General features: G+C 45.6%; 2 long non-coding RNA genes across 2 annotated transcripts; one reads left to right on the forward strand and one right to left on the reverse strand.

Moving 5' to 3' along the window:
• Positions 1-16,971: 16,971 nt before the first annotated feature.
• Positions 16,972-40,295, reverse strand: LOC142244515 (uncharacterized). Its single transcript, XR_012724562.1, has 3 exons — positions 40,215-40,295; positions 31,416-31,601; positions 16,972-17,427 (listed from the first exon to the last, which is right to left on the reverse strand). It is a non-coding gene; the product is annotated as an uncharacterized LOC142244515 (long non-coding RNA).
• On the forward strand, positions 30,994-47,038 carry LOC142244516 (uncharacterized). The gene is made up of 4 exons (XR_012724563.1): positions 30,994-31,035; positions 31,787-31,831; positions 31,979-32,017; positions 46,982-47,038. It is a non-coding gene; the product is annotated as an uncharacterized LOC142244516 (long non-coding RNA).
• The last annotated feature ends 25,051 nt before the right edge of the window (positions 47,039-72,089 follow it).

Here is a 72,089-nt window from a genome sequence, read left to right on the forward strand (position 1 = left end):
TATTATTATTTTTTTTATATATTCCCCCCAAACTGCTTTATTGTAATCCCCCTCCACACACACACACACACACACACACATTACAATGCACCCTCCATTACCCCTCCCCCCACACACACAATAAAATGCACCCTCCATTACCCTTCCCCACACAGACACACACACACACACACACACACACACACAATACAATGCACCCCCCATCACTCCCTACACACACACACACTCACACACACACACACACACATTACAATGCACCCTCCATTACCCCTCCCCCCCACACACACAATAAAATGCACCCTCCATTACCCTTCCCCACACAGACAGACACACACACACACACAATACAATTCACCCCCCCCACACACACACACACTCACACACACACACACACACACAAATACAATGCACCCCCCATTACCCCCTTCCCACATACACACAATACAATGCACCCCCCATTACCCCCTCCCCACACACAATACAATGCACCTTCCTTTACCCCTCCCCCCCCACACATACACGCACATTACAATGCACCCTCCATTACCCCTCCCCTCACACACAATAAAATGCACCCTCCATTACCCTTCCCCACACAGACACACACACACACACACACAATACAATGCACCCCCCATCACCCCCTACACACACACACACACAAATACAATGCACCCCCCATTACCCCCTCCCCACACACAATACAATGCACCCCCCGTTACCCCCTCCCCAGACATAATACAATGCACCCCCCACACACACAAATTATACTACCCTATCAGTACACACTCCTGCCTCCCCTCTCCCTCGGAATACAGTACTCCCCCTCTGACTGTCACAAAGCTGTGTTCCTTCACAAATGTTCCCCGTTATGTGTCCTCAGCCCCTCCCCAGCTGCCTCCCCAACTCATCCCCATTAATTAAAGCTTTCATCTTCGGCTCCTCCATGGAGCTCTTACCACTGCCTGATGCATCCATCGAGTGTGGTGCCTGCAACACTGTGATGACATCAGCAAGGTGCTGATCTCATAACGTTGCTACATGTCGGGGGCGGGGCCCAGTCCCAGTGCACTGTTCACATGTATTTACGTCTGAAAGACACAAATACATTTAAATAGGAAGGATGAAGCTGACGTCACCGGCACCGCCACCGCCACGCTCCTCAGCAGTGTGTGCATGCCGAGCACACTGTCACACAGCAGGGCTGACACAGCACAGCGCGCTGCCTCCTGCTCCTGCTGCAGCTAGTGTGCCCGGCATGCACACACGGCTGAGGAGCGCGGTGGTGACTGTACATACAGCGGCCCACTACAGGCACCGGCCCAGTACAGGGACCGGTCAATCTGGCATTTGCCAGAATTGCCCTATGGTCAGTCCGGGCCTGTAGAGTGCAAACCGGGAGGATCCTTGCAGGGGTTCCACCATTTGCCGCGGCAGCACCGGCCATATTAGCTCCAGACGCAACACTTCCCTCATGGCTATCTGCAGCCTCCATCTTGATAAACGTGACCCTGCTTGCAGCGCCACTTGAAGCGTTGAACTGAGGGACGTCGCTCTGCAGAGCAAGTCACGGGATCAGATAGACTTAACTGGTAAACCAAGAAGAAAGTTTATTTATCAGGGTAACAAACGGAAGCTGCAGAGCAGCGGCGGGATAGGGACAAAAAGGAAAAAACGGTCAAAGAGACAACTCCAGATACAATCGGGTATAGTTTAGCTGAGGCGGACAGGCCAGGTTGCCACAACTAGTACAGGAAGCAATACAGGTTCAAATAGCAATACTACAATATGCACATATACAACACTAACCAATCCTACTCTATCCACTAACCTGGCTGCTCACCTCTAAAGGAACTGTGCAGATACCGCACTCTCACTATGGAGGCCTATCCTGGTTCCCTCACCGCCGTATCCGGGTACTCACTCACGGCTCCGTCCGCAGGACCGGTCAGCTCTGGGGCTCGTCAGTACGGTGGTGTGCACTTCACTCCAGGGGAGCTATGCAAGACTCCTTTCCACAATTTTGCTGGACAGCTGGGCTCATCTGGCAGGGAACTCTGGCAGGCCGGAATCCGACTCTCCTATCTTTGCCTTCCTCAGCACGCTCTGAAATACAGACAGTCTCACTTCCTGCTTCTTTCTTTACTTCTCTCCGATCATACCAAGTCAGCTCCAGCATTAGGGGGAGATCTGGGCCATACCATTCTGCTCTGCTTATGAGCCAGTCTCTTAAAGCCACAGCGCAATACAACACAGAAAGTACAGTGAAGCAACATCTTTAGTAGGGGCTGCACTCCCCTACATATTTACTTTGAAAATCCATATTAGAATGGCTGTAATAATTACAATAGGCATTTTAATAGTCACTACACCCGTAAATGAATTCCTAGATGGATGTAATTTCCAAAATGTGGTCACTTGAGGGGGATTCTGCGTTTCTGGCACTTAGCGGCTCTGCAAATGGAGTCCACAAGCTATTGTAGGAAAATCTGTGCCCCGAAAGTCAAATAGCGCTCCTTCCTTCCCAAGCCCTGCCATGTGGCCAAACAGTACTGTAAAGTCATATGTGAGGTATTGCTACATTCAGGAGAAATTGTCTCACACATTATGGAGCCATTTTTTTACATATTCCCCTTGTTAAAATTGGTAATCTGGAGTTAAAACAACATATTAGAGGTAACCGCTTAGTCAAGCCCCTCCCACGTTGGGATAAGCACTTTGAGGGGTGCAGTTTTTAGAATGGTGTCACTTTTGGAAATTTTCTGTCACATAGGCCTTGCAACGTTACTTCAAATGTGATGTGGTCCCTAAAAAAATAGTTTTTTAAATTTTGTTGGACAAATGAGAAATTGCTGCTAAACTTTTAACCCTTTTAACTGTGTAACAAAAAAAATATGTTTCGAAAATGGTGCTGATGTAATGTAGACATGTGGGAAATGTTATTTATGAACTATTTTGTGTGACATAACGCTTTGGTTTAACAACATAAAAATTAAAAGTTTGAAAATTGTGAACTTTTAAAATTTTCACCAAATTTCAAATATTTAAAAACAAACACAAAACATATCGTTCTAAATTTACCAGTAACATAAAGTACAATATGTCATGAAAAACAGTCTCAGAATCACTTTATTTTGTTGAACCATTCCAGAGTCATTATCTCGTAAAGTGAGATTGGTCAGAATTGAAACAATTCGCCTAATCAGGAAGGTGAAAACATGCAGGGGCGTGAGGGGGTTAATGAGTTTGGTGCATCTTATCAGTGGGGGACACTGCTAGACTCCTCAAGGAATTTACATAGATGTCTAGTGAGCACCTTAAACCCCCAGGTAAACTAGGATTGGGTGCATTATATGACAAGGCGACAAAACTTTTGTCTTGCCAAAATCTCACCTTTCTGTGTTCATTAAATGATCAATATTTCAGCTTTGCAGCAATTTTATTTTCATAACCTAAACCAAATTTGGGAGGGTTTCAGCTTTCAAAAGAGTAATTTATAAAACCAATGGATGAATTTAGTCAGGTTATAAGCTTTTATTTACATGCATAAGCGACAGAACTTCTTTCAGGGAGTGTACACGAAAATGGTGCCTCAACTGTAGCCCCTCAGTATTTTAACCCAATATGATACCTCTTTTTTAGTCCCAATCAAGTGTGATGCCTCTAAAAAAAGTCCTTCACACGGTATTATCCTTTCACAGTGAATTCCCAGTCACTTTTCCCCACCAGCCCTGTTATCTGCCTCTACTAATGGTATATCACTGTATTAATGTGTCAAATACTGCTATCAATCTCTGACAGTGACATTTAAAGGGAATCTGTCAGCAGGTTTTTGCTACTTCATCTGAGAATAGCATGATGTAAGCTAAGAGACTCTGAATCCAATTATGTATCACTTTGTTTACTGGGTGCAGCAGTTCTGACACAGAGTGTTTCGATTTAGCAATGCAGAAGAGCTCAGAAAGTTAACCCACCCACACCAGGCTCTCTATGTACAAAGTCTATAGACAGGTGCTAATCAGAGCAGACATGGTAGGACTGAAGTAGTCTAGCAATGCTAATCCCAGCTGTTAAAACCTTCACTATAAGTAAACACCACCACATTGGTTAATTATTGACACATTGTTGAAAAAAACCTGCAGACAGATTCCCTTTAAGACATTCAGTCTTGGTGCATGCTGTTATTCTGGCCCATAGGGGCCCCACAATGTATTAATGGGGTGCCAATGAGATGCCATGGCAGTCATGGGCCGGCTGGTGGCGTTTTTGCCCTGATAGCACTCTAGTGAAGGCAAGCCTGTGATTGGTCATCATAGGAGACCCTGATTTTTACTATAATAGCAATATAGTAAAAGCATTAACCATTCACTGATGTAAATCGACTATGGAGACTAAAAAATAAAGTAAAAAAAAAATATATTTAGACATTTGAATTATCCTCTTTTTCCCTACCATTAAAAGTAAGGCAATAAAAAAAATAATAAAAAAAACAAACCCGATGATCTTGTGTCAGTAAAAGTCTTATCTATCTAAATATGAGATTATTAACCTGACTGATAAAAGCTGTAAAGAGAAAAAAAATTGAAATGCCAGAATTATGACTGGTCGATAATTGTTGCCTTTTTGATCTGGAAAAAAACCCCTCAGAAAACAACCTCAGCTCAATTTATACACAAGATAGAGACACAAGCAAAACATTTTTTATACAAATTTCTGATTTTTTGGACTACTTAAACAATAAATATGATTCCAATGATCTGTATCACTATACCCATGTATTATTCTATCGGAATACATACTGACACGTAAAATAAAAGAATTACATTTTATTGAATACATTAAAACATTAAATAAAAAGCAAAGATGCAAACCACCATGGGAAACAATAATACCGACTGTATGAATAAATAAATAACTATATCATAGAACAGTATATATTGCACTATACTAGGTAAAGTGCAGAATTAATATTGCACTGATAGGTATAGGGCAGTGATAGGTATAGGGAACCTTTTACAGGCCGAGTGCCAAAACTGTAGCCCGAAACCCAATTTTTTTTCCGAAGTGCCAACCAATCCTATTATGTAAATAATTGATTGTAACCTTACCTTTGCAGTCTTCTCTTCCCTTAAGCAGGGGGCATCACACTCATTCGTGCTTACCACACATTGAAGCTGAGCCCCTGCCCTTTCCAGACACAGCAGTTGGATTGATCTTTCTGGAAAAAATTGCAGCATATTAGACAGAGATTTTAGTCTGGAATGCAATCAGATTTCACCCTGTAATCCACATCTACATTTCAAAGTCTGAACATCTTGAAATCCCATAAAGACGTATGAGTTGCTCCCTCCCCTTCATTGTGTAGTTCTGTCCCCTTCCTCGGCCACTTCCTGGTAAACATGTCCCCCATCCTGATATATATTTCCTACATTCTGGTATATTTGTCCCCATCATGGCCCCATCCTGGTAAATGTACCCCATCCTGGTAAATGTACCTCATCCTGACATATTGCCCATCCTTGTAAATGTTCCCCCATCCCGGCATGTACCCCATTCCTGGTAAATGTCCTCCATCCAGGTAAAGGTACCCCTTCCTGGTAAATGTACCCTATTGTGGCATGTTTCCCCATCCTGGCATGCATGTTTCCCTATCCTGGCATGCATATTTTCCCCATCCTGGCATGCATATTTTCCCCATCCTGGCATGCATGTTTCCCCATCCTGGCATGCATATTTTCCTCCATCCTGGCATGCATTGTTCCACATCCTGCCATGCATTGTTCCACATCCTGGCATGCATTGTTCCCCATTCTGGCATGCATTGTTCCCCATCCTGGCATGCATTGTTCCCCACCCTGGCATGCATTGTTCCCCATCCTGGCATGCATGTCCCCCCCCCCATGCTGGCAAGCATGTTTCCCCCCCCATCCTGGCATGCATGTCATCCCCCCCCCATCCTGGCATGCATGTCATCCCCCCCATCCTGGCATGCATGTCATCCCCCCCCATGCTGGCATACATGTCATCCCCCCCCCATCCTGGCATGCATATCACCCCCCCACCCCCCCATCCTGGCATGCATGTCATCCCCCCCCATCCTGGCATGCATGTCATCCTCCCCCCCCATGCTGGCATGCGTGCCCCCCCCCCCATGCTGGCATGTGCGTTCCCCCTTCCCCACCCCATGCTGGCATGTGCGTTCACCCTCCCCCACCCCATGCTGGCATGTGCGTTCACCCTCCCCCACCCCATGCTGGCGCTGCCATGTGCGTTCCCCCACCCTCACCCCACGCTGCCATGTGCGTTCCCCCAACCCATGCTGGCGCTGCCCCCCCATCCCCACCTTGGCACAGCCGCACACGAGTTATAAAAAAAAAAAAAAGCAACACACAACTTACCTGCACACACTCCCCCGCTGCGCGCTGCTGGGTCCTCAGTTCCCACGCAGCCAGCAGACGATGCCGGCGCCGCTCTCTGACGCTCCTCCGTCTCCTAGGCAACACACCTGCAGCCTGGGGGAGGAGGAGTGTCAGAGCGGAGGAGAAATGTCTCCTCCGCTCCAACACAGTTTTGATCTGCCGGCGCGACTGCACTAGCAGATCAAAACTGCAGGATCGGGCGACAGCACGCGTGCCAGCAGAATGGGCTCAGCATGCCCCTGGTGGCACGCGTGCCATAGGTTCGCCATCACTGGTATAGGGTGTCAATATGATATCTAATGGATACAAATAAAGTGCCTTGCTAATAACATATGACGTTCCTGAGTATGTAAATACTTATATAAATAAAGAAAATTTATACTAACCCTGTAAGATATAAAGTGCACATATAGAACAGACAAATAAATATACATATAAAATGCTGTGTTAATGCTAAGTGTAGTTCCTTCGTATAACAATCAGTGTGCTATATTACATGGACCTGCTTCTATAGAAGAAACAGATGCCAACAAAGCTTCAGTAAGCTAACATATCCACTAATATAAATTGTTTAAACCACAGAAACTTCGTTCATTAGATCCAATTAAATACCTGTGTATTGATATCTTTCAGACTGTGGACGTGTCTCCAGCTACCAACGCGCGTTTCGTCTCCTTCATCAGGGAACTTGTGTATCAGATCTTAGGCGGCTATTTTATATACTTTGTGGCTCAGTGGATCAGCTGTAAAATGTATTGATTACCGACGGCGTGCCGGGATGGACATATTGTGAGTAAGCGTGCTAGTGTGAATTAACGTGCATATAATGTGTGAATGTGTGCCATGAATAGGTGATAAATGATATATATATAATGCCCCAAAAATATTTTTGTGCATATATATATATATATATATATATATACTGTATATAACAGTAAGATGAATAACATGAGGGGACTTGTTACTTCATAACATATGAACATACCAGTATGAAGTAATATACAAATGAAAAATATAAAATAAATGTGATATGTTTTCAAAGTGATACACTGTAAATTTATATAATGGGGGGGTGAAAGGGAACCTTGTTAATCCATTGCAACGAGTGCCTAACTCTTGGACTTAATAACATATACTGTATATGTCTTAGCAAAAAATAAGTCCACTGCTCCACTACATAGAAAATAATCACTTACTGTATAGGGCTCATGCCCACTTGCAATTTTCATGTGCGAGTTCGATCCAATAAAAAAATCGGATTGCACCAGTGTTAATCTATGAGGCAGTGTCCTTTTGCTATTTTTTTATCGTCTCGAATCGTGCTCACAGTGCAATCACAGCATGCTGCATTTTGCACCGAGTCTCAGCTCACGCACCCCCCACATTGCACTGCACTTGCATGTTATGTGACTGCAGTGCAATGTACGCAGAGACAGACAACAGAGGAGATGGGGAGAAAGTGCTCCCTCCATCTTCTCCGCTCCTGGGATGCGATTGCTGAGCTCGCAGCAGAGGGTCATTAGCATATCGCTTCTGATGCTCACTCATCGGAAGCCGTACGCAAGTGGACATGAGCCCATAGCCGCACTCTGGGATACTCAAAAGTTAGTGGATGAAATTAAAGTCCTTATTCTTTCTTGTAACTTCTTTTTTGTTTTCTATTTCGGGTATCCTGAAGCCGACCGCAGCTACTTTCTCAGGACTGCAGAGGACCTTCTCCAACATCAAAGATGTCACAACCGTTAAGTACTGTTTATTAAATATGTAACTGATAAACAGAACAAACATAAAAACAATTAAAAACTGGCAAAAACTTAAATGAATTAATACTTTTAAAAAAACTATAAGATCACAAAAATGCAGTAAAACAAACATTTTCGTTGAGACGTACCGGTGTGAGGATTAACAAATCGGTCCAAATCCCACTCAACCATTGAATCAATCTCATCTGGCGAAGGGTCATCTCACTCCTATTCATCCAGTGGAGCCCGTGGGGGTTATAATTTTCGTGCCAACAGGATTGAGACTAGGAATTTTGCAAAAAAGAAAAAACAACACCTGGACGTAATGACAAAGAAATCATCCACTCAGGTGGATGCCCTTAAGGTAATTAATCTTACCGATGTAGAACTGACTACTGACCAAATGGAGGTTTTACAACTGGGACTCTCCTTTTCGCCAGTGGCGGATTTTGATGTCTTTACTGCCATTAAGGATCTAAATTTATTTAGTCGGAAACTGCTATATAAAAAATATTTTTCCAAAAAAGAGATGAGTGCATACTCGGACTTATCTGCAGATGAGATTGAGGCAGTGAAGACCTTAGAATCGCTACTGGCTGAACAGGAGGATCCTGGTATGGCCATCTTTCCTTCATTTATTAAGAAAAAGTCTACCGCATTTCCTCCCTTGTCAGCCTGTCCTGCAATTGATTTATTCACCAAATTAGTCACACAGGAATTTCGACGCCTGCCTCGCAGACGTACACATGATAATCTCAACCACAGACAACGTGCAGCATTAAGAGAGATTAAAAACATGGATGGTCTAGTGGTGAAGCAGGCTGACAAGGGGGGAAATGTTGTCCTTTGGTCAAAAGCCAAATATGAAGCAGAGGCATTCAGGCAACTGAATGACACTGCTTGTTACACAAAATTGGAGGGCAGTCCCCTTAGAAAATATCAGGGTGAATTATATGACTTGCTTTATTTGGCTTTTACGAGGAACATTATACCAAAAAACGTCTTAGAGGGCCTAGTAATTGAACATCCAGTTATTCCCACCATCTACTTTTTGCCAAAAGTGCATAAGAGTATAGAGTGCCCTCCAGGAAGACCAATAGTTTCTGGGAACAACAGTCTGTGTGAACCCGCCTGCATGTTCCTAGACTACTATTTAAAGCCATTAGTCAGTACCCTTCCTTCATATATTCAGGATTCAACAGAATTCTTGAACCGTTTGGAAGGCATCACCTTTGAAACCGATGTAGTCATGGTAACTGCGGACGTTGAGTCGTTGTATACATCCATAGCCCATAATGATGGTATTGAGGCTGTTGATTTCTTTTTAAGAACTACGAAATTGGATGTCCAGCTCATTGATCTTCTCCTGCTCTTATTAAGATTTATTCTTTTTCATAACTTCTTTTTATTTAAGGGCCGCTTCTATCTCCAGGAGAGAGGAGTTGCGATGGGGGCGTCTTGTGCGCCCTCATACGCAAACCTCTTTCTTTGTTATTGGGAGCGGTCCATTATTTTTCCTGATTTTGAGATGGGCGCAGTTCATATGTGGCTGCGTTTCATCGATGATATTTTTTTGATTTGGTAGGGGGAGATCAATCAGCTGGACATCTTTATGCAGCGACTCAACGACAACAACAATAACATTCATCTCACTTATGTTTATAGCAGTGAGAAGATTGACTACTTGGATGTGCGGGTTTTCAAAGGGTCGGACGGACTCTTATGTACTGATATATTTAGAAAAGATACGGCGGTCAATTCAATCCTGAGCGCGAAGTCATCACATCCTAAACAGGTAATTAAATCTATCCCCACGGGTCAATTTTTGCGGGCCCGTCGTGTGTGTTCCAGCGATCCCTTGTTCGAACGGCAATCTATAGACCTTAAGAGGCGGTTTAGGGCTCGCCATTATCATGAAAAAAACATTCAGGCCAGCTATGATAGGGCCAAGGAGACCCCACGTGATGTATTATTAAGACAGGGTAAGAAAAATGATGATGGGCGAGTGGCCCGATTCATCACCCCTTATCATGCACAATGGAGGGAGATGTCCGAGATTGTTAATAGATATTGGTCGGTACTTTTAACTGACAATGATCTAGCCAGTACTTTAACCCCCCCGTTCGGCAATAACACCAAAAAGGGCTAAAACCCTAAAAGATCAGATTGTGAGGAGTCACTATACCCCTAAAGTAGAGAGGAATCTTTTTGGCGTTAATAAAGGTCCGAGGTGGGGTTCACGGTCATGTGGTGACTGTGGAGCTTGCCCACAAATTGATCGTGTGGAGGAGTTCTGGGACTCGTCTCAGGAAAACATGTACAAAATTGTACACTTTATTAACTGTCGAACCTCCTGGATCATCTACTGGGCCATCTGTCCCTGTGGACTGATTTATGTCGGTTTGACTACTCGGGAGTTCCGGGTACGTATTCTGGAGCATATCCGGGATATAAAAAATGCTGTCAAGATACACAAACCCGAAGAAATCTGTCTTTTAAAAAATATTCCTAAACATTTTAAAGATAAGCACAATTGCAATTGGCGATTACTTAAATTTAGGGGTATAGAGAAGATCCACTTTGGGGCAAGAGGAGGAGATATGAAAAATCTATTACATCAAAAGGAAGCCCGATGGATAACAATCTTAGACACTGTTAAACCCAAAGGTCTAAATGATGTTATTAGTTATAAGCCATTTTTAATTTAATTTAATAACTGATTGGGCTCACGGTTCTGTCCTGGTAAGAGGTGTTGGATCTCTGGCTGCCTGTTGTTCACCACGTTTTAATATTTTATTTTAATATATTTTTTAGATATGGCTGTTTTTTTCTTGGACATATGGAAAAGTACAACAATCTACCATAGAGAAGAGGAACCGGCCTGATTTGGGAATTCTCAGAGTATCTCATGCTTGTGAAAAGAATATAATGAAATACAATTGCTTATTTTATCTTATAATTGCAATTGCATGTTTGCCCTCTTTGCATACCTCTTTAAAAATGGCTGTCCTGTGCGCGCACGGTGGTCTGATCTCCTCTCCTCCCCTGTGCCTGGCGTCCTATCAGGTGCAGAGTGTGCGCGCATGCGCGCACTGTGTTCCTGGACGCCGGTCGCAGTGGAGGCTGGACATCTGATCACCGGAGCACGCCGCCATAGGACGGTAAGTTTTACTTGTCCAGGTTAAAAGGCAGCCTTACATATCACACCTGCACCTCCCGACGAAGCGATAGCGAAACGCGTCGAGGTGCAGGGTGGTGTGTCTGCACGGTGTCTGTGGTGACACTTGGGTAGGTTATTATACTTGTACATGGTCCGAGGTGGTTCTGCAATCCTCCATGTGAGACAGACACTGGTATTGTGCGGTCTGCTAACACGTACTCTATTTGTCAAATGTGGGTTTGCTGCAGTCATTGGGAATTGATATGTGCATTTATGTATGTGTCATTTGTAATTGTATATTATACTTGTTGATTGTCTATTTGCCATGTTTACTATCGATCCCACATGTGATTGACATGCTCACATATTGACATGAGTATTCATATTCCATCCATGGAGATTTGTGATGATTATTAATGTTATATGACTGTTTCCCTCAGACGCTGTTTATTCAGACACACCCCCCTGCAGTTTGCAGTTTTAACATGTGCACATCGTTATATCTTGCTTTGTTCACTTTTTGCATCCTTATGATATTATATGAAAAATTAAAAAAAATGTATGAAATAAAGCATATTTATTAGGAAACCGATATATCTGGTTCTTTATGCTTATTGACAGTATATATAAAAATATGGAGGTCTTTTGTAGGAACATGTTGGTTTGGTGGTGACTCCTTATGGTATAAATGTCTTAACATGGACCTGATTATTCATATAATCTTTTGGGGGAGGAGGAGTGTCAGAGCGGAGGAGAAATGTCTCCTCCGCTCCAACACAGTTTTGATCTGCCGGCGCGACTGCACTAGCAGATCAAAACTGCAGGATCGGGCGACAGCACACGTGCCAGCAGAATGGGCTCAGCATGCCCCTGGTGGCACGCGTGCCATAGGTTCGCCATCACTGGTATAGGGTGTCAATATGATATCTAATGGATACAAATAAAGTGCCTTGCTAATAACATATGACGTTCCTGAGTATGTAAATACTTATATAAATAAAGAAAATTTATACTAACCCTGTAAGATATAAAGTGCACATATAGAACAGACAAATAAATATACATATAAAATGCTGTGTTAATGCTAAGTGTAGTTCCTTCGTATAACAATCAGTGTGCTATATTACATGGACCTGCTTCTATAGAAGAAACAGATGCCAACAAAGCTTCAGTAAGCTACATATCCACTAATATAAATTGTTTAAACCACAGAAACTTCGTTCATTAGATCCAATTAAATACCTGTGTATTGATATCTTTCAGACTGTGGACATGTCTCCAGCCACCAACGCGCGTTTCGTCTCCTTCATCAGGGAACTTGTGTATCAGATCTTAGGCGGCTATTTTATATACTTTGTGGCTCAGTGGATCAGCTGTAAAATGTACTGATTATCGACGGCGTGCCGGGATGGACATATTGTGAGTAAGCGTGCTAGTGTGAATTAACGTGCATATAATGTGTGAATGTGTGCCATGAATAGGTGATAAATGATATATATATATAATGCCCCAAAAATATGTTTGTACATATTTATACACAGTGCCTACAAGTAGTATTCAACCCCCTGCAGATTTAGCAGGTTTACACATTCGGAATTAACTTGGCATTGTGACATTTGGACTGTACATCAGCCTGGAAGTGTGAAATGCACTGCAGCAAAAAAGAATGTTATTTCTTTTTTAAATTGTGAAAAGTTTATTCAGAGGGTCATTTATTATTAAACCCCTCAAACCACAAGAATTCTGTTTGGTTCCCCTAAAGTATTAAGAAGTATTTCAGGCACAAAGAACAATGAGATTCACATGTTTGGATTAATTATCTCTTTTTCCAGCCTTTTCTGACTAATTAAGACCCTCTCCAAACTTGTGAACAGCACTCATACTTGGTCAACATGGGAAAGACAAAGGAGCATTCCAAGGCCATCAGAGACAAGATCGTGGAGGGTCACAAGGCTGGCAAGGGGTACAAAACCCTTTCCAAGGAGTTGGGCCTACCTGTCTCCACTGTTGGGAGCATCATCCGGAAGTGGAAGGCTTATGGAACTACTGTTAGCCTTCCACGGCCTGGACAGCCTTTGAAAGTTTCCACCCGTGCCGAGGCCAGGCTTGTCCGAAGAGTCAAGGCTAACCCAAGGACAACAAGCAAGGAGCTCCGGGAAGATCTCATGGCAGTGGGGACATTGGTTTCAGTCAATACCATAAGTAACGCACTCCACCGCAATGGTCTCCGTTCCAGACGAGCCCGTAAGGTACCTTTACTTTCAAAGCGTAATGTCAAGGCTCGTCTACAGTTTGCTCATGATCACTTGGAGGACTCTGAGACAGACTGGTTCAAGGTTCTCTGGTCTGATGAGACCAAGATCGAGATCTTTGATGCCAACCACACACGTGACGTTTGGAGACTGGATGGCACTGCATACGACCCCAAGAATACCATCCCTACAGTCAAGCATGGTGGTGGCAGCATCATGCTGTGGGGCTGTTTCTCAGCCAAGGGGCCTGGTCATCTGGTCCGCATCCATGGGAAGATGGATAGCACGGCCTACCTGGAGATTTTAGCCAAGAACCTCCGCTCCTCCATCAAGGATCTTAAGAGGGGTCATCATTTCATCTTCCAACAAGACAACGACCCAAAGCACACAGCCAAGAAAACCAAGGCCTGGTTCAAGAGGGAAAAAAATCAAGGTGTTGCAGTGGCCTAGTCAGTCTCCTGACCTTAACCCAATTGAAAACTTGTGGAAGGAGCTCAAGATTAAAGTCCACATGAGACACCCAAAGAAACTAGATAACTTGGAGAAGATCTGCATGGAGGAGTGGGCCAAGATAACTCCAGAGACCTGTGCCGGCCTGATCAGGTCTTATAAAAGACGATTATTAGTTGTAATTGCAAACAAGGGTTATTCCACAAAATATTAAACCTAGGGGTTGAATAATAATTGACCCACACTTTTATGTTGAAAATGTATTAAAATTTAACTGAGCAACATAACTTGTTGGTTTGTAAGATTTATGCATCTGTTAATAAATCCTGCTCTTGTTTGAAGTTTGCAGGCTCTAACTTATTTGCATCTTATCAAACCTGCTAAATCTGCAGGGGGTTGAATACTACTTGTAGGCACTGTATATTATACAGTTAGGTCCAGAAATATTTGGACAGTGACACAATTTTCGCGAGTTGGGCTCTGCATGCCACCACATTGGATTTGAAATGAAACCTCTACAACAGAATTCAAGTGCAGATTGTAACGTTTAATTTGAAGGTTTGAACAAAAATATCTGATAGAAATTGTAGGAATTGTACACATTTCTTTACAAACACTCCACATTTTAGGAGATCAAAAGTAATTCGACAAATAAACCAAACCCAAACAAAATATTTTTATTTTCAATATTTTGTTGCGAATCCTTTGGAGGCAATCACTGCCTTAAGTCTGGAACCCATGGACATCAGCAAACGCTGGGTTTCCTCCTTCTTAATGCTTTGCCAGGCCTTTACAGCCGCATCCTTCAGGTCTTGATTGTTTGTGGGTCTTTCCGTCTTAAGTCTGGATTTGAGCAAGTGAAATGCATGCTCAATTGGGTTAAGATCTGGTGATTGACTTGGCCATTGCAGAATGTTCCACTTTTTTGCACTCATGAACTCCTGGGTAGCTTTGGCTGTATGCTTGGGGTCATTGTCCATCTGTACTATGAAGCGCCGTCCGATCAACTTTGCGGAATTTGGCTGAATCTGGGCTGAAAGTATATCCCGGTACACTTCAGAATTCATCCGGCTACTCTTGTCTGCTGTTATGTCATCAATAAACACAAGTGACCCAGTGCCATTGAAAGCCACGCATGCCCATGCCATCACGTTGCCTCCACCATGTTTTACAGAGGATGTGGTGTGCCTTGGATCATGTGCCGTTCCCTTTCTTCTCCAAACTTTTTTCTTCCCATCATTCTGGTACAGGTTGATCTTTGTCTCATCTGTCCATAGAATACTTTTCCAGAACTGAGCTGGCTTCATGAGGTGTTTTTCAGCAAATTTAACTCTGGCCTGTCTATTTTTGGAATTGATGAATGGTTTGCATCTAGATGTGAACCCTTTGTATTTACTTTCATGGAGTCTTCTCTTTACTGTTGACTTAGAGACAGATACACCTACTTCACTGAGAGTGTTCTGGACTTCAGTTGATGTTGTGAACGGGTTCTTCTTCACCAAAGAAAGTATGCGGCGATCATCCACCACTGTTGTCATCCGTGGACGCCCAGGCCTTTTTGAGTTCCCAAGCTCACCAGTCAATTCCTTTTTTCTCAGAATGTACCCGACTGTTGATTTTGCTACTCCAAGCATGTCTGCTATCTCTCTGATGGATTTTTTCTTTTTTTTCAGCCTCAGGATGTTCTGCTTCACCTCAATTGAGAGTTCCTTAGACCGCATGTTGTCTGGTCACAGCAACAGCTTCCAAATGCAAAACCACACACCTGTAATCAACCCCAGACCTTTTAACTACTTCATTGATTACAGGTTAACGAGGGAGACGCCTTCAGAGTTAATTGCAGCCCTTAGAGTCCCTTGTCCAATTACTTTTGGTCCCTTGAAAAAGAGGAGGCTATGCATTACAGAGCTATGATTCCTAAACCCTTTCTCCGATTTGGATGTGAAAACTCTCATATTGCAGCTGGGAGTGTGCACTTTCAGCCCATATTATATATATAATTGTATTTCTGAACATGTTTTTGTAAACAGCTAAAATAAAAAAACTTGTGTCACTGTCCAAATATTTCTGGCCCTGACTGTATATATATATACTTGTTACTTCATAACATATGAACATACCAGTATGAAGTAATATACAAATGAAAAGTATAGAATAAATGTGATATGTTTTAAAAGTGATATACTGTAGCTTTATATAATGGGGGGGTGAAAGGGAACCTTGTTAATCCATTGCAACGAGTGCCTAACTCTTGGACTTAATAACATATACTGTATATGTCTTAGCAAAAAATAAGTCCACTGCTCCACTACATAGAAAATAATCACTTACTGTATAGGGCTCATGTCCACTTGCAATTTTCATGTGCGAGTTCGATCCAATAAAAAAATCGGATTGCACCAGTGTTAATCTATGAGGCAGTGTCCTTTTGCTATTTTTTTCTTGTCTCGAATCGTGCTCACAGTGCAATCACAGCATGCTGCGTTTTGCACCGAGTCTCAGCTCACGCACCCCCCACATTGCACTGCACTTGCATGTTATGCGCCTGCTGTGCAATGTACGCATAGACAGACAACAGAGGAGATGGGGAGAAAGTGCTCCCTCCATCTTCTCCGCTCCTGGGATGCGATTGCTGAGCTCGCAGCAGAGGGTCATTAGCATATCGCTTCTGATGCTTACTCATCGGAAGCCGTACGCAAGTGGACATGAGCCCATAGCCGCACTCTGGGATACTCAAAAGTTAGTGGATGAAATTAAAGTCCTTATTCTTTCTTGTAACTTCTTTTTTGTTTTGTATTTCGGGTGTCCTGGAACCGACCGCAGCTACTTTCTCAGGACCGCAGAGGACCTTCTCCAACATCAAAGATGTCACAACCGTTAAGTACTGTTTATTAAATATGTAACTGATAAACAGAACAAACATAAAAACAATTAAAAACTGCCAAAAACTTAAATGAATTAATACTTTTAAAAAACTATAAGATCACAAAAATGCAGTAAAACAAACATTTTCGTCGAGACGTACCAGTGTGACAGCGTTCAGCCGATAAATACATTTACGCTCTACCTGTACCAATTTTCTATGTAGATTCCTCCCTTCTCCCCCATTGTTACCATATCTATAACTTTTACTTGGAGGAGTTTAGAGTCACAGGTACATCATAGGTTAGGAAGGCATCGACTTCCATGATGAACAGGGAACATCAAGGGTTGGGAAGAGGTTAAAGTCAGAGCCTTGTTCAGCTGCTCTTCTTCTTATTCTATTTCGTGTCTATGATCTCAGCCTGGTTCTTCGTGTCCATGTGTGACGCTCAAGATTCTCCACTTTGTGCCCAAAGCTGTTTCATCTCAGATTTTATGTCCACAAGTTCAGCCATGACAGGACACGGTGCCCGTGGGAGGATCTATAGAGAAAAAGTATCTGATCTTTACATAATATGAGCATTTATACATTCCCAGATTTACATTCATTATAGACCAATTCCACCTTCCAATTAAAGTCGTTATCTGAAGGGACAGATTATATGTAAACTCAAAATCAATTTACATAGCCCTTTATTGTAAAGGTAATATAATCACATGAACATAAGTAAAGCCACAGAAGTGGAAATGTCAATTATATCATTCCGTAATTTCACAAGATCAGATCCCGATCTGTAAGATTAAGGCTGTGTGCGCACTTTCCGTCGTCCTACATGCAGTTGTAAACGCACGTTTTAGCCTTAATTGATTTAGCCAAAGTTGCCTTTTTCAGAAATTTAGCGCAAAAAACGCATGCGTATTTACCGTGTTTTAGATGCTTTTTTGGCGCTTTTTCCATGCGTTTCCACATGCGTTTTCACAGATGCTATTTGAACATCAAGACACTGCTAAATAAAGATTAAATAGTCAAACAGAATGAAAAAAGAGAAAAAAAAAGGGACAAATCTATATTAATGGGAGAAATAATTGAAAAAGATATATTTAATAAAATTATAGCGTTAATATACATTTTATCGGTAAAATAGCAATAAATGCATGATATTCTTAAATTTAATTGTCGGATTATGTGTGTGTGTAAAGGGACATATCAAATCATTATTTTGATGTTCAAAAAGCATGCGTTTTGGTAGTCCAAAACGCATGTTTTCTGCAATGAAAAAGCAGGTAAAACGCAGGAATTTTGATATTTCTTGCTTTTTGCTACTTCTCATTGACTTCAATGTTAACAAAACGCAGCCCAAATGGCAAAAACAATTGACAGGGTCCTTTTCTGAACGCATGGTTTTTGACCAAACTTATGCAAATTTTGAGATGCGTTTAGAAACGCAAAGTGCGGACAAGAAATCATGAATTCTCATTGTCTTTAATGGATAAACCAAAACGCATGCATTTGGGCACAAAAACGCTGCAGTTCAAAACTGATCCTAAACGCACCTGAAACGCAGGTGAAAACGGAAAGTGCGCACATAGCCTAAGACTTTCCATGGAATGAAGTTCCCAATTTTAGAGGACAGGACGTGCTCCTGTCATTTACTTTATATTTATGTCTCCTGCATGCGGCCATGATACGCTCATGTGAGGTGACTCTCAGTGATTAGAGTACTTCTGTTTTCGTCCAGTTTACTATCACGATGGGACGTGGGGCTCATTCCTCACTTTGCTTTAGGACCCTATGAATGTGAGTTATTCCCAGCATTATCTGTAGGCACAGCTGACCGCCGCTCATATACACTGCTGTGTCATTCTGTGCTCACAAAGTATGAGATGACGAATGATAAGACAATTCCCTCTGCCTGATGTATGTATTGTTACTGAGGCCAGTGTACACCTGACAATGCTCATTTTTCTCCCTTTTTTTACCATCAGACACAAATCAGAGAGTAATGTGCCATTATTGGAAGAGAGAAGAACAGCTCTACATACTACTATCCTACACCCAATACAGAGGGAAGATGGAGTAACCGAGCCGATACCAGACCATGTGCACAGGGAGTCACTAACCCAGATGGTTTCCATTACCAATATTGTGCATGGTTCTGTTAATTTGCAAGGAAAGTGATGCAGGAAAGCTGAATGTGCACAGAGTAATCACAGTATCGAAACTTAGACAAAAACCGTCTCAAGCAGTAATATAATATACTAGAAGGTGGCCCGATTCTACGCATCGGGTATTCTAGAATTTACGTATTGTGTAGTTCATGTATGATTTTTGTTATATATATATATATATATATATATATATAGATGTTGTTGTCTGTAGTTACCAAGTGTTTGTGTAGGCGCTGTACATGTTCTGGGTGTTGTCTGGGTGTGACGGGGGGTGAGAGCGGTGTTGTATGTGTGTTGCGTGTGTTGCGTTGTTTGTGGAGCGCTGTGTGTCTGTAGCGTTGTGTGTGTGTTGCGCGGTTTGTGTGTGTGTGGTGTGTTTTGGGGGGAGGTATGTTTTGAGCAATGTGTGTGTTGTGCGGTATGTGCGTATATTTGTGTGTGCCGCGGTGTTTGTGTGTTGGGTGTTGTGTGTGTGCAGCGTTGTCTGTGTGTGTGGGTGTCTGTGTAGGGCAGTTGTTTGTGGTTCCCAGTGTGTGTGTGTGTGTGTGGTGTGTTGTGCAGTGCGCGCGCGTGTGTGTGTGTGTGTGTGTGTGTGCATCAGCCTCTCTTCTCTCAGCCTACCTCTCCCAGCCTCCCTCCTCCCAGCCTCCCTCAGCATCAGCCTCCCTCTCCCAGCCTCCCCAGCATCAGCCTCCGCCAGCATCAGCCTCTCTCCTTCCAGCCTCCTCCAGCATCAGCCTCCCTCTCCCAGCCTTCCCCAGGATCAGCCTCTCTCCTCCCAGCCTCCGTCCTCCCAGCCTTCCCCAGCATCAGCTTTCCCCTCCCAGCCTCCCTCAGCATCAGCCTTCCCCAGCATCAGCCTCTCTCCTCCCAGCCTCAGCCTCTCTCCTTCCAGCCTCCCCCAGCATCAGCCTCTCTCCTTCCAGCTTCCCTCAGCATCAGCCTCCCCTTCCCAGCCTTCCCCAGGATCAGCCTCTCTCCTCCCAGCCTCCTTCCTCCCAGCCTCCCTCAGCATCAGCCTTCTGCTCCCAGTCTCCCCCAGCATCAGCCTCCCCATGCATCAGCCTCCACCAGCATCAGCCTCTCTCCTTCCAGCCTCCCCCAGCATCAGCCTCCCCTTCCCAGCCTTCCCCAGGATCAGCCTCTCTCCTCCCAGCCTCCTTCCTCCCAGCCTCCCTCTCCCAGCCTCCCTCAGCATCAGCCTTCCGCTCCCAGTCTCCCCCAGCATCAGCCTCCCCAAGCATCAGCCTCCACCAGCATCAGCCTCTCTCCTTCCAGCCTCCCCCAGCATCAGCCTCTCTCCTTCCAGCCTCCCTCAGCATCAGCCTCCCGTTCCCAGTCTTCCCCAGGATCAGCCTCTCTCCTCCCAGCCTCCTTCCTCCCAGCCTCCCTCAGCATCAGCCTTCCCCTCCCAGTCTCCCCCAGCATCAGCCTCCCCAAGCATCAGCCTCCACCAGCATTAGCCTCTCTCCTTCCAGCCTCCCCCAGCATCAGCCTCCCCATGCATCAGCCTCTCTCCTTCCAGCCTCTCTCCTTCCAGCCTCCCCCAGCATCAGCCTCCCCTTCCCAGCCTTCCCCAGGATCAGCCTCTCTCCTCCCAGCCTCCTTCCTCCCAGCCTCCTTCTCCCAGCCTCCCTCAGCATCAGCCTTCCGCTCCCAGCCTCCCCAAGCATCAGCCTCCACCAGCATCAGCCTCCCTCGTCCCAGCCTCCCCCTCCCAGCCTCCCCCACCATCAGCCTCTCTCCTCCCAGCCTTCCCCATGATCAGCCTCTCTGCTCCCAGCCTCCTCCAGCACGCCGTGCTCCTCTGCCGACACTCACACACCCGATCGCATCCACTCACACACACCCGATCGCATCCACTCACACACACCCGATCGCATCCACTCACACACACCCGATCGCATCCACTCACACACACCCGATCGCATCCACTCACACACACCCGATCGCATCCACTCACACACACCCGATCGCATCCACTCACACACACCCGATCGCATACACTCACACACACAGACACTGACGATATCGCACATACGCGCTTATACTCACAACATCCGGGGATATCACATGCTTCTGGCCATGTGATCCTCCGGCAGGTCCTGGAAGATCACAACAGCACAGTATCGAGGCCGAGAAGCAAGCGATATCCCAGGATGTTGTGAGTATGTGGATGCGATGTGATGTGTGTGTGTGAGTGAGTGTGATCTGATTTGTGTGTGTGTATGTGTGTGCTGTTATGTGTGTGTGCTGTTATGTGTCTGTATTTTCCGGCGCTGCAGGACCTTGATGTGTGGATGCGATGTGATGTGTGTGTGAGGTGTGTGTGAGAGTGAGTGTGAGCCGGTGTACACTGTTAACTATGATACACATCGGGTAACTAAGGGACCTTAGTTACCCGATGTGTATAATGGTTACCAGCTTTCACGGCCTCCGTGAAGATCCCAGCATCGCAAGGTTATGTGTGGCGCTGCTGGGATCCTGACGGAGCCGGTGTAGAAGCAAGCGATATCCCAGCATGTTGTGATGTGTGAGGTGTGTGTGAGAGTGAGTGTGAGAGTGAGTGTGAGAGTGAGTGTGAGAGTGAGTGTGATCTGATGTGTGTGTGTGTACTCACCTGGGAATCGGGGCTCCGTGTCAGTTGGGCAAGAGCGAGCGTGGATTGCGTGAGGGGGGCGGGGCCTGCAGAGAGCCGGGGCGAGAGGCCAATCCGTGTGGGGGGGCGGGGCCATGGCGAGCCCAGCGGCCAATCAGCTTTGTGTCACCGTAAGGACACAATTTCGGAGCATGACAGACAGACAGATAGACAGACAGACAGACAGACAGACAGACAGACAGACAGACAGACAGACAGAATAAGGCAATTATATATATAGATTTCTCTTGTCATTAACAAATCTGTCTGATTGCAATTACAAGCTGGAACCAGCAAGCGTGTTGCCCCTTTGTGAGTAAAATTTTTGAACTATCCTGGTTATATACACAGTATATATATATATATAATTATATATATATATAGTACAGAAGGCACACCTTCTCATTCAAAGAGTTATCTTTATTTTTATGACTCTGAAAATTGTAGATTCACATTGAAGGCATCAAAACTATGAATTAAAACATGTGGAATGAAATACTTAAAGTGTGAAACAAGTGAAAATATGTCTTATATTCTAGGTTCTTCAAAGTAGCCACCTTTTGCTTTGATTACTGCTTTGCACTCTTGGCATTCTCTTGATGAGCTTCAAGAGGTAGTCACCGGAAATAGTTTTCCAAAAGTCTTGAAGGAGTTCCCAGAGATGCTTAGCACTTGTTGGCCCTTTTGCCTTCACTCTGCGGTCCAGCTCACCCCAAACCATCTCGATTGGGTTCAGGTCTGGTGACTGTGGAGGCCAGGTCATCTGGCGAGGCACCCCATCACTCTCCTTCTTAGTCAAACAGCCCTTACACAGCCTGGAGGTGTGTTGGGGTCATTATCCTGTTGGCCTGGTTGTGCTTAGGTGCCATCTATTGGTCCCTCTGCTGTATATCGCCGCTGTCCACTGATTTTTAAATGCACTTTCATGTTTTAACATATTTCAATAAAGTTAATTTTAACTCACCCCTCGTCTTCATGCGCATTTTTTCTAAATGTTTTTCTAAATTGTTGTTGTGCAGGACTTATGTCATTATACATTGGTATATAGAAATAATAATATTTCATGAATACCGAGCATCACTGCCATTTTTTGGAGATCTTTAGGCTATGTACCCACGGGAGAAAGTACCTGCAGATTTTTCTGCATCAAAATCCGCAGCTTTCCCCCGGAATCCGCACCTTAGCATAGGTGCGGATTTGACGCGGATTTCGTTGCGGATTTTGATGCGGATTTTGTCCATTGTACTCTATTGTGTTTCTGAATAAAGCTTAGTCTGTTTTGAAGGAAAAAAAAGGCTCTTTATGTCATTTCCTGTCCCAACCCTCCTTTCTTCTCCATTATCCATTTTGTAATAAAGGGGCAGAAATGTTTAAAGGGAACCTGTCGCCACTTTTTTTGTAAAAAGCTGCGGCCAACACCACTGTGCTCTTATATACAGCATTTTAACAGGCTGTATATAATAACCCAGTGGTGGTGGCCGCAGCTTACAGCCAAAAAATGTGGTGCCATGTTCCCTTTCACTGGTATTTTTAAAAAAAAATAAAATGTGCTCCGCTGTATTTTCACTGTCCAGCCCGATGCAAGCAAGCAACTGAGGGCTGTGCTTCTCAGCGGGATAAGGCTGAAGCATTCTCTGCCCCCCCCGCTGAGAAAAACAGTCCTCAGCTGCCCCTGAAAATGGCGGCTCCGTTGTGAAGCGCCATTCACAGGTGCTGTACCGAGGCTCATCCAGCTGCCCTGATGCATTGGCTGGCTGGGTAATATAACGGGGTTAATGCCAGTTTTCTGCAAACTGGCACTAAGCCCGAAGTTCATAATGTCATGCCTGTGTAGACACGGCCATTATGAACCTCCGTTTGGTACTAAATAAAAGAAAACACTTTTTGAAAAATTTTATTTGAAAGAAAAACACACACACATCCCTGATTGCCATCTTTATTACTCCCAAGCCTCAGAGGTTAATCCGGGACAATTGTAATCACTGGTTTGCTCTCTGCCGGCTGCTGTGAGCGGCAGAACTCACTGGCCGGGTCAGCTCAGTTCATAGCTGAGCCCGGGTCACAGCGTCAGCCGGTCACAGCAGCCGTCAGTGTATTAAATGCTGCACAGCTCTCTTCCGGCAGCTGGGAACGTCTGACGTCAGAGCCCTGGTCAGCTGACTTAATTCGCGAGCGCGGGCGGGTCAGCTGACTGCACACCGACCAGCTGATGTGCCGGGCTCTGATGTGCACTCATGTGACCCGGGCACGGACGTCAGCCGGTACCAGCAGCCGGAAGAGAGCTTTGCAGCATCTCGAACACTGACGGCTGCTGGGACCGGCTGACGTCCGTGCCCGGGTCACATGAGTGCACATCGTCAGCTGTCGGTGTGCAGTCAGCTGACCCGCCTGCGCTCGCGAATTAAGTCAGCTGACCAGGGCTCTGATATCAGACGTTCCCAGCTGCCGGAAAAGAGCTGTGCAGCATTTAATAATACACTGACGGCTGCTGTCACCGGCTGACGTCAGTGCCCGGGTCAGCCAGGTGCACATCGGAGCCCGGCTCGGAGTTGTCATGGATTATCGTCGGGGGATTCAGGGAGTAATAAAGATGGCAATCAGGGATGTTTGTGTGTTTTTCTTTCAAATAAAATTTTTAATAAAGTGTTTTCTTTTCTTTATTACCAAACGGAGGTTCATAATGGCCGTGTCTACACAGGCATGACATTATGAACCTCGGGCTTAGTGCCAGTTTGCAGAAAACTGGCATTAACCCTGTAATTACCCAGCCAGCCAATGCATCAGGGCAGCTGGATGAGCCTCGGTACAGCACCTGTGAATATGGGGAGATAAGGTATGCACACCAGTGACTATGGAAGGGGAATACATGGAATAGCAGAAACTGCTGTGTGAATACTGACATGAAAAATTCAATAGCTTTTTGTAAGAATGAAATGTGAAAAATGGAACCTGCATTACTGCCATGAATATATGAATAAAGAGAAATTTAGCTACTGAATTGATCAATGCAGAAGAGCCCCAACACTACGCCAAAGTATTTCTCTACGTTGGGGTCCCTAGCTTGTGTGTGTCCTCTCATGCAGTTAAAAAACTTACCGTGTATGGGACGCTGAGACCCAGGCTATATATGCGTATAATGTGGATTGGCAATAGGTGTGTATGGGGAGGGTTCACAAACGAAAAACTACTAACATTAAGGAATAACGTTTGGAACTCCATTCTATGTCTGAACTGGGTGCAAAAAACCTAAAAAACATCACTATGGGGAGATAAGGTATGCACACCAGTGACTATGGAAGGGGAATACATGGAATAGCAGAAACTGCTGTGTGAATACTGACATGAAAAATTCAATAGCTTTTTGTAAGAATGAAATGTGAAAAATGGAACCTGCATTACTGCCATGAATATATGAATAAAGAGAAATTTAGCTACTGAATTGATCAATGCAGAAGAGCCCCAACACTACGCCAAAGTATTTCTCTACGTTGGGGTCCCTAGCTTGTGTGTGTCCTCTCATGCAGTTAAAAAACTTACCGTGTATGGGACGCTGAGACCCAGGCTATATATGCGTATAATGTGGATTGGCAATAGGTGTGTATGGGGAGGGTTCACAAACGAAAAACTACTAACATTAAGGAATAACGTTTGGAACTCCATTCTATGTCTGAACTGGGTGCAAAAAACCTAAAAAACATCACTATGGGGAGATAAGGTATGCACACCAGTGACTATGGAAGGGGAATACATGGAATAGCAGAAACTGCTGTGTGAATACTGACATGAAAAATTCAATAGCTTTTTGTAAGAATGAAATGTGAAAAATGGAACCTGCATTACTGCCATGAATATATGAATAAAGAGAAATTTAGCTACTGAATTGATCAATGCAGAAGAGCCCCAACACTACGCCAAAGTATTTCTCTACGTTGGGGTCCCTAGCTTGTGTGTGTCCTCTCATGCAGTTAAAAAACTTACCGTGTATGGGACGCTGAGACCCAGGCTATATATGCGTATAATGTGGATTGGCAATAGGTGTGTATGGGGAGGGTTCACAAACGAAAAACTACTAACATTAAGGAATAACGTTTGGAACTCCATTCTATGTCTGAACTGGGTGCAAAAAACCTAAAAAACATCAAAACAAATTTCTCTTTATTCATATATTCATGGCAGTAATGCAGGTTCCATTTTTCACATTTCATTCTAACAAATAGCTATTGAATTTTTCATGTCAGTATTCACACAGCAGTTTCTGCTATTCCATGTATTCCCCTTCCATAGTCACTGGTGTGCATACCTTATCTCCCCATAGTGATGTTTTTTAGGTTTTTTGCACCCAGTTCAGACATAGAATGGAGTTCCAAGCGTTATTCCTTAATGTTAGTAGTTTTTTCGTTTGTGAACCCTCCCCATACACACCTATTGCCAATCCACATTATACGCATATATAGCCTGGGTCTCAGCGTCCCATACACGGTAAGTTTTTTAACTGCATGAGAGGACACACACAAGCTAGGGACCCCAATGTAGAGAAATACTTTGGCGTAGTGTTGGGGCTCTTCTGCATTGATCAATTCAGTAGCTAAATTTCTCTTTATTCATATATTCATGGCAGTAATGCAGGTTCCATTTTTCACATTTCATTCTAACAAATAGCTATTGAATTTTTCATGTCAGTGTTCACACAGCAGTTTCTGCTATTCCATGTATTCCCCTTCCATAGTCACTGGTGTGCATACCTTATCTCCCCATAGTGATGTTTTTTAGGTTTTTTGCACCCAGTTCAGACATAGAATGGAGTTCCAAACGTTATTCCTTAATGTTAGTAGTTTTTTCGTTTGTGAACCCTCCCCATACACACCTATTGCCAATCCACATTATACGCATATATAGCCTGGGGACCCCAACGTAGAGAAATACTTTGGCGTAGTGTTGGGGCTCTTCTGCATTGATCAATTCAGTAGCTAAATTTCTCTTTATTCATATATTCATGGCAGTAATGCAGGTTCCATTTTTCACATTTCATTCTTACAAAAAGCTATTGAATTTTTCATGTCAGTATTCACACAGCAGTTTTTGCTATTCCATGTATTCCCCTTCCATAGTCACTGGTGTGCATACCTTATCTCCCCATAGTGATGTTTTTTAGGTTTTTTGCACCCAGTTCAGACATAGAATGGAGTTCCAAACGTTATTCCTTAATGTTAGTAGTTTTTCGTTTGTGAACCCTCCCCATACACACCTATTGCCAATCCACATTATACGCATATATAGCCTGGGTCTCAGCGTCCCATACACGGTAAGTTTTTTAACTGCATGAGAGGACACACACAAGCTAGGGACCCCAACGTAGAGAAATACTTTGGCGTAGTGTTGGGGCTCTTCTGCATTGATCAATTCAGTAGCTAAATTTCTCTTTATTCATATATTCATGGCAGTAATGCAGGTTCCATTTTTCACATTTCATTCTTACAAAAAGCTATTGAATTTTTCATGTCAGTATTCACACAGCAGTTTCTGCTATTCCATGTATTCCCCTTCCATAGTCACTGGTGTGCATACCTTATCTCCCCATAGTGATGTTTTTTAGGTTTTTTGCACCCAGTTCAGACATAGAATGGAGTTCCAAACGTTATTCCTTAATGTTAGTAGTTTTTCGTTTGTGAACCCTCCCCATACACACCTATTGCCAATCCACATTATACGCATATATAGCCTGGGTCTCAGCGTCCCATACACGGTAAGTTTTTTAACTGCATGAGAGGACACACACAAGCTAGGGACCCCAACGTAGAGAAATACTTTGGCGTAGTGTTGGGGCTCTTCTGCATTGATCAATTCAGTAGCTAAATTTCTCTTTATTCATATATTCATGGCAGTAATGCAGGTTCCATTTTTCACATTTCATTCTTACAAAAAGCTATTGAATTTTTCATGTCAGTATTCACACAGCAGTTTCTGCTATTCCATGTATTCCCCTTCCATAGTCACTGGTGTGCATACCTTATCTCCCCATAGTGATGTTTTTTAGGTTTTTTGCACCCAGTTCAGACATAGAATGCAGCACCTGTGAATGGCGCTTCACAACGGAGCCGCCATTTTCAGGGGCAGCTGAGGACTGTTTTTCTCAGCGGGAGGGGCAGAGAATGCTTCAGCCTTATCCCGCTGAGAAGCACAGCCCTCAGTTGCTTGCTTGCATCGGGCTGGACAGTGAAAATACAGCGGAGCACTTTTTTTTTTTTTTAAAAAAGAATTGTGAAAAAAGACCTGGGATCCTGTTTTGCCAGCTAAAAGCAAGCAGCCTGTAACTAGCTGCTGTTAGCTGGCAATCCAGAGTCCGGACACAACACGACTACACTGCCACTACTCTACACTACAAAATGGTGAAACTTCCTCTTCCTGAACTATCCTACATCACTTCCTGCGGATTTGTTTGCGAAATCCGCACCAAATCTGCAGGAAAAAGAGCCTGTGGGAACAGACCTGCGGATTTCTTGCGGATTTTACACCTTGCATTGACTTGCATGGGAAAAATCCGCAACAAAATCCGCAACAATAATTGACATGCTGCAGATTTTTCCGGATCAAAATCCGCGGCAAATCCGCCGCGGAAAAATCCGCAGCATGGGCACAGCATTTCCGAAATGCCATTGAAATGGCTTGGAAGTGCCGCTGCTGCAGATTTTCGGCAAATCCGCGGTAAATCTGCGGCAAATCCGCGGCAAAATCCGCGGTAAATCCGCAGCGTGGGCACATAGCCTTAAGGTGCAAGTCATACCTTTGGTTAGGCTGCCTGTCAAACCAGGACCTGTCTGCAGGGGAGATAGAGGCAAAGACTCAAATCATTTCATCAATGGTCTTTAACTGAACATTAGGAAAAGTTCTTTCAGCAGAAGTGATACGGCGGGCACAACACTTAAGCCCGTATTCTTACGTACACTTCACTTTAAGGCACACTTCTACCTTAACCTCTTCCATAGTCATTAGTTTCTCTGATGTTACTGGTCCTTGCTCACCATCCCGAGGCATCATATATAACATCCGGACCATATATAACAAACTTTTCTCCCCCATTCACCTTTTGTGTCTCCCCTATTTCCTCATAGACTGTAAGCTTACGAGCAGGACCCTCACTCCTCCTGGTATCTTAATTTTTTTTTTTTGTATTGTCTCAAATTGTCTGTACATGTCCCCTCTGAATTGTAAAGCGCTGCGGAATATGTTGGCGCTATAGAAATAAAACTTTATTATTATTATTATTATTATTATCACAATCCCGGATGTAAGAGTCATTTGGTCCCTGTTGGCTCGTGGCTCTCCCACGCATAGAGAGTTGTCCAGTAACGATTCGAGTGCACAGACTGTACACCTCGTCTCCCGTCTGTTCTTGTGCCGACCTCTTTGCACAGGTCTATGCTAAACATCCTCCTAGAGGACTCGTAGCAATGGAGTCAGTACACTATTGGCCAGGGAAGACACTCGCGCTGACCTGCCGTGTGTCCGTCCGATAACAGCAAAGTCTCTTTAGGGCCCAGGGCCTGGAGTAGTGTATAATGTGACAGAGGGCATTCTCTATATGTCTGCACTCCTCAAGTCCTTCCCGGATTCCCTAATCTCACCATTCACAGTCAGGTGATAATGGCTGAAATCGCCACAAACCACCACTAGATGCCGCCTAGGTATCTTGTGGAGCTGGACGTATGGACCTGTCACTCGTCCTACACTATATTGCTGCATATACATCAAATGGAAAAATAATAGGGATTACAGAACAGGAGAAGAACTAGGTTATTTTGGTTATTCGTAAGCTGAGCAGCAGCACTCAATGTCAGGCAGCAGCTGCAAAAGCAAACAAGATTTTAGAGTGCATAAAAAGAGAGATCACAATGCATTATCACCCCTCTAAAAAAATCCCATGTAAGGCCACATCTAGAATATGGGACACAGTTTTGGGAGCCACATTTTAAAAAGGCTCCTGTGGAACTAGGGTCCATTCAAAGACAGCAACTAGATTATTACACGGGATGAGGTGAGATATTGGAAAAGATGGGCTTGTTTAGCTTAGAAAAGACGTATCAGAGGAGATGTGATTTATATGTATGGTCAATACATAGGACTGACACATGACTTATTCTTATCAAGGACCTTGCATTCCTTATGTGTGGAGGAAAGGTGATTTCAGAAGCTAAATAGGAAAGGGTTCTTTACGGTTAGAGCAGTCACACTATGGAATGCCCAAACGCAAGTCAAAGTAATGTCAGATATTATATCAGTATTCAAAAAGGGCCGGATGCTTTTATTACAACAAAAGGCATTGTGAGTAATCTAGAGAAAGAAAATGTATAACTGGTGGAGGAAGGTTGATCTTGATGGAGCGATCTCTTTTTTTATTCTATGTAACTATGACTGAAAAGGTAAAAAAATGTTCTATATTTAAGGTCAAAACCAATTGTGTCCATGATGGTTTGATAGACCATGTTATGTATACTGGATTGGTTGTCGGTTGCTGCGACCACTGCTGGTTATGAGGTGACGGAATGTTGTGACATCACGGTGACATTATATCAGCAACCGCCGCACGGAACTCCTTTGAGGGTTTGAAGTTAGTGGAGACGAGTATGGCTTATATTAGCTCCTGATTTATGTCCTATTATATCTCTTGTGTCTGTTGCTCCTCATTTCCCTATATGTGTCTGTGATTTTTTATCTATTATCTTTCTATCCATCTATTCTAAAGGGCAGTTACAGGGCTGGTGGGACATGTACTATGGGGGCACCAACAAGCCTCTACTGGGCTAATGCCGCAAATGTAATTTTCACTCTAGAGGGAAACGATCTACAGTATCTATCTATCTATTCATCTATCTATCTGTCCCTCTATCTATCTATCTATCTATCTACCTATCCCTCTATCTATCTATCTATCCCTCTATCTATTTATCCCACTATCTATCTATCTATCTATCTATCTATCTATCTCTTATCTATCTATTATCTATCTATCTATCTTTCAATCCTTCCAACTCTTTTACAATGTATCCATCCATAGATGAGAACAATGTTATATATAAATTAAGTATAATTAGGAATATGGAAATAATCGCCATGAATCTTTATCATCAATTTCAGTATAACTGAGCCTTTTATTCGCCTCTTATTAAATCCTTTATGTTCTGTTCCTTTCTTCTCTGTAACTGACTCTTTCTCCCTTTAACTTTTCATAAATATCAAAATAGGAATTTGATTTCCTGACCTTAAAATTCAATTTCTTCTTTCATTCTTTTTTTGATAATTTTAGGTTTTTATTGTGAGTGAGAGAGAGAGTTATTAGTGACAAAAGGTAAGTGCATGTGTATCCTAAATGTACGATTTCTCTGATAGACCGGGGCCACTTTCTGGCAGAGAGTCACCTTCTATATCACCCATAATCTCCTGCAATGCTCCTTCCCATAGGAGAAACATTTGAAGGAGGGGTCCTTCATCTCAAATGTATTTTCTTACTATCTATCCTTACCCCCTAACCAGTTTTGTAATTATCTTTATTATACAATTCTCTACACTATTCTCTATCTAATCCCTAACGATGTTTAATTTTTATGGCACTTCCTGTGACTTTTCGTTTAAGAAGAGTCTGAAACGTGACGTCACAGGAGGCTGGGGCTGCAGTCGCTCTCCTCCTGGAACAAGAGGTCATGAGGGGGCAGCGCTGCAGTTACTTACTAGTTTCGTGTATCGCCGCCACCTCTGAGGACGTCCTGGATCCGTGTTGATGGATGCTGTGGGATATGAGTGCAGACAGCGCTTAGATGATGCTCCTCTCCCAGATGCAGATGTGTGGCTGGAGCCTCATTTAAATTTTGGAATATTCAGCCATAAGGGAGATTTCATCTTACAATACACCAGAACCTGGGAAATAAAAGATGTGCAGTTTTATGTAACACAAAGCTCCTAATACACATTACAATTGGGGTCTCTATTCTATAACTGCCCCCTACTGATCATAGAACCATCCAGTCACCATTGATGATCTTCTCTTATCAGCTATGGAGCAGATACAATCAGTTCTCATTGTCTTCTTTACTTGTTATTAGGATGAATAATATATCAGAGGAGGAGGAGGACTATCCTGATGACATGTATGTATCATATAATTGGGACTGCTTCTCCTATATTCTCCCAGGAGATGTCTGCATGGGTTACATTAAGGCTCAATAGTAGAATTTATCTTCCATTATTATGTGTAATATTATTAATTGTTTTTTTCTTTGCCTTTTCTTTAATAGCTGGATAGAGAGAGTGAGAAAGAGGAAGCCAAAATACCGGTATTGATCTTTCTTGTTCTTACCTCATTGATATTGAATAGTATGTGCACCCGGGGGACGATTAATATAATTAACAACAGGTTCCCTGTTTTTGTTATGAAGCCACACCCATATGAGAAACACGCCCATTTGGATGCCACACTCCTCTTGTTAGCCACACCCATTTTCACACACTTTCCTCAACCAACAAAATTCAAGCAATAGCAGCTAAAAGTATCAGCGCTTTCCCCTTCTTACCCCACTGATATCCTCATGTATAGTCTCATTGCCTCCTGCCAAGTGCACGATGTTCCCATCAAACTGTCAGTCACTACTTAGTATGGTGAATGGTATTAAAGAAGTTTTTCTATACATTTTCAAAATTAGTACTAAAGAAATTCTGGGCTGCCTCTGACCATCAGTAATCTATAGGGCCTCTGAGAAAGTTCTCAGAACGACGCTCCATAGCAATCGATGGGCGTTGTGGGACATTACTCTTTGGATTACGTCGGAACTTCCAGGATTTATTTTATTAATAAATTGGTGAAAAAGAGAGTGTGGGGGAGTGTTTATTAAAATAATCTTTTTTTCCCTGTGTCTATTCTGTGTTTATTTTTAACTCTACTCTTGCCGGGTTGGTAATGGGGGTGTCTGATAGACGCCTCTCCACTACTAACACTAGAACTTGATGACAGCTCACAATTCACACCCCAAAGGTATCAAGCCCCATGCGCACTCTGCAGTTTTTGATGCGTTTTTGGTGCAGCTTGTAGTGATCTTTTAGTCACCACAAACTTCATGCTTTTCCTTCCCCAGCAAAGTCTATGAGATTCCAGATTTGCTGTGCGCACGTTGCTTTTTTTTGCCTGCATTTTTGTGGTATAGAGAGAAGGGCTGCACACCAGCGACAGTGCAAGGGGAATAAATGTAAAGCAGAAACTGCTGTATGAATACTGGCATGAAAAATAAAATAGCTATATGTGAAAATGAAAATATGACAATGGAATCTGCATAACTGCCATGAACTTAAGAATAAAGAGAAATTTAGCTATTGAAATGATCAATACATTAGAGCCCCAACACCTCGTCACGGTATTCTCTTACATTCTCACATAAAGCTATTGTATTTTTCATGCCAGTATTCACACAGCAGTTTCTGCTTTACATTTATTCCCCTTGCACTGTCACTGGTGTGCAGCCCTTCTCTCTATATAGTGAAGGTTTTTTTAGGGTTTTTGCACCCAGTTCAGACTTAGAATGGTGTTCCAGACATTATTTCTTAATTGCATTTTTGTGGTGACCAGAAAAATGCAGCATGTCAATTCTTTTTGTGTTTTTCCCTGCGTTTTTCACCCATTGGTGACAAAAAATACATAAAAAATGCATGGTCAAAAAATGCATCAAAAACGTACCAAAACCGCATGCATTTTTTTGCCACAAGATGCGGGTTTTTTTCCGCAAGGTGCATTTTTATGGTTACGACAAAAGCGCAGCGTGCGGTCATACGCTAGCCCGTATTGCCACTCCACCAGTGCAATCTGGAGAGCTGGGCAAAGCAGCAGAATTGGCGTATCTAATAGATGTCCCCAGGGGCGTACATAGAAATCATGGGGCCCCATAGCAAAAGTCTGAATGGGGCCCCCCCACCGATAAAAAACAAACAAACAAAAAAACATTATCATAATAATCATGATACATGTTATTGGGGGCCGGCATGCATTATTGGGGGCGGCTTATAGTCAGAAATAACACATACTACTACATAGTGTTACTGAACAACACCCACCATATAAAGGTTTGCAATGTATTATTACATTGCAAAATAATGCCGCCACACCATGACCAAATATCACCACATAGAGTCTGAATATAACCACCATCCTGTTACTGAGCAAAGGCCACAGCACAAAGACCAGTGGGATCACACCACAAATCCCTAAAAAATCTGCAATATGTGAACTTGGCCTAAAGTTGGGATGTCCTTCTTCGTGCCCCTCACTACACACAATATAAATTTCACATCTGTCTCCCCCATTTAATGGTAAGGATTATGACTCTTTATAGCCTTAGGATCTATATTAAAACTCTGCAAAGTACAGGGATAATACACACACACACACACACACAGTGATGGCACAGCACAGGGGCAACACACACACAGTATTGGCACAGGGGCAACACACACACAGAGAGTGATGGCACAGCACAGGGCAGTTTTTCTGTAGTATTACAGGCAGACGTTTGTACATTATAATACTCACCTGCTCCTGTGCTGTGAGAGATGATGATAGTGGCTCAGGCCTCCCTGCTGCACTTCCTGTGAGTCTTTCTGGCTGTTCCTCCTGTTCTCTGCTTTTTCTTTCTATTCCTTCTGTTCTCCGCTTCTCACTGTTTTTCTGCTCTCTGTTTCCTTTTCTCTCTTTTTTTGTGGTCTCTACTCCTTCACTGCTGCACTCTTTCCATTTTCATCATTTCATTTTCCTGCTTCTTCCCCCTCTCCTGATTGGCTGTTCTCCTCCTGGCATCTCTCACTAGAAGAAGCTGCTGCCTGGCCACTCCCTCCTCTTCAGCACAGGCCGCGCACAGTGTGCAGTGTGGGCGAGTTTGAATCTCTGCGTTGGCCAGTCTGCAGCTATACAAACAGTGCTGGCTACCGGCAGCGGTAATCAGCTGCTTGGTGACGGCCCCGGGGGCATGATGCATGAAAGTGAAAACGCACACACTGCGGGCACCCGCCCCGGGCCCCTCCAGCCGGGGTTGCCACCAGGAAATTCCGTGCCCGATACTGACAAAATTTTCGGACCCCTTCAGACTCCACCACAGCTCCGCCTCTACCCCTCGAACCTTCGGCAATAGAAAAACGTTGTTTCCAGCATCACGTCCAAGAAAAGGTTAAAAACCAATTTTATTCCATAAGGTTAAAACCAACACTAGGTTGGATGGACTTCCACGAAGTATAAAACAATGTTTGACGCGTTTCACACCTAACAGAGGTTCTTAGTGTTAGACATATCCTGTTGTATTTGCACAAGTTATGGAATAAAATTGGTTTTTAACCTTTTTTCTTGGACGTGATGCTGTCATTTTGACTGCACAAAAAAAGCTGCATGCACCATTTTTTGGGTCATTAAAATGACGAACCCCAGACAGAATCGTCAGCCATATGTGTATATCTAATATATAAACCTGTGTATGTGTGTGTGGATAGATTATATTATAATATAATATATATATATATATATACACACACACACTGTATGTGTGTCAGCTATAGGAACCCGCACCGTCTCATTTACAATCACGATATTTTGCACAGACACCTCATGTGACTCAGGGAACGTCATAGACTATTTTTTGAGGGGAAAATGTAACCCCGCGCTTTAGGCTGGGGCCACAAAGGGCACTACTGTGATCCTCGCATGACACTCGCCTCACGCTGGCAGTACAGCAGGAGCCGACTGTCATGCGAGTGTCACTGCGACTGAGCTCCGATCATGCGATCGGACCTCAGCTGCAGGGGACGGGCCGGCACTCAGGAGGGGCAAGCCAGTGCTGCAGAGGGGAGGGAGGGATTTATCTCCCTCTCTCCTCCGTAGCCAGCTATTGCCATTCTCGCACTGCCCTCGTGGTACACCGGTGTAACGTGAGTGCAGTGCGATTCTTCTCTCGCCCCATACACTTGAATGGGTGCGAGAGAAAGAGTCTCGCATAACAATCGCAGCATGCTGCAATTGTTTTCTCGGTCCGATTGGGGCAGAGAAAATAATTGCTCATATGCGCTGGCACATAGGCTAATATTTGTCCAAGTGGAATACGATGTTTTATCGCATCCCACTCGCTTTGAATTTCATGCTGTGTGTCTTAAGCCTTACAGTTACTCTCCAAAAAAATTCCTTACATTAAAGTCAATGACGTTAGTAGGTGAGGTCATTAATAGGAGCTGTGATTGGTTATTATAGGCAACAAAGGACATTGCTAGTGTAAGAAGCTTCTGTGTGAGGTAATATGATACCGGTGGAGAGATGGATAGAGACAGACAGGGAATGAGAGAGCGAGAGAGAGAGACAGACAGATAGGGAATGAGAGAGAGACAGACAGGGAATGAGAGAGAGACAGACAGATAGGGAATGAGATAGAGAGACAGGGAATGAGAGAGAGAGAGACAGATAGGGAATGAGAGAGAGAGACAGACAGAGAATGAGAGAGACAGACAGGGAATGAGAGAGAGACAGACAGATAGGGAATGAGAGACAGCGACAAACAGATAGGGAATGAGAGAGAGGGAGACAGATAGATAGGGAATGAGAGAGAGAGAGACAGACAGATAGGGAATGAGAGAGAGACAGACAGGGAATGAGAGAGACAGACAGATAGAGAATGAGAGAGAGAGAGACAGACAGATAGGGAATGAGAGACAGAGACAGACAGATAGGGAATGAGAGAGAGAGACAGACAGGGAATGAGAGAGAGACAGACAGGGAATGAGAGAGAGAGACAGACTGATAGGGAATGAGAGAGAGAGACAGACAGATAGGGAATGAGAGAGGGACAGACAGGGAATGAGAGAGAGACAGATAGAAAATGAGAGAGAGAGACAGGGAATGAGAGAGAGAGAGACAGGGAATGAGAGAGAGAGAGACAGGGAATGAGAGAGAGAGAGACAGGGAATGAGAGAGAGAGACAGGGAATGAGAGAGAGACAGACAGGGAATGAGAGAGAGACAGATAGGAAATGAGAGAGAGAGACAGGGAATGAGAGAGAGAGACAGGGAATGAGAGAGAGAGACAGGGAATGAGAGAGACAGACAGGGAATGAGAGAGAGAGACAGACTGATAGGGAATGAGAGAGAGACAGACTGATAGGGAATGAGAGAGACAGGGAATGAGAGAGAGAGACAGATAGGGAATGAGAGAGAGGGACAGAGACAGACAGATAGGGAATGAGAGAGAGAGAGAGAGAGAGACAGATGGGGAATGAGAGAGGGACAGACAGGGAATGAGAGAGAGAGACAGGGAATGAGAGAGAGAGACAGACAGATAGGGAATGAGAGAGAGAGACAGGGAATGAGAGAGAGAGACAGATAGGGAATGAGAGAGAGACAGGGAATGAGACAGAGACAGACAGATAGGGAATGAGAGCGACAGACAGATAGGGAATGAGAGAGAGAGACAGGGAATGAGAGAGAGAGACAGACAGATAGGGAATGAGAGACAGCGACAGACAGATAGGGAATGAGAGAGAGACAGACAGACAGACAGGGAATGAGAGAGAGACAGGGAATGAGAGACAGACAGGGAATGAGAGAGAGACAGACAGATAGGGAATGAGAGACAGATAGGGAATGAGAGAGAGACAGAGACAGACAGATAGGGAATGAGAGAGAGGGAGACAGACAGATGGGGAATGAGAGAGAGAGACAGACAGATGGGGAATGAGAGAGAGAGACAGACAGATAGGGAATGAGAGAGAGAGAGACAGACAGATAGGGAATGAGAGAGAGACAGACAGATAGGGAATGAGAGAGAGACAGACAGATAGGAAATGAGAGAGAGACAGGGAATGAGAGAGAGAGACAGATAGGGAATGAGAGAGAGAGACAGGGAATGAGAGAGAGAGACAGACAGAGAGGGAATGAGAGACAGCGACAAACAGATAGGGAATGAGAGACAGAGACAGACAGATAGGGAATGAGAGAGAGGGAGACAGACAGATGGGGAATGAGAGAGAGAGACAGACAGGGAATGAGAGACAGACAGAGAAAGAGAGAGAGAGAGCGACAGACAGATAGGGAATGAGAGAGAGAGACAGACAGATAGGGAATGAGAGACAGAGACAAACAGATAGGGAATGAGAGAGAGAGACAGACAGATAGGGAATGAGAGACAGCGACAAACAGATAGGGAATGAGAGAGAGAGAGACATAGACAGACAGATAGGGAATGAGAGAGAGAGAGAGAGACAGGGAATGAGAGAGAGAGACAGGGAATGAGAGAGAGACAGATAGGGAATAAGAGAGAGAGAGACAGAGACAGACAGGGAATGAGAGAGAGAGACAGAGACAGACAGATAGGGAATGAGAGAGACAGACAGATGGGGAATGAGAGAGAGACAGACAGATAGGGAATGAGAGAGAGAGACAGGGAATGAGAGAGAGAGACAGACAGATAGGGAATGAGAGAGAGACAGGGAATGAGAGAGAGAGAGACAGATAGGGAATGAGAGAGAGAGAGAGACCGGGAATGAGAGACAGAGACAGACAGGGAATGAGAGCGACAGACAGATAGGGAATGAGAGAGAGAGTCAGACAGATAGGGAATGAGAGACAGCGACAGACAGATAGGGAATGAGAGACAGACAGAGACAGACAGACAGGGAATGAGAGACAGAGACAGACAGGGAATGAGAGACAGACAGGGAATGAGAGAGAGACAGGGAATGAGAGAGAGACAGGGAATGAGAGACAGACAGGGAATGAGAGAGAGACAGGGAATGAGAGACAGACAGGGAATGAGAGAGAGACAGACAGATAGGGAATGAGAGACAGATAGGGAATGAGAGAGAGAGAGACAGAGACAGACAGATAGGGAATGAGAGAGAGGGAGACACAGATAGGGAATGAGAGAGAGAGACAGACAAATAGGGAATGAGAGAGAGAGAGACAGACAGACAGGGAATGAGAGTGAGAGACAGACAGATATTGAATGAGAGAGAGAGACAGACAGGGAATGAGAGAGAGACAGACAGGGAATGAGAGAGAGACAGACAGATAGGGAATGAGAGACAGCGACAAACAGGGAATGAGAGAGAGAGACAGACAGACAGGGAATGAGAGAGAGAGACAGACAGATAGGGAATGAGAGAGAGACAGATAGGGAATGAGAGAGAGAGACAGGGAATGAGAGAGACAGACAGGGAATGAGAGAGAGAAAGACAGAGACAGACAGATAGGGAATGAGAGAGAGAGAGAGACAGAAACAGACAGATAGGGAATGAGAGAGAGACAGACAGGGAATGAGAGAGAGACAGATAGGGAATGAGAGAGAGACAGACAGATAGGGAATGAGAGAGAGAGAGACAGACAGATAGGGAATGAGAGACAGCGACAAACAGATAGGGAATGAGAGAGAGACAGACAGAGACAGACAGATAGGGAATGAGAGAGAGACAGATAGGGAATGAGAGAGAGAGACAGGGAATGAGAGAGAGAGACAGATAGGGAATGAGAGAGAGACAGATAGGGAATGAGAGAGAGACAGACAGATAGGGAATGAGAGACAGATAGGGAATGAGAGAGAGAGACAGAGACAGACAGATAGGGAATGAGAGAGAGAGAGAGACAGGGAATGAGAGAGAGACAGGGACTGAGAGACAGACAGGGAATGAGAGAGAGACAGACAGATAGGGAATGAGAGACAGATAGGGAATGAGAGAGAGACAGACAGATAGGGAATGAGAGAGAGAGACAGAGACAGACAGACAGATAGGGAATGAGAGACAGACAGGGAATGAGAGAGAGACAGACAGATAGGGAATGAGATAAAGAGAGACAGGGAATGAGAGACAGAGACAGACAGGGAATGAGAGAGAGACAGGGAATGAGAGACAGATAGGGAATGAGAGAGAGAGACAGACAGATAGGGAATGAGAGAGAGAGACAGACAGAGACAGACAGATAGGGAATGAGAGAGAGACAGACAGGGAATGAGAGAGAGACAGACAGATAGGGAATGAGAGAGAGAAAGAGACAGAGACAGACAGGGAATGAGAGAGAGAGACAGACAGATAGGGAATGAGATAGAGAGAGACAGGGAAAGAGAGACAGAGACAGTCAGGGAATGAGAGAGAGACAGGGAATGAGAGAGAGACAGGGAATGAGAGAGACAGGGAATGAGAGACAGGGAAAGAGAGAGACAGACAGGGAATGAGAGAGAGAGACAGAGACAGACAGACAGGGAATGAGAGAGACAGGGAATGAGAGAGACAGGGAATGAGAGAGATAGATAGGGAATGAGAGAGAGACAGATAGGGAATGAGAGAGACAGAGACAGACAGATAGGGAATGAGAGAGAGAGACAGACAGATAGGGAATGAGAGAGAGAGAGACAGACAGATAGGGAATGAGAGAGAGAGAGAGACAGGGAAAGAGAGAGACAGGGAAAGAGACAGACAGAGGCACCAGACGCACAGGCTACATGCGCAGTTACACACTATACATTACCTCATCTTGCAGTTTCTGATCAGTGAAGAGCAGGAGAGAAACCCCGGGGACTTGCACGGAGGCTGCTGCAGCTGAACAGCAGGACCTAGATGTTCCCTGGTCATGTGATCAGGCACATGATCAGTGAGGTGACAGGTCCTTCACCGCAGCCTCCATAGTACATTTCCTGTCCTGCACCGATCACATACATCAGTGCAGAGTAGGAGAGAGGGCAGCTCTCTATGAGCGACTCGGGCCCCCTCATTGCCCTGATGGCGGCCCCGCCCCCTGGGGCCCGGTGAGCGGGGGGTGAAAGGGAAGGAGCCTGGGCTGTCAGCTGCGGGCCCCTCCTCCTGCCTCCAGCTCACGGGCTCCGCCACTGGATGTCCCCCATCCTGGGCCTGTATGTCCCTCCTTCTGGACCGTTATGTCGCTCTTCTCAGTTTCCATGTTGTCCATACTGGCTCCTTATGTTCCCCTTCCTGGTCCCCGATGTTCTACATCCTAGTCCCACATGTGACCTATCCTGGACCCTTGTATCCCCCATCCTGGGCCACTATGTCCCCCATCCTGGGCCTATATGTCCCCCATCCTGGGCCTATATGTCCCCCATCCTGGGCCTATATGTCCCCCATCCTGGACCCTTGTATCCCCCATCCTGGACCCTTGTATCCCCCATCCTGGGCCACTATGTCCCCCATCCTGGGCCTATATGTCCGCAATCCTGGACCCTTATGTCCCTCATCTTGGGCTTGTATATCCCCCTATTCCAGGCTCCCATGTCCTCAGTCCTCCATTATGTTCCCCATCCTGGGCCCAAATGTCTCTCATCCAGGATCTTTATATTTTCCATCCTATGCCATTATGTCCCTTTCCTGGTCTATTATGTCCTTCATTCTAGTCCTCTAAATCCCCATCCTGGGCACATATGTCCTCCATCCTGACCCCTATCTGCTTCATCCTGGGCCCTTATGACCCCCATCCTAGTCCCTTATGTCCCCCTTCCTGATTTCCTATATCCTCCATCCTGGTACCTTATGTCCCTCATTTTGGGCACTTATGTTCCCCATCCACAGCCCTTATTTCCCCCTTCCTGAGCCCCTATGTCCTCTATATTGGCCCCCTATGTACTCCATCCTAGTCCCACATGTCCCCCATCCTGGACTATGGTGTTCCTCATCATGGGACATTATGTCCTCTATCCTGGGCCCATATGTCCCCCATTCTGGGTTTGTATATCCCCCCATCCAAAACCCCCATGTCCCCCCTCGTGGTACCTTATGTCCTCCATTCTGTTCCCTTATCGCCCACGTCCTTGTCCCTTATATCCTCCATTTTGGTCTGTTATGTCCCCAATCCTGGCCCTGTATGTCACTTATTCTGGGCCTGTATGTCCCCCTTCCTGGACCCCTATGTTCTCTACCGTGGTCTCATATGTCCCTCACCCTGGGCCCTTATGTTTCCTTTCCTGGTCCCCTATGTTTTCCATCATGGACCCCTATGTCCCTCATCTCCTGAGCCCTTATGTTTCCCATCCTAGACTCTTATTTCCCCCTTTCTAGTCCCCTATGTCCTCCATCCTGGGCCTGTATGTCCACCATCCCGAGTCCTTATGTCCCCCATTTTGGGCCCGTATTTCCCCTTCCTACGCCCCCATGTCTCCTATCCTGGGCCCATATATTCTCCATCCTTGTCCCCTATTGTGAGGGCCGGGGAGGACTGGTAGGCCCAGGAGGTGGATCCACTGGACCGAGCACCCCACCTGGAGGGCAGGGTACACAGTAGCTGGAGCACTAATGTGGCAGGAACGGGTGCAGGTATCAGGAAGCAAAGACAGGAGCAGGTCACTAAGGTCACTGCGTACTTTAAGGCAGTAATTGGAAACAGGAACAAAGACCTGAGCACTTAGCTCACAAGACAAGGCATAGAAACACAAGCGATGATCAGGCGCTGCCCACATGGAGAGGCCAGTCTTATATACTCAGCACAGCCTCAGGTCATTTCCTGTTGCAGCAGTGCTGGGGCTATAAGACCAGGTGAGTGGGCGCGGCCCGGTCCTATACAGAACATTAGTCAGAATCAGACTCCTGAGACCAGGAACAGGAGTCTGGGGAGCGGGAGCGGCAGCCATGACCGGTGGACACGTGGACTGGATCAGTGGGTAAGGAGTGGTGCTGGGACACGGGGAGTGTGACAGTACCCCCCCCCTTGAAGCCCCCCCTCTCCTCGGCCGCGACATGAAGGCGCACCGAAGAGAGGCAGCAACGTACTTCCGGGACAACCAGGACCGGGCCTCAGGACCGCAATCCACCCAATCGACCAGGAAGGACTCCTTACCCCGGACCGTTTTCATGGCCACTATGTCCCGTATCGGGGAACCCATGTCAGCGGCAAGGTAGGCAACGGAAAGGGAAGGACAGTCAGAAGCAGGACTGGAATCTTGGACGACCGGATCGGGCGTCTCTGACCGGGTATCAGACAATGTCTCATCCTGGGCAGCCGGTGGAGTCAAAGTCTCATCTCCAGAAGATGGTGGAATCAAGGTCTCAGAGACTGGGGACGATGGAACGACACTGGATAGCGTCATCTCTTCTTCAGGGGTCGGTGGTTCCAAGGGTTCAGGTGACAGGGACCGAGGAACAGGCTGTAGGCAGTGGTCATGACACAAGGGACTCCAGCGGGTAATCGCGCCAGAGCGCCAACTAATAACAGGGTCATGGAGTTTCAGCCAGGGCAGGCCCAACAGGAGCTCAGGAGCCATCCTCGGGATCACATAGAAGGCGATGGTCTCCGTATGCGAAGTGCCAACCTGGAGGCTCACGGGCTCGGTAGTAAACCGGACAGGTTCGTAGAGCGGTTTGCCATCCACTGAAGCGAACCAGAGAGGCTTCCTCAGCGAGGTGACAGGGACCTGGTATTTGTCTACCGTGGCCAGGTGAATAAAGTTGCCTGCTGCCCCGGAATCGATGTGGGCCTCAGCTGAAAACCGGGTCCCCTCTGTCGTCACCCGGACAGTCTGTTTAACTGGAACCAAAGGGATTTCGGTGGCAAGGGTGGCGGTTCCCACCATCCCTTGGACCTGGGGTCTACCTGGTTTCACCGGGCAAGAACGGAGCATATGTGAACCGTCTCCGCAATAGAAGCACAGGCCCCGGGCGAGCCGTTCTGCACGGCGTTGCTTGGCTTGGGTCAGACGGTCCACTTGCATGGGTTCTGGCGATAAGTCACCGAAAGGCAGGGACGAGGGAGCGGCAGACCTCTGTGGGGGCAAGATGTGGCGAGGTGGTCGCTTCTCCTACCTCCTGGGCACGCGCCTGAAAACGGAGGTCAATCCGAGTGGCCAGGGAAATCAAAGCGTCCAAGGTTCGTGGAACGTCACGACCGGCTAGTTCGTCTTTGATGCGGCCAGAGAGACCTTCCCAAAAGGCCGCCGTCAAGGCCTCATTGTTCCAGCCCAGCTCAGAGGCGAGCGTGCGGAACTGGATGGCGTATTGGCCGACGGTCAGGGTCCCTTGGCGTAGCCGGAGAAGCGAAGAGGTCACTGCGGTAGTTCGTCCGGGCTCATCGAAGGTACTTCGGAAAGCTTGCAGGAACTCCTGGATGTCGGTGATCATCGGGTCCTCATTTTCCCACAGGGGGTTAATCCAGGCCAGGGCTTCGCCTTCCAGGTGTGACATCAGGAATGCCACCTTGGCCTGGTCTGAGGCAAACAAGTGCGGGAGCAACTGGAAGTGCAGGGAGCACTGGTTCAGGAAACCGCGGCAGGACTTGGGATCCCCTGCATAGCGAGGCGGAGCAGTGAGGCGAAGTTGCGAGGCCGTGGAGGAAACTGGTTCGGACCTGGAGACTGGTTGCTGCGTGGACTCAGACGAGGCGGCGGTCTGCAGCGTATATAACCGGTGGTCCACGGACGCCAGGAATTTCAGCATCCGGTTCAGGGTTTCACGCTGTTGCGCCAGCTCCTGGCGCAGCTCAGCCAGCTCTGATTTCTGTGTCTCAGCGGGATCCATGGCCTGTGCTCCAGCGGGATCCATGGCCTGATCATACTGTGAGGGCCGGGGAGGACTGGTAGGCCCAGGAGGTGGATCCACTGGACCGAGCACCCCACCTGGAGGGCAGAGTACACGGTAGCTGGAGCACTAACGTGGCAGGAACGGGTGCAGGTATCAGGAAGGAAAGACAGGACCAGGTCACTAAGGTCACTGCGTACTTTAAGGCAGTAATAGGAAACAGGAACAAAGACCTGAGCACTTAGCTCACAAGACAAGGCATAGAAACACAAGCGATGATCAGGCGCCGCCCACATGGAGAGGCCAGTCTTATATACTCAGCACAGCCTCAGGTCATTTCCTGTTGCAGCAGTGCTGGGGCTATAAGACCAGGTGAGTGGGCGCGGCCCGGTCCTATACAGAACATTAGTCAGAATCAGACTCCTGAGACCAGGAACAGGAGTCTGGGGAGCAAGAGCGGGAGCGGCAGCCATGACCGGTGGACACGTGGACTGGATCAGTGGGTAAGGAGTGGTGCTGGGACACGGGGAGCGTGACACCTATGTCCCTTATTCTGTCCCTTTATATTCCCTATCATGGTCCCCAATGTCCTCCATCCTTGTCCCCTATGTTCCCAATTTTGGCCCCCAAGTCCTCCATCCTGGGCCCATCTTCTTGCCTCTTATGTCCTCCATCCTTGTTCCCCAAGTCCTCCATCCTGGGCCTGTATTTCCCCAATCTTACACCCATATGTCCCTTACCTTGGGCCTTTATGTGCCCCATCTTTGGCTCTTATGTCCTCCATCCTGGATCCAAATGTCCCCCATTCCTAGACCATATGTCCCTTATCCTGGAGCCTTATGTGTCCCATCCTGGTCCCCATATATGCTTCTTTAGGGACCCGTATGTCCCCCATTTCCTCCTGTATGTCCTCAGTCCTGTTATTTTTGTCTTCAATCCTGGTCCACTATTTTGCAACAAAAAAAAATAAAGATTCTTGTTACGTCTCTTCTCATTCACAGTGCCTGTTTTTGCTCTATGTGCAATGTGGTTAACGCCATGTGTCGGCGATGTGCATGCCAACGTCAGCTGCCGGCCTCTGATAAGCCAGTGGCCATTTTAACTATTGCTTTGCATGAAGCTGGTGCTTGTTTTGCACTGCAATCCATTTCAACTGAATGTGTGTCCAAGAATGCACATTCAGTTGACACTGGTGGGTCCCCGGTCTTCAGCACTGGATCGGTGCACTGCTTTTTGCTGTTTCGGGCAACTGGCAGTCATTTTAACAACCAGTAAGTGCCGGCTGAATCCCACCCCTCTGTAACAATAAGGGGTGGACTACATAGTGATGGCATCATGGCATTGCTGCCTTCACTTATGGGCATTTATCCATATGAAGTATAAGGCTAAGTTCACATTTCCGCTAAAATCTATCAGTCACAATCCGCTGCTCTTGTAAACAGCGGAATCCGTTTAGCGGATTCCGCTGCTCCCATAGACTTGTATGAGCAGCGGATTGTGACTGATGATGCTGCGTTGCACCCTCCGCCCGACTGATCAGTCGTGGAACGACTGACCGCCGGGCGGGAGGAACGCAGCATGTAACGTTTTTTGAGCAGCGAGATCCGTCGGATTTCGCTGCGCATGCTCTCTGGCTCCCTGCACACGTCACCAGCTTTGGTTGGTTACCCGATATTTACCCTGGTTACGGTGCAAGGAGCCAGCGCTAAGCGGTGTAGGCCCGTAACCAAGGTAAATATCGGGTAACCAAGGTAAACATCGGGTGCTTTGCTGTTACCCGATATTTAGGCTGGTTACGTGTGCAGGGAGGCCGACACTTCCCCGCTCGGCCCCGCCCCCTCCCGCACTCCGCACATGTATGTACACACACACACACACACACACCTGTCCCCAGCCATGCAGACAAGCACTGACACCCTCGTCTGGCCCCGCCCCCTGCTCGGCTCCGCCCACCTCCCGCACTTTGCATGTGCACACACACACATACATACATACATACATGCACATACACACACTCACTCACACATACACTCACCTGTCCCCAGCCATGCAGACCGCAGCACTTCTACTGACATCCTCAGCGCCTGGCCCCGCCCCCCGCTCGGCTCCGCCCCCTCCCGCACTTTGCATGTGCACACACATACATACATACATACATACATACATACATACATACATACATACATACATGCACATACACACACTCACTCACAGATACACTCACCTGTCCCCAGCCATGCAGACCGCAGCACTTCCACTGACATCCTCAGCGCCTGGCCCCGCCCCCCGCTCGGCTCTGCCCCAGAACTCCGCCCCCCGCACACAACGGAATCCGACAAAGAATTCTGTTCTTTGTCATCCGTTGTACAGCGTTGAACAGCGCATCAGTCACATGCGTCAAGCGACGCATGTGACTGATACAAATCAACGGAAATGTGAACTTAGCCTTACATTTAATTAATAGAGAATTGAGACCACGTTGAATTCGTCATACTGTTGCTCATCCCTTTACGTCATAAGATAATGAGGTCATGAGTGAAATACAGTAATGCTGTAAATTTACCCTGATTTCTGCACGACCAACTGTTGTCTTGGAGTTCTAGAATAAAGGACATTCATCCTGTGCAGTACAATCTATGTGAGTGTAGCGCTGTATAGATTCTGGAGGTTATGTCCATGCTGTTATCTGACAGACATGTTATATAGAGAATATTTCTAGAGTCTTCATATGAGCCAAGGTGTTAGTGATTCTAACAAGAGCTGTGTGTTCTATTATAGGCGTAATAGATATCGGAAATGGAAAAGGTCCCGCCGTCCTTCTCTGGAGACAATAACGTAAGTTGGTGTAATAAACAGAAATATTGTAAGAGGGTCCCCAATATAACCTATTTCCAAAATCAATGTATCTATAAGGGAAAATGATGTAATAAGAGTAGGAGATTTATGAGGATGTCACACACCACAAAGTCACTGAGCCGCCATCAGCAGACACAGGGCCACTCATGTATAAACACTTCTCTGAAGACAGTCTCATTGTGGGCCATCACAGCCAATCAGAATACAGATTGCAGCATTCCAGATTCCTTTAAAATGAGAGAGTTAATCTGATTGGTTGCTGTGAGTAATATGGACGCTTTTTCTTAGAGCACTTTTTATGGAGCATGCCTGGGAGTTTTATGAAACCATATACTGTATATCTTCCACACACAGTCCACCGCACATGGCAGCGACTGGAGCTATAATTCAGCCCTGGCATTTAAAAGCACACAGGCCCATGCCGTCTCTGTCCTCTTCCACAGATTGGGGTCTTTAATGCTTCAATTACTCTGCCTGTGGGAAATTAAGGATTACTACCACCTATATTTCTAATAATACCGCTATACAAGATTTCATAATATTAATATTGCAATATAACAGACAAGAAAAAACAAAGCCACAGCTGATAATAAAGGGGCACAATTGTAAAAGAAAACCACGAATAGAAAGAACCCCAATAAAAATTAACTTTTAATAATTGTCTGTGAAAGTCAGATGACCAACAAACCCTAGTAGTGAGGGCAGGTGACAAAGACTGCTGAAAATCACAACAATAATTACATACCCAATAGAAAGGGAATAAACTGACCCTAGAAGACCTATACATATCCCTACCTAGAAATGGAGGGTACCCTAGGTTTGTGACACCCCCATTCACTGTCGGGAATCCCTACAATTCACCCCAATGTGAAGTGCCCCAACAATTATTAGAAATAACAATAATACAGGACCAGTAATTACACCCAGACAAGTATAACCTCAACAAGTTATGCCCTTAATAATAAATAGTTACTTATCTGAAAAACGGGGTTCAGAAATTAGATACCTTGAATGGTAGTCCCTAGATACACCATTCAGAGTATCTAATTTCTGAACCCCATTTTTTCAGATAAGTAACTATTCATTATTAAAGGGAACCTGTCACCAGGTTTTTCTCTTATGGGTTATGACCCCCATCAGTGAGCCCTTTTATACAGCACTCAAGAATACTGTATATAAGAGCCTAGGTCTCTCTGTATAATGTAAAAAACTGCTTTATAATACTCACCTAGGGGGCAGTCTTGTCCAATGGGTGTCGCTGGTCTCGGTACGGTGCCTCCTCCATCTTGTGGAGCGTGCTTTCAATCTAAGTCCCCTGAGCCCTGTCTTATCCTCACCTTTCGTCGCCTTCATCCTTTTCCACTGGTGCTTCAGTCGTTCTACTCTAAAAAGTGACCTGCCGGTGACCTGGAGGGCACTCTTCAATGCATCTCTATGGGAGCCTCTTTCTGGCCTCGTTCTGGCTCTCATAGATGCCTGTGATGTAGCTTCTGACTTCCAGCTAGTGAGAAGCTATGGGCACAAGATGGCTCCGTGGACTGGTGTGGCGTCGGTAAAGTATTAAAACGTTGGAAGGTGACTATAAGACGGGGGTAGAGTGGAACCCTGTGCCTCCTTATAATACTAATTGCTTTGTGCCGCCTTTAATAATTCTCCCCATGACCCCTTATAATAATGATCACAGACCTACTTCTAATAATACAAACAATCCTGTGCATTGTTTTATTAATAATAATAATAATATTAATAATAATAATAATAATTCCTCCTGTGTTCTTATAATGATATTTCCCCAGTGCGTCTTCTTATAACCCCCCTACTGTGCCTCCTTATAGTATTGCAGCACCTACACAGTTATTTGCCAATTTTCCATGGTTCCCATAGAGTATGATGCCCCCCATACAGAATGATGTTCCCACACTCCTCTGTTGAGGACAATGTGGCAGGACCGTCATACTTTTGGGCATCCTGAAGATGTCGGTACTGCTAATAGAGTTGCAATTGATGCTGCACACGCCAGGACTGGCCCATCTGGTATTTGACAGAATTACCTGATGGCCAGTCCGGCCCTGAAAGGCAGCCTCCATTATGCTATTGGTTGGTATCTGCAGGATAACAGGGATGACGGATAGAAATGCAGAACTTTTCAGAAAAGTGTATCATATAAAATGCGTAATTATAAGAATGGGAGTTTCTGAGAGTCGTTATATAGAGTCTATGTTATGTGTCTATTAGTGAGGAAGAGGAAGGAGAAGAGGACGGTGAGGAGACAATCCACATGAGACCGGCCAGGAAGGAGACCAGAATGTAAGTAGAGAGATGGTGAGAATATCACGTACTCGCCGACATTCAACATCCGGAGACTCCAGGAAAAAGTTACCCAGAGACACATCTATAGCAGTTGTGTTCAGTCAAGTAACTTTCTCCGGAGACTTTCTAAGCATCAATTTTACTAACCAGATCGGCATTTGTTATTTCAGGTGTCGTGGGCGGAGGGGTTTTGGGAACGCCGCTCGCCTGGGGGATCTCTGGCGCTCGGGTCCAGTGCTTCTGCTCCTCAGTGGCTTGAGCACGGGGCCGGACCCGGAGACTCGAGCAGCGCCTCCTCGCCCACGAGTGAAAAGGGGAGGTTTGGTGGTGGGATGTCGGTTGTGAAGCCACCCATGGGGTTGTGGTGAGGATAAGCACCACCGCTGCTGGTGACGGGGTTTCCCGGGAGCGATGGCAGAGAGCAGCTGAGGTTTTGGCCCCTCCGTGGGTAGGGGCTGTTGTCCCGGGGTCCAGTAGGAGGGAGCGTGCTGCAGGGGATAGGTGCAGGTGCTGATGCGGGGAGGCAGCGTGGATGCGGGGCAGCGTTACTGTGCAGCGCTATGCCAGGTGGCACTGGTGTACTCACTCAGGTAGTCAAGGACCGAGTCTCTGGTAAACCAAACGGCTGGATGGACGGGGCCCGCAGTCGGCTGCGGTGTCTTCACTCCCCCGACGGGTTGATGGTGGCTGTCTTTCCCTGCACCTGTATGTAAGTGTTTGACCCCTATGGATTCCCACGGGTGGTCCGCTCCCCGGCTTGTACGTGTCGGGAGAGCCCGTTTTGCCCGCAGGCGCTGGCCCTTGGATCTCTGGCCGTTGGCGGGACGGGTTGGGCTGTTGCCTTCTGACGGGACTTGGTTGGGAATGAACCTCTGAGGTCCAGACCGCAATCAGGTAATTTGACCGTTACGGCGGCTTCCGAGCCTAGTCGGGGTCTGAGTACCCTGCCTTGGTGCTTGGCTTTGATCCACTGCCCGGTTCGGTACCGGCGGGCCAACGCCCGACCCTGGTCCTATGGTTCCGCAGACCTCCACCAACTCCTGCAGACGGCCACCACCGTCTGCCGACCTTGCTGATGGTGCCTGGGCTTCAACACAGACACACACAGTCTCTCTCTCCCCACTTCTCCACTTCAACTCTCCAAAAACTCAACTAACTGCTCTTTCCCGCCTCCAGGACTGTGAACTCCTCAGTGGGTGGGACCAACCGCCTGGCTCCGCCCCACCTGGTGTGGACATCAGACCCTGGAGGGAGGCAACAAGGGTTTTGTTTGACGGGTGTTCCTGACCAGGGAAGGGGGTGTGTGTGTATGTGATGTTATTCTGTGACCCCTGGGGTCCAGGGCGTCACACAGGCGCTTTGGAAAGTCTGTGCAGATCGCAAGAGAAAGAAGAGAGAGACTGCCGTAAGTAATCCACGACCTTCAATGGTTGAAGTCCTCAGTAATTTTTCACTGTAAGAGGTACTTTACACGCTGCGACATCGCTAGCAATTGCTAGCGATATCGAGCGCGATAGCACCCGCCCGCATTATCGCTACAGCAGCGTCACACGCACATACCTGTTCAGCGACGTCGCTGTGACTGCCGAACAATCCCTCCCTCAAGGGGGAGGTGCGTTCGCCATCACCGCGACATCACTAAGCGGCCGGCCAATAGAAGCGGAGGGGCCGAGATGAGCGGGACGTAACATCCCGCCCACCTCCTTCCTTCCTCATTGCCGGCGGCCGCAGGTAAGGTGAAGTTCCTCGTTTCTGCGGCGTCACATGTAGCGATGTGTGCTGCAGGAACGACGAACAACATCGTACCTGCAGCAGCAACGATAATTGGGAATAGGGGGCATGTCACCGATTAGCGATTTTGCACGTTTTTGCGACGATTCAAAATCGCTCATAGGTGTCACACGCAACGTCATCGCTAACGCGGCCGGATGTGCGTCACAAATTCTGTGACCCCAACGACATCGCTTTAGTGATGTCGTAGCGTGTAAAGCGGCCTTAAAGCCGGCTTTACATACTACAATATATCTTACAATGTGTCGGCGGGGTCACGTCATAATTGACGCACATCCGGCATCGTAAGGTACATTGTAGTGTGCGACAGGTACGTGGGATTGCGATTGAACGAAAGTACGTTCATCGCATACACGACGTTCATTCCTCATGAATTGAATGTGCGGTTGTGCAATGTTCCCGAGGCAGCACACATCGCAGTGTGTGACTCCCCGGGAACATTGAACAGATCTTACCTGCGTCTCGCGGCTCCAGCCGCCAATGCGGAAGGAAGGAGGTGGGCGGGATGTTTACGTCCCGCTCATCTCCGCCCCTCCGCATCTATTGGCCGGCTGCCGCGTGACGTCGATGTCACGCCGAACGTCCCTCCCACTCCAGGAAGTGGATGTTCGCCGCCCACATCGAGGTCGTATGGACGGGTAAGTACGTGTGACGGGGGTTAATCGTTTGTGCGGCACGTTCAACAAATTGAACGTGCCAGACATACGATGGGGGCGTTGCAAATCGCATATGATATCGTATGCGAAATTGCAACGTGTAAAGCAGGCTTTAGACATAGCTACAAACAGTGGAGTAACTTTAACATCTGAGGTCCCAAACTACCTGTTATACTGATGAATTGATATGTGGTAGAGGGGCTTTTAGCCCCCGATGGCAACAGATCCCGATGTGACTGCGACCCCTGCACTCCCTATAGCTATGTGTAAATGGTCGTTTCTCCCCGGCCTCCGCGCACTGGTACAATCTCTGCTTTACAAAACCCAAACAAATGACAGCACAGACACCATAACACTTACATCTTAGGGTATGTGCGCACGTTGCTTTTTACCTGCTTTTTACCTGCTTTTTTGCTGCTTTTTCTTCTGCGCTGTTTAATGCCAAAATGGATGTGTTCTTCTATTCAAGCAAAGTCTATGGGAATTTGGGTTTCTTGTTCACACTATGTTGTTCAAAATGCTGCCTTTTTGTGGCAGAACTTTGGTCAAAAACTCAGCTTTTCAAAGAAGCAACATGTCAATTGTTTTTGCCATTTGGGTTTTGCACTGCAAAGCTGAGTTTTTGACCAAAGTTCTGCCACAAAAAGGCAGCATTTTGAACAACATAGTGCGGAGAAGAAACCCAAATTCCCATAGACTTTGCTTGAATAGAAGAACACATCCATTTTGGCATTAAACAGCGCAGAAGAAAAAGCAGCAAAAAAGCAGGTAAAAAGCAGGTAAAAAGCAACGTGCGCACATACCCTTATTCCATCCACACACTATGGAGTCTGGTGCCGGTCGTTTCTTCCTAATTACTCCCTATAGCTGCTGCCCTGAGTTACACTAATTGTCATAGCATTTATTAACGAGACGCTCTATATACATGGGGCTTTCTGTAAGTGTCACTAACTCTAACAAAAGCTACATTTTCATATAGGCCAACGAGAGATGTAAAGGAAGCCTGGTCGAGCACGGAGTCCATCAGGTAAGTCACTAGGACTGTCACTTCATTTACTGATGCATTTTTTATGCTTTTTCCCCATTATTTGATTTTTTTTGTGCAGATGTGAAGCCGCTTTTTTAAGTGTTTTATAGTACACAAAAGCTTTGATTCTGCAGTAAAAAAGTAGCTGCAATTTTTTCCATGCATTTTAGGCTCCATATTGAAGCCTCTAGAGAAAAAAAGCACCAAAACCGCACAGTTCAGCGGCGTCTTTAGACGGACACTGGGTGAGGTTTGCAGCATTTATGCTACATGTGAACACGGCCTAAATGTCCAAGCAAAATGGATGTGATTTCATGAATTTTCCCCTGAATGTTCATCAAAAGACGCCGCTGAACTGTGCGGTTTTGGTGCTTATTTTCTCTATAAGCTTCTAGATGGAGCCTGAAAAAAGCAGGTAAAATAAAAAAAACGCGGAGCGGCGCTGATCTGTCCACTATTCACAATACAAGAGGCCGCGTTCTTGGGCTCAGCAGCGCCACCTGCTGGAGCTGTGCAGAGCTGTGCGCTGTCCTATAGAATTCTAAATTCCTCAGAAAAATTTCTCCTGCTCATGAATGGTGGATTTATCTCCACTAGGGTGGGTTCACATTACTCAATTAAGGCATATTTCTCGTTATGTTTTTCCAAAATCACAGCAAAGACCATTACAATAAACGCACCATAATTGCAATGTGTGTACACGCTCTAACCCTCTCTTATAATGGATTATGTTTTTTAGTGCTGAGGAGACAGAAGATATAGAAGAAACACAAGAGAAGATCACCATCAAAGACATTAGCGAGGAAAACATCAAGGAGGAAAATATCAGGGAGGATAAAATCAAGGAGGATAACATCAGAGAGGATAAAATCAAGGAGGATAACATCAGGGAGGATAAAATCAAGGAGGATAACATCAGGGAGGATAAAATCAAGGAGGATAAAATCAAGGAGGATAACATCAAGGAGGATAAAATCAAGGAGGATAACATCAGGGAAGATAACATCAAGGAGGATAAAATCAAGGAGGATAACATCAGGGAGGCTAAAATCAAGGAGGATAACATCAGGGAGGATAAAATCAAGGAGGATAACATCAAGGAGGATAACATCAAGGAAGATAACATCAAGGAAGATAACATCAAGGAGGATAACATCAGGGAAGATAACATCAAGGACGACAACATCAGACTGTAAGTAAAGAGATAGTGAGATATACAGTATAGGGTGTATACAGATGTGGATGTGTAATGTACTGCATTTTTTATCTGTGTAAGCCCCCTTTAGTTACACTAATTGTCATAGCATTTATTAACGAGACGCTCTATATACATGGGGCTTTCTGTAAGTGTTACTGACTCTAACAAAAGCTACATTTCCATATAGGCCAAGAGAAGTAAAGGAAGCCTGGCCGAGCACGGAGTCCATCAGGTAAGTCACTAGAATGGTCATTGCATTTATTAACGAGACGCTCTATATACATGGGGCTTTCTGTAAGTGTTACTGACTCTAACAAAAGCTACATTTCCATATAGGCCAAGAGAAGTAAAGGAAGCCTGGCCGAGCACGGAGTCCATCAGGTAAGTCACTAGAATGGTCATTGCATTTATTAACGAGACGCACTATATACATGGGGCTTTCTGTAAGTGTCACTGGCTCTAACAAAAGCTACATTTCCATATAGGCCAAGAGAAGTAAAGGAAGCCTGGCCGAGCACGGAGTCCATCAGGTAAGTCACTAGGACGGTCATTGCATTATTGCTGCATTTTTTATGCTTTTCCTTCTTATTTGATGCGTTTTAGGTGCAGATGTGAAGCCGCGTTTTTAACTGTTTTTATAGTACAGAAAAGCTTTGATTCTGCAGTAAAAAAGTAACTGCAGTTTTTTCCATGCCTTTTAGGTTCCACATTGAAGCCTCTAGAGAAAAAAAGCACCAAAACCGCACAGTTCAGCGGCGTCTTTAGACGGACACTGGGTGAGGTTTTCATTGAATCACATCCACTTATTCTTGGACGGCTAAACAAAGCAGAATTTTTGTGCAAAAAAGCAAGCAGGAAAAAACGCAGCATTTATGTTACATGTGATCACGGCCTAAATGTCCAAGCAAAGTGGATGTGATTTCATGAATTCCGCGCGCGAATGTTCATCTAAACCTATACGGGCATGTAGGTCATAAGAAGCTGAATAAAATGATACCGTAATATCTGCGATCTGATGTCTTATTCTAACAATAATAATAATTTTTCTTTCTATAGCGCCATCATAGTCCACAGCACTTTACATTTCAATCTTATTCCAGAGAAAGCCACGTTTGCTTAATATGTAAATAAGCTCTTAATATCTTTGGGTTGGACACAGATCTCCCAGAGACTCTACCTGCAGAGCTTAATTTAAATAAAATGCGGTGTTACTGGTGTGAGACATGTAATGACTGAAAGTCTGCTTTCCTAAGATACATGTCTCACACTGGTAGCTCCTCCTTTTATTGAAAATAAGCTCTGAATAGAGATCTGTGTCCAGCCCATAGATATTAACAGCTTATTGACATATTAAGAGAAATGTGGACTTCTCTGGAATAAGATATTGGATCGCAGATATCAAGGTATAATTTTTTTCAGCTTCCTATGATGTACTTGCCCATATAGATGACTTAGGAGGGTTGATTCAACTGATAATTTCCCTTTAACTCATTGCATCTATTTAGGAGACACACCATATAGATGATATTTTCTGATATTTTAAGTATCTGTGTTTCAAATCACTGTATATATTGTTGTCATATACTTATCAGAATGGTAATGTGAAGTGTCTAAATGTCAATTTGTCTGGTTTTTTTTTTTAAGACACAAATGTAAATGGTGGATACCTAAATGCTTGAGGAGAAAGAACAGGAGCAACAGCAAAAACATGTAAGTATTTTAACCCCTTTTCCCAGAGGATGTGTCCTTATGTCCTAACTGCTTTCTTCCAGATGCAAAATTGTGCAATGGTTTTTCCCAGTAGTTACAAGGCCGAAGATCTGTCCTCATGCAGAGAATGTGAAAGTGCTATTTATACAATGAGTTATTACCATAATTTTCATAATATATACTGTATGAGACCTCGCATTGTACTCCTAAATACAGTATGAGCCCCTACATAGCTCATCTATAGAGTATGAGCCCCCACACAGTGTCCTATATACATTATGAACCCCCACATAGACTGCTATATACAGTATGAGCCCCCAAATACCTCTACTAGATAGAGTATGAGCCCCAATATAGCCCCAACATAGCCCTCCTATATACAGTATGAGCACCCACATAGCTCTTCAATCTACAATTACACATGTTATATATATATATATATATATATATATATATGAGTATATATAAGGAAAACATATACTCCCCTTGCTCCCGTTTCCCCGCTGCTGCGCTCTGCTTTGGTCTCCGGTGCACTGACTCTCTGCACAGCCGGCACAATGATATGACGTCATGGCCTATGCTGTCTCAATTGCACTTGGTGATTGGTGGAAGAAGGAGCCGTTGGCTTTGTCCTCCAATGTATTCAGCACTATCTGCATCCTGGGGATGAAGAGAGCGGTGACACTGGGACGTCGGCGGTGGAGAGAATGGTGCCGGCCGCACTTTACCCAGGTCTGATCTATATCATGTGGAGATGTATATGAGACACGTCAGACATTCTGCTCATTGTCTGTGTCACTATAGGACTAGGATTTGTTCCTCATTATTATTTTACTTACTATTTACTTGTTATAATTTCTTCTATTTCTCCAGCAGCAAAAAGGACAGCAAAGAGACAGAGAGCCGTCCACAAAAGTAAGGAAACGTTTCCCCCATTGTTGTAAATAACATTTTGTTAGACTGAGGCTCATAATATAATTAGATATATTTGTGGCTTCCCATTATTTCTCTATACTATATTATATATCTTTAATGGAAGAGACCAATATTTCACTGTCTATCTATTCGCCCCATAGTGAGAGAAAAGCATTTCCCTTTTCAGTTCCCGACTTCTAATCTCACTATCTCTCCCGTCCTTCCTTTTCCATCTAAACACTTTTTACCAATTGTTTGTCTTCCTTTTAGGCTCTTCAGATTATTTTCATGCTGCATCAGCAAAACAATGACAGAATAAAAAAGAAAAAACGTAAGTAGTTTTCAAAATATTTATTGAAGGATTTTAAGATTTACAAGTTCTTTTCAGTATCATCTTATCAATATGTAGTATAAGCCCCTCCTGTATACAGCATGAGTCCCCACATAGCTCCTATACATAGTATGAGCCCTCACATAGCCCCTATATCAGTATGATCCCTTACATAGCCCCTATATACAGTATGAGTCCGCCCATTGCTCCATTACACAGTATGAGCCCTCCCATAATCCCCTATATACAGCATAAGCCCCACATATCCCCTTAAACTCAGTATGAGCCCTCACATAGCCCCCTATATACACCTTGAGTCCCCACATAGCCTCCTATACACAGTATGAGCCCTCACATAGTCCCCTATATATCAAAAGCCCCACATATCTCTTTATACACAGTATGAGATCTCACATATCCCCCTATATACAGCTTGAGTCCACACATAGCCTCCTATACATAGTGTAAGCCCTCACATAGCTCGTACATAGGTCCCTATGTACAGTATAAGACCCTGCTTAGCTCCCTATATACAAGCACACATCCCATACACAAACTAATAAAAAAAAAAAACACAACACCTAATCACCTCGCTCTGCTCTGGTCCCCGGGGTCCTCTTCTGCTTGTGGCTGGTGCAGACATGTTTGTGCTGATGCGATGATGTCACTGTATTGGTGCCAGCACAACCCCAGGAGAACTCCGCATCTGGAAATGTGCACCACCAAAGGCAGCAGAGAAAGCATTATAACGGAGGCGTTCTGGACATGGGCTCCCCACAGAAGCCAGATTGCCCTAAAAAAATTCTGCCTAAGTGTATACACACACACACACACATACACACACATACACACACACACACACACACACACAAACACACAAACACACAAAGACACACACACACACAGATACATTGTTTACAGGTCTTTAACTGACTATTACTCCCTGGTGTTCTTACTCTATGTCCAGTGTCTTGACTATACAGACTCAGCTCTTTTGATTTGCACTTTCCTCATATTTCTGGTGATATTATTTGTGTGCACTTTGTAAAGTTCCCTTATAGAGTGGACCCCTCTGCAGTATTTTATGAATTTTGTATGTAACTTTTATGATCTACTACATTTATTTTTTTCTTACTGTATTACATTTTGCACTTTGCCTTTTTGTGCGTTTTGTACTTATTTTTTTTTCACTGAGCCATAATTATCTCTCGGGATTACTGACACAATCGATTACAAACACTACTGTAATACATATCTTTTATTTTTTGTATTGTTTAATGTGTCATTACTATATGCACTGTGACTATTAATTGGTTTTCATGTGTGTTCTTCGCAGATCTTTCAGCTGTAGTTATCATGGAGTCTAACTACAATAAGTATACCAGAGGATTAATAATTGTCTAACGATAAAAGGAAGACAATGGTTCAGTTGGGAAAGCCGGGATAACTGTATAACATTAAAAGGAGCCCCAATAAGATAATTGATCCCCTAGACAATTGGGAATCCCTTTAGAGGCTATATTCCTTTGTGGATTGTGGGAAGTGTGTAGAAGGATGGTAATATTGGGGTGTTGGGGACCATTAAAAGAAATTCTTCTTTTGAGATGATGAGATGATCTGTAGCATTGATGAGCAGAGATGTCAATGAGTCAGGGTAGGCACGGGTAGGGTCATTACATAAAATCTTGTATGTTTCCTCAGGATTTAGTAACACATATATATGGAAGTTTGAGGATTCAGTATTACAATTTTACCATCCTTATCAGAGAGTTTTATGATAATCTCCTGGTTATTCTCAAGATCATCCAAAATATAGACCTCTTCCCTGGGAGATTACAGTGAAATATCTCCATTTTTTTAATCTTTTTATTTTTACTTGAGATGAGCTGACTATCTGTAGCATCGATGAGCAGAGATGTCAATGAGTCAGGGTGGGCACGGGTAGGGTCATTACATAAAATCTTGTATGTTTCCTCAGGATTTAGTAACACATAGATGTGGAAGTTTCACGATCCAGTAATACTATATTACCACCCTTATCAGAGGGTTTAATGATAATCCCCTGGTTATTCTCAAGATGCTCCAAAATACAGACTTCTTCCCTGGGGAGGTTACACAGTGAGGGATCTCCATTTTTGTTAATCTATTTGTTTTTACCCTGTTTAATTTTGAGAACGATATCCACAGAGTTTAAATCCCCATGTGGTGGCATTTTAGTACACTTGGCCTTGAGATTAGTGAAATGGTCAAGGCCTCATGTCATTACACCCTCTGTAATTAGGTTGGTGAGGGTATGGATATCTTCAATGTCCTCCAAGGAGACACTTAGTTACTGATACTGTTCTCTATCATGGCTCTTATAAAATTCGTGCCATTTTAATTTCCTACAGAAGAGGTTGAGATCCTGTAACATGGCCCAAGGTGATAGTCATGGGAGAAGGCTTCATTCTCCATGCCTGGGCGCGCCACAGAAAATTGAATGTTTGGGTTGTGACTGTGTTGCGGTGCCTGGGGATCAGAGCCAGTCCAGTGTGTTGCACTTAGAACAGTACCGTCCCGTTTCTGCCATTCAATGAGGAAGTCAGTGAGTCTTGCAGGGCAGGGGCCATAGTGTTCCAACGTCACATCTGGTGATGACGTGATGATGTGGATGTGAGGTATTCGGATGGCAGTGGATGGCAAATGGAAGAGTGCATGAGCGGCATCAATGTGCATGTCTAGGAGAGAGGCAGAAATAATTAGATGTAAAGGCAAAGAAGTGGAAGCAGGAGGAAAGGATGAAGGGTAGAGGAAATGTTAGAGAAAATACAAGAAAGTATCACTATGTACTGCAAGTAGATAAAGGGAGAAGAAAAAATGAATCAAAAGAAGAATAGAATAAAAAAAAATAAAAAAATAAAGAAAAAATAAAGAAAATATAAAAACAAAAATAAAATGTAAATAAAACAAAAAAGAAGAAAAATAAAATAAAAAAGAAATAGAATAAAGAAAAATAAAGATAAAAACAATCAATAAAGTAAAAACAAGAAGAAAAAAAGAAAAGAAAAATACAATATAGACAAAAATAACAGGCGAAAAAGGAAGGAAAAAACAAAATGCCTTCTACCAATACTTGATTGACGTGATCCCACAGCCTATTACGTGCGGTACTAATAATAAGAGAGAAAATTATGAGTAATCTAAAAATAAACCAGACAGAGAACATGGAACTAAATATTAAGTATAACTAGAAATGTCAAAATCTCTGTTTTGGCCTTTAGGTTTCAAAGTTTGAAGGGTGAAGATCCAAAAAGGATTCCCTTTTCTTGAGATAATTACCCTGTTACCACCCCGTCTGTGCTGGGATATCTGTTCTAGCACTTGGAATTTAAGCTGTGAAAGTCTGTGTCCCTTCTGATGGAAGTGGAATGATAGTGGGAGAGAGATTTTCTCACAATGAATAGTGGACTTGTGCTGTGAGATCCTGTCCCTTACTTGTTTCGTGGTCTTGCCTATATACAACAATCTGCAGGGGCATTTGATTACATACACTACAAAAGAGGAGTCACAAGGAGTCACTTTAAGGACATTGTTGCACTATAGGCAATTGAGGCATGGGAATGTCCCTCTTTTAGGGAATAAATGTGATTGGGTCAATCTTGAAGCCAAGGGACCCTTAGGGTACACTAGTGAAAGAATCTCCCCCCTACCCCTTTTTTCTATCAGCCCCATACATTTGTTTACGCTTTAGGTTAATGTCCGCTATGACCCACTAGATAATTTATGTATATTGGGACATCACTTTTTGTGGATTTTAATTGTAACTGATAAAGAAAATCTTTAATTGGCGGTTGCTTTTAATGTTATCACAGTTATCATGGACTATAAAGCTAGAATTTGATCTTGGCTTTCCCAACTGAACCAGGAAAAAGGTGCTTCTTAATTCAGAAGACTCATATAATGGTGCCTTACCCTCATCGTTTCCAACCCTATGAAAAATAAAATCATCTGGATCAGGAAAGAGACTACATATTTCAAGAATGGAGTCAAGAGCACTCTTTCACCAAAGTCTTCTAAAGCTCTTCCAGTAGACGCTTAAAGGATCCAGAGACCAGGAGAGGTTATCACCGTACAATCTTTTGCAGGCTCGGTTCAGTGCCCAGTGCACAGACGAATGGCCAAAAATCCATATACTGACACCTGAAAAAAAAAATAAGAAAAGGAAATAATTGACAAACATAAAACTCCTGTCTGATGTAAAGCTTATTCTGCTTGGAAGACAATCTACCATTCTGCCCTTACAAGATAAGAAATCCAACGATCCCCACCGGTGGCTGTTGCAGTTTCAACAAGGAAAGAAAGTGAATAAAATCACCAATCAACCCGAGACTCTTTATATGTTGTGAAAGAACCATTCTGTATTGAAACATTATCAAGGGGCACAAATCACTATAAATCAATAAGTGATACTGATCCGACAGCCTGGTACCCAGGAAACTAGAAAGCAACTTACCAAGGATGTGTTACTGTCAACCACCCGCCTACATGGTCCTACCCTCTTGATCGCACATCATGAACATCCGTCACTGCATAGAAGAATTCACTCAGTGGCAAAAGATCACGAATTATCTTTGACGCTCCAGAAACGTCTCAGTGTTTTACAATATAAGCCTATTGTAGAAAATATCAAAATATTTATTCTGTAGCAATAAATTATTTTTTATGATTATGCATCTTTATCTTTTCCTGTTATCTCCCATTTATTGGCGTCTTTGGCAGAGACGATTTCCGTGCTCCAGACCCAATCAAGGTAGCATGTGGTGAACTGGACTTACCTCTTTCCTTTCACCAATTATGTTGATATAAACTTAACTAAAGAAGGCAAGATTGGACCTCTCCTGCCAGGACAATTATTCCCTTTCTTGTAGCATTTTATTATTAATTTAATGACAAAAAAAATTAAAATGAAAGACCTGCATAAAATTTCATTACAGAATAATATGCCAAATGCTCTTTAAGCCCTTCACCCCTTCCGTTTTTTTTTTTTGCTCTCCTTCTTCCAAGAGCCGTAACGTTTTTATTTTTCAGTCAATTTTGCCATGTAAGGGCTTATTTTTTGCAGGATGAGTTGTACTTTTAAACAAAACCATGAGTTTTACCATCTAGTGTACTGGAAAACGACAAAAAAAATCCAAGTGAGGAAAAATTGCAAAAAAAATATGATTGCACAATTGTTTTTGGGATATTTTATTCACCGTGTTCACTATATGGTAAAACTGATGTGTGGGTGTGATACCTCAGGTGGTTTGAGTTTGAAGACAGCAAACATGTATAGGTTTACTTCTATCTAAGGGGTTAAAAAAAATTCACAAGTTTCTCCAAAAAAAGTGGCGTTATTTTTTGCGCCATTTTCCGAAACCCGTATAGCGTTGGTTTTTTTTGCATGTCGAGATGACGTTTTTAATGGTACCACTTTTGCGTAGATGCTATCTTTTGATCACCTGTTATTGCATTTTGCAAAAAATTAGCGGCGACCAAAAAATGTAATTTTAGCGTTTGGAATTTTTTGCCGCTACGTCGTTTACAAATCAGATTAATTGATTTTATATCTTGATAGATCGGGCATTTCTGAAGGCGGCAATGTTAAATATATGTATATTTTTTATTTTTTTAACCCTTTAATTTTCAATGGGGCAAATGGGGGGGTGATGTAAACTTTTAGTTTTTTTTTATTTGAATTTTTTAAAACTTTTTTTAACTTTTTTTTTTTTCATTTTACTAGTCCTCCCAGCTTGTTCACTTCTGTAGATCAGTGCTGCACAGCTGAGATCTGCTGAAATGCAGCTCTCTTCTCACACATGGCACACTGCCGGGTGTAAGAGGAAGTGACTCATGAGAGCTACAAGAGTCATCACATGACTCCCCTACGCTCACCTACTGTATCCTCACCTATCCCTTGTAGACTGTGAGCCCTCGTGGGCAGGGACCTCTCTCCTCCTGTACCAGTCTGTGCCTTGTATTGTTTATGGTTATTGTACTTGTCCCCAGGGCCGTATTTGGCATTCATGCTGCCCTAGGCACTTTAAGTTGTAACGCCCCCTACTGGTCAGGCTGCTTTCACACTTGCGTTGTTTTGCATCCGTCACAATCAGTTGTGTGACTTATGCAACGGATGCGTTGCAGATAGTGGCACAACTGATGTTACTGATGCTGCAAAACAACAATCCGTTGTTTTTTGTTTTTTTTTTTACTGTATTACCAGCGGCTGGCTATTGTGAACGATCAGCTGATCACCCGGCGGCCAGCCGCCGGGCGATCACCTGATTGTTCACAGTAGCCAAGCGATCAGATGATCGTTCTCAAAAGCCAGCTGATCGATCTCAAAATCCAGCCGCCAGGCAATCAGCTGATTGTTTGGCCGCCGAGAGAGAGAAAGAAACATTGATTTCAATTATTAAACACAAGAGCTGAGCATGCGCAGTAGAAAAAAAAAAAGGATTCCGACGCTCAAAAAACGCTACATGCTGCGCTCCTACGTTCGTATAACTTCACAAGAACAACCATCAGTACATAAATACATCACCAGAACCACAGTCAGTACATGGCTACATCACCAGAACAATCATCAGTACAGAAATACAGCCCCAGAACAACTGTCAGTACATCACTGCATCACCAGAACAATTGTCAGTACAGAAATACAGCCTGAGAACAACCGTCAATACATGACACATCACCGTTATACAGCGATCACTTTCAATGTCAGGTCAGCCCCTATCATATAAACTTGTATACCTTAACAATGGTAAGGAGATGATTGAAATTGTTGTTACCAACTATCATCAAACTAGGTACCACAGTACTGATTAGTTGCTAGTAGCTGCACTAGTAAACATTTAAATAGTAACTTAAAGGTTTGATCTGAAGGAAAAGTAATTTTCATTCTAAATCCCTATCTATTTAGTGCCAAAATATAATTTTTTTTTTTAATATACTTGCATTAATAATTTCCTATCCTGTCCCTTGATGACGCTTCATTTCAGGAAGGGGCAGAGGCTGTGGCAGTGACTGCAGCCTCCGCCCCATGATAACGCTTCTTTCGAGTATCCCAGCATGCACCATGCTCTAGGATTCTCAAAAGAAGGGTCATCAAAAAGGTCCATTAATTCTTAGACTGGTGCAGTAATGTGTCCTGAGACCCCCATAGGTGTAGTGCATGGCTCAGGAGACAGGACTCTGACTTTCTACTGAAGCCGCGCTGCTCTGTCTGCTCTCCTGCACTTTCCTAATAGGTCTTTGGACCAATTGTGGGGGACTCGGGAGCGGGTTCCCCTCAGATCTGTTCAAAATGAATTACCCTAAGGCTACTTTCACACATGTTTTTTCCATCAGGCACAATCTGGGAAAAAACGGGTAAAACGGATCCGGTACCGCATCCGTTTTATCCCCATAGATTTGCATTGTTACCGGATTGTGCCTGATGGCTTTGCGTTGCATCCGCTTTTTTTCGGATGCGGCAAAATTAATTAAAGCGGCGGCCGGAGGCAACGTATCTTGTAAAGTTTTTTTGTCTGGCAAAAAAAAAAACGCATCGCACCGGATCCGGCGCGATACGACATGTTTTACAATGGAAGCCTATGGACGCCAGATCCGTTTTGTAAACTGAGCATGCTCCAATGTTTAGAAAAAACGGATCCAGCAAAAAAAACGGACAAAACTGATGCAAAAATGGATGCAAAACGGATCCAACGGATCCGTGTTTTTACGCATCCGGCATAACGGATCCGTTAAAAAACAGATCCGCTGGATACGGTTTTTACATTTTTTGCCGGGTCCGTTGGATCAGGAAAAAAAAGGATTGTGCCTAAATGCAGAAAACTGATGTGTGAAAGTAGCCTAAAACATATAAAATAATTTCTGAAACATTAAGTCGCTCTTTAAGGTGTGTTTACACTGCTGCGGATTATCGGTCTACCTCAACAAACTGTCAATCACCTGATGCAGGAGCAAAATATCTGTCACCCACAAAATGCCGATCACCCGGCACAAATATTCATAAAAGGGAACGTCGCCCATAGAAAAATCATACCAGATGTATACAGCCCATACAGAAATCATACCAGGTGTATACAGCCCATACAGAAATCACACCAAGTGTACACAGCCCATACAGAAATCATACCAGGTGTATACAGCCCATACAGAAATCATACCAGGTGTATACAGCCCACACAGAAATCATACCAGGTGTATACAGCCCATGCAGAAATCATACCAGGTGTATACAGCCCATACAGAAATCACACCAGGTGTATACAGCCCATACAGAAATCACACCAGGTGTATACAGCCCATACAGAAATCATACCAGGTGTATACAGCCCATACAGAAATCATACCAGGTGTATACAGAAATCATACCAGGTGTATACAGCCCATACAGAAATCATACCAGGTGTATACAGCCCATACATAAATCATACCAGGTGTATACAGCCCATACAGAAATCACACCAGATGTATACAGACCATACAGAAATAACACCAGGTGTATACAGAAATCATACCAGGTGTATACAGCCCATACAGAAATCCCACCAGGTGTATACAGCTGAATACAGAAATCATACCAGATGTATACAGCCTATGCAGAAATCATACCGGGTGTATACAGCCCATACAGAGATGACACCAGGTGTATACAGCCCATACAGAAATCATACCATGTGTATATAACTCATACAGAAATCACACCAGGTGTATACAACCCATACAGAAATCATACCAGGTGTATACAGCTTACACAGAAATCATACCAGGTGTATACAGCCCATACAGAAATCATACCAGGTGTATACAACCCATACAGAAATCATACCAGGTGTATACAGCTCACACAGAAATCATACCAGGTGTATACAGCCCATACAGAAATCATACCAGGTGTATACAGCCCATACAGAAATCATACCAGGTGTATACAACCCATACAGAAATCACACCAGGTGTATACAGCCCATACAGAAATCATACCAGGTGTATACAGCCCATACAGAAATCATACCAGGTGTATACAACCCATACAGAAATCACACCAGGTGTATACAGCCCATACAGAAATCATACCAGGTGTATACAGCCCATACAGAAATCATACCAGGTGTATACAACCCATACAGAAATCACACCAGGTGTATACAGCTCAACTTAACATTTGATAAAAGATTCACTTTTGTTTATGGCATAGGCCACTCCAAAAGTGCACAATGCCCCCTCACTGCAAAATAAATAAATAAATTAGAAGATTTTTTTGTTCGGTTAGGGTACCTTCACACTTTAGCGATGCAGCAGCGATCCGACCAGCGATTTGACCTGGTCAGGATCGCTGCTGCATCGCTACATGGTTGCTGGTGAGCTGTCAAACAGGCAGATCTCACCAGCGACCAGTGACCAGCCCCCAGCCAGCAGCGACGTGCAAGCGACGCTGCGCTTGCACGGAGCCGGCGTCTGGAAGCTACGGACACTGGTAATTAAGGTAAACATCGGGTATGGTTACCCGATGTTTACCTTAGTTACCAGCTCACACCGCTTAACTTAGCGTGTGCAGGGAGCAGGAGCCGGCACTGGCAGCGTGAGAGCTGCGGAGGCTGGTAACGAAGGTAAATATCGGGTAACCACCTTGGTTACCCGATGTTTACCTTAGTTACAGCTTACCGCAGGCTGTCAGACGCCGGCCCCTGCTCCCTGCACATTCAGGATTGTTGCTCTCTCGCTGTCACACACAGCGATGTGTGCTTATCAGCAGGAGAGCAACAATAAAAAAACGAACCAGGGCTGTGTGTAACGAGCAGCGATCTCACAGCAGGGGCCAGATCGCTGCTCAGTGTCACACACAGCGAGATCGCTAATGAGATCACAAAAAACGTGACTCAGCAGCGATCTCGCTGTGTGTGAAGTACCCCTTACACTGTTTCTACCTGGCATGATTTTTATATGGGCTGTGTTCCCTAAAAAATGTTTGTACAGTTTAATTGGCATTTGGGGGGGTGACAGACGCCTTTAAATATCTTTCTTGGCCGCACATTGTCCTGTGAACACATGCTGCCAAGAACAATGCTATTCTATGTGCACAGGACGATCATGGTAAAGATCGTACTGTGCACATGAAAGTGCGGTCACAGGCTCAGCAGCTATAAAACCACTGACCATCTGCTGGATATAGATCAGCGATCACTTAAAACCTGCATTTAGCAATGTGTTTAGCCATCACCTGCCTTTATCCAGCCTCAAACCTCGGTACCTCACAGGTCCTGGTGCCATGATGACTTCACATCCACAGCTCGTCTCTGCAGACCTCCATCTTCTCTGCTCTTCTGCAGCACATCACGACACAGTGCCCTTAAAAATAACATGTCCTTATAAAAATAATCAACCATGCTGTTCCCTAAATAAGCCCCCAAAATAAATAACTGTCCCTCACTTTAATCCCTGCACAAAAAAATGACCCCCCCCCCCACACACACACACACACTGTCTATATTATGGTACATGGCTTCCACACTGCCCCCTTTATAATACCATACCGTCTCCCCTCATGAGTTACACCCACTACACCCTCCTCACTTATGAACTATGATCGCCAAACTGTCTGGACCACATGCTGCCCCCTATTCGAACTGTCTCCCACACATTAGACTTCTACATACTGAGCCATGTTGCCCTTTCTCCATACTGAGCCCACCCCACGCTACCCCCTTTTCCATACTGAGCCTACCCCACGCTGCCCCCTTTTCCATACTGAGCCCACCCCATGCTGCCCCCTTTTCCACAGTGATTCCACCCTGCAGGCTGCCCCATACAGATCACACCCCGTGTAGTGAGCCCACACAGAGCCAACTACATGCACCCCCTTTATCATACAGAGCGCTCCCTCTGCTACTGCCCCCTGCCCCATAGAGATCGCACTCCATGCACCCCCTTTCCTATACAGCGTGTCCCCTATGGCTACTGCCCCTGCCCCATAGAGATCCCCCTCCATGCACCCCCTTTCCAATACAGCGCGCCCCCTATGGCTGCTGCCCCTGCCCCATAGAGATCCCCCTCCATGCACCCCCTTTCCAATACAGCGCGCCCCCTATGGCTGCTGCCCCTGCCCCCTAGAGATCCCCCTCCATGCACCCCCTTTCCTATATAGAGCGCCCCCTATGGCTGCTGCCCTGCCCCCTAGAGATCCCCCTCCATGCACCCCCTTTCCTATATAGAGCGTCCCCTATTGCTGCTGCCCCCTGCCCCATAGAGATCCCCCTTCATGCACCCCTTTTCCTATATAGAGCGCCCCCTATGGCTGCTGCCCCCTGCCCCAAAGAGATCCCCCTCCATGCACCCCCTTTCCTATATATAGCGCCCCCTATGGCTGCTGCCCTGCCCCCTAGAGATCCCCCTCCATTCACCCCCTTTCCTATATAGAGCGCCCCCTATTGATGCTGCCCCTGCCCAATAAAGATCCCCCTCCATGCACCCCCTTTCCTATATAGAGCGTCCCCTATGGCTGCTGCCCCCTGCCCCATAGAGATCCCCCTCCATGCACCCCCTTTCCTATATATAGCGTCAGGAGTTCACAGTCCTGGAGGCGGGAAAACCAGGCAGATTAGTGGTGGAAGTTGAGGGAGAGAGTTTGAAGTGGTAGAGGAGCAAGAGAGAGGAGTTGAAGTGAAGGAGAAAGTGACAGTTTGAAAAGCCTGAAGTTGGTCCGGGTGTGTGCCCCGGACTGAGACAGCAAGGTTAGCAGACGGTGGTGACCATCTGCAGGAGAGGCTGATCGGAGGTTGCCGAAAGGACCGTGGACGGGTGGTGGCCCGGCGGTACCGGACCGGTATACAAGGAGAAGCCAGCACCATTGGCAGGGGCCTCTCGGATCCCGGCAAGGCTAGGAGTCGCCGTTAATTTGCCAAATCCGTCAGTGAAGGGGACCTCCGGGTCTCCAAACAACCAAGTCCCGATTGAAGGTAACAGTCCAACCGTAGGAGAGAGACACCGCCACCGCCAAGGCACCAGTTTCTCAGGGCCAGCGCCTGCGGGCAAAGAGGGGCTCCTCCGGCCCATATCGAAGTCGGGGAGCGGGTTACCGGTGGGAACCCATCGCTACCAACATTACACTAGGTGCAGGGACAGAGACCGTCACCGCCAACTACCGGGGAAAAGCAACAGCAGCCGTCCGTGGGAACCGTCTTTCCAGCCGTGTGTTTTACCGAGAACTATGTCAACGTCTCAGGCTGAGTGAGTACCACCGTGCCGTGCGGCACAGCGCTGCCCCCGCGACCCTGCACCTCACCAGGCCCCGCACCTGGCCTGCCATCCCTCATCCTTCACCCCATCACTGGGCCCCGGGACAACCAACCCCTACCCACGGAGGGGAGAACTAACAACTCTGCTGCTCCCTGTCACCGCTCCCGGGATCCCCATACAGAGCAGCAGTGGTGTCCACACAATCAACACCGCGGGTGGCGTCACGGACAATAAATCCCCAATACCGATCCCCTTTTCACTCACGGGCGAGGAGCGCCGCTCGAGTCCCCGGGATCTGGCCCATCACTCGAGCCACCGAGCAGCAGCGGCCGCAGCAGCAGCCGGAACCGAGCAGTGGGAGAGCGCAGCGTCCCCTCCTCCGCCCGCGACACATGCACCCCCTTTCCTATACAGCGCGCCCCCTATGGGTGCTGACCCTGTTCCATAGAGATCCCCCTCCATGCACCCCCTTTCCTATATAGAGCGCCCCCTATGGCTGCTGACCCTGTTCCACAGAGATCCCCCTCCATTCACCCCCTTTCCTATACAGCGTGCCCCCTATGGCTGCTGCCCCTGCCCCATAGAGATCCCCCTCCATGCACCCCTTTTCCTATATAGAGCGCCCCCTATGACTGCTGCCCCTGCCCCATAGAGATCCCCCTCCATGCACCCCCTTTCCTATATAGAGCGCCCCCTATGGCTGCTGCCCCTGCCCCCTAGAGATCCCCCTCCATGCACCCCCTTTCCTATATAGAGCGCCCCCTATGGCTGCTGCCCCTGCCCCCTAGAGATCCCCCTCCATGCACCCCCTTTCCTATATAGAGCGCCCCCTATGGCTGCTGCCCTGCCCCCTAGAGATCCCCCTCCATGCACCCCCTTACCTATATAGAGCGCCCCCTATTAATACTGCCCCCTGCCCCATAGAGATCCCCCTTCATGCACCCCCTTTCCTATATAGAGCGCCCCCTATGGCTGCTGCCCCCTGCCCCATAGAGATCCCCCTCCATGCACCCTCTTTCCTATATATAGCGCCCCCTATGGCTGCTGCCCTGCCCCCTAGAGATCCCCCTCCATGCACCCCCTTTCCTATATAGAGCGCCCCCTATTGCTGCTGCCCCCGCCCCATAGAGATCCCCCTTCATGCACCCCCTTTCCTATAGAGAGCGCCCCCTATGGCTGCTGCCCCTGCCCCACACAGATTATACCCCATGCACCTCTTTTTCCCATAGAGCGCCCCCTATGGCTGCTGCCCCTGTCCCATGCACATTACACCTGACTGAAAACTTTTTTAAAAAAATGACGTGGGCTTCGCCATATTTTTGTATGCTAGCCAGGTACAGCAGGCAGCTACGGGCTGCCCCCAACCCCCAGCTGCCTATTTGTACCCGGCTGGAAAACAAAAATATAGAGAAGCCTTTTTTTTTTTTTTTAATTTCATGAATTTCAGGAAATTAAAAAAAAAAATGACATGGGCTTCGCCGAATTTTTGAGTCCAGCCAGGTACAACTAGGCAGCTGGGGATTGGAATCCGCAGTGAAGGGTGCCCAAACTTCCTGGGCCCCCCGCTGCGAATTGCAGTCCACAGCCGCCCCAGAAAATGGCGCTTTCATAGAAGCGCCATCTTCTGGCGCTGTATCCAACTCTTCCAGTGGCCCTGGTGGCAGGTGGCACGCTGGGTAATAAGGGGTTAATACCAGCTATGTTTTACCAGCTGGTATAAAGCCCGAGATTCTTAATGTCAGGCGAAGTTTGACCTGGCCATTAAGAATCTCCAATAAAGGGTTTAAAAAAAAAAAGACCACACAGAGAAAAATACTTTATTAGAAATAAATACACAGACACAGTAGGGACTCCATGTTTATTACTCCCTCTCACCCCTCCACGATGGAGAGATTTCTGTACTGACCATGCCAGGAGAAAAGAGAGAGAGAGCGAGGGGGGGAGGAAAAGAAAGCGAGGGGGGGAGGAAAAGAGAGCGAGGGGGGGAGGAAAAGAGAGCGAGGGGGGGGAGGAAGAGAGCGAGGGGGGGAGGAAGAGAGCGCGGGGGGAGGAAAAGAGCGAGGGGGGGAGGAAAAGAGAGCGCGGGGGGAAGAAAAGAGAGCGAGGGGGGAGGAAAAGAGAGCGAGAGGGGAGGGAAAGAGAGCGCGGGGGGGAGGGAAAGAGAGCGCGGGGGGAAGAAAAGAGAGCGCGGGGGGAGGAAAAGAGAGCGTGGGGGGAGGAAAAGAGAGCAAGGGGGGAAGAGAGCGAGGGGGGGAAGAGAGCGAGGGAAAAGAGAGGGGAGAGGAGAGAGGGATAAGAGGGGGGCAGAGAAGAGGGGGAAGAGGGGAGGGGGGAGAAGAGTGGGGGGAGAGAAGAGAGTGGGGAAAGAACGGGGGGGGCAGAGGTGCCCTGTCACCAACTGTCTCCACTCTGTGACTTGTGGTGCAGGTGACAGAGTGCAGACAGTTGGTCCCATGCAGCAGGACAGATGGCAGAGCACAGCGGTGACATGCCTGTCAGTGTCTTGCTGCTGGGAGGAGCAGATGATCACACTGCCCGACACCGGCCGCTCTCCTGACATCGCAGCAGAGCGGGCGGGTGGACAGTGTGATCACATACTTACGTGCAGGGGGGGATTCGGCTGAAGAACCCCCCCTGTACTGCACACTGGCGCCCCGTGCCTCACCATCTGCAGGACGCTTTGCCGGCTCCACACTGACGTCCTCCGGATCCTCCCCTCGATGCTGGGCTGTGATGTGCGGTGGTCACCGCCCACAGCCCTGTCACTCAATCTGAGTGGTGCCAGCCTCCTCTGACATACCCGTCTTGTTTGAGAGCCCGGAAATGCC

Source organism: Anomaloglossus baeobatrachus, chromosome 6, assembly GCF_048569485.1.
Source record: "Anomaloglossus baeobatrachus isolate aAnoBae1 chromosome 6, aAnoBae1.hap1, whole genome shotgun sequence".
NCBI classification, from domain to species: Eukaryota; Metazoa; Chordata; class Amphibia; order Anura; family Aromobatidae; genus Anomaloglossus; species Anomaloglossus baeobatrachus.